At 45.9% G+C, this 60,948-nt stretch overlaps 1 protein-coding gene and 2 long non-coding RNA genes across 3 annotated transcripts; 1 reads left to right on the forward strand and 2 right to left on the reverse strand.

The window, feature by feature from the left end:
- The first annotated feature begins 12,166 nt into the window (after positions 1-12,166).
- Positions 12,167-31,043, forward strand: LOC149336888 (uncharacterized). Its single transcript, XM_089554785.1, has 12 exons — positions 12,167-12,236; positions 12,347-12,373; positions 12,465-12,486; positions 13,090-13,181; positions 16,304-16,489; positions 19,147-19,369; positions 20,541-20,697; positions 21,264-21,376; positions 24,032-24,161; positions 25,613-25,816; positions 26,461-26,583; positions 30,855-31,043. The coding sequence occupies exons 1-12, from the start codon at positions 12,167-12,169 to the stop codon at positions 31,041-31,043; spliced, it is 1,536 nt and encodes a 511-aa protein (XP_089410911.1).
- Positions 31,044-37,952: 6,909 nt separating this feature from the next.
- On the reverse strand, positions 37,953-45,375 carry LOC149336889 (uncharacterized). The gene is made up of 3 exons (XR_016284586.1): positions 45,317-45,375; positions 43,271-43,334; positions 37,953-38,402 (listed from the first exon to the last, which is right to left on the reverse strand). It is a non-coding gene; the product is annotated as an uncharacterized LOC149336889 (long non-coding RNA).
- Positions 45,376-47,780: 2,405 nt separating this feature from the next.
- LOC149336890 (uncharacterized) lies at positions 47,781-60,728 on the reverse strand. The gene is made up of 4 exons (XR_016284524.1): positions 60,442-60,728; positions 53,837-53,971; positions 49,978-50,131; positions 47,781-47,795 (listed from the first exon to the last, which is right to left on the reverse strand). It is a non-coding gene; the product is annotated as an uncharacterized LOC149336890 (long non-coding RNA).
- Between the last annotated feature and the right edge of the window lie 220 nt (positions 60,729-60,948).

A 60,948-nucleotide genomic window follows, 5' to 3' on the forward strand; every position in this document is an offset into this window, starting at 1 on the left:
CAGTGCTCTACTTTGGAACCTCTTTCTATATAATCTGTGAATGCGTAAGCTATTATATATATATATATATATATATATATTTTTTAGATGTAACGTTAGAGTTTCGGGACTGAGGGGATCGAAAGTAGCGAAGCTACAGCTTGCTTGTCGCGCTCATTCTAATTAATTACTCCTCGACGCTGACGTGGCAGCTAGGGGTGTATGTGAGCGCAGCTTTGACATCCGCTCAGCTGTGCATGATCAGGGGTGCGCTGGAAACAGGACTTATCGCCAACTCCGACCCCATTCTAGGCCGGGCTGTCAAGCGTGGACATCAGTGACCAGCTTAAGCTAATGGACCAGTCCAGGCTGACGGCAACTGCTGCAGAAGCCCTAGACTGAGGGCAACTCCCGGACGGGCCAAAGTTCTTTGTTGAGCTCAATAAATGTTATGCATCACCATTATCATCACCTGTGGCCCATCCTTAATACAAATGGAGTGGACTCTTATATGGCTGGCGGTTATATTCTGACTGTAAAGTATAACTGCAGATCCGCATTTCGGTGTACACTGAGGCATCTCGCGTTCTCCGGGCACGGTTTTAAAAAATGCCGCTGTTTTTGATGGTCGAGGATCTGGTGCTTTATCGCCTCTGGAGCCGGCGAAAACAGATCGACCAGAGAAACAAATGCCTCGAGGCAGAGCCACGCCAAACAATTAGCTCGACTAAAGTTTTATCTGCTGTATAAGTGTGCCCCTAAACTTACTCATCGCTATTGACATAATGGTCTTGTTAACGAAGCCGGCTAATTGCCTCTGGAGAGTTGGAAGTGCAATGCACGAATCTGATGCCCACAAAATGAAACAAAATGTCCGCAGAAGCCTGGCTAAAAATACAGAAGCATGATATAGAGGCATTATCGGGGACAAAAGTTTCGCGGAATTAAAGCAAGTTGTCGGGAAAACGTTTATTGTAACTGCACCTCACTACCCAGTCGCCTGACACTGCTACCAGAGGAAGAAGCATTTAGGCGTTTAATACCTTCCTACAATATCAGGCTACTGGGTAGTGAGGTGGAGCTACACTAAGCGTTATTCGAAGAACTCACGTCCTGCAAACTTTTGTCCCCAATAGTACCTTGCTTCACACATTGAAAATAAACGCACGGAGCTTACAACTGTCTATAATGTTTGGTAATGTTCGTCACGGACAGCAGCACTTGGAAGTTGCAAAGCGTTATATTTGACCCTGTGCACTTAGAAAGGCTACAATATGGGATATGCAAAAACTTTCATGAAATCGAAATTATCATGTAAAATTTTAAAATATGACCTTTGAAAAACTACAAGCTCTTTGTCAAAAAACGGCCATTACTTCATCTCATAGCAGTTTTTACAGACACTGAACCCACGTGAATGTACCACTGCTGGAATTTTTAAAACAGGAAAAATGTCGTCAATCAGAAAGCACACGGGGCATATGAAACTGTTGTTTAGAACCACGCCCCCCCCCCCCTTCCCGTTCTCCTCACCAGAGCGTGTAAGTAAATAAATAGGTTGGTTTATTGCTACCGCTACAGCCTATTTCTTGCTTGTTTGGGGATTTATAAGTAACGCATGACGGTACTAGATATATTACGACTTTGGCTGATTTGGTCATACTCACTCCACAACAACAGTGATGAGGAGGCACATCAAAAGCAAGAAGAAGGTAGTGGACTTCATCTGGCCTGGCCACACTGTGCTCACCGAGCAGAAAAAAACTATGCCAAAGTGAAAATCTGAGTCAGTTTATCCGCTTGAAAATATATACTCAAAAGCAGATGGTAAAATTATTCGGCAGTCCAGCTAATAAATTCGTGCTAATAGGAGCACGAAGCGATTGCGCGTATGCATAATTTTGAGCATTATGGTTTGCCTAGACCAATTGAAATGCACCACAATTCATAATGAAATGTCCTGTCATAGCACTCGCATCAAAATGGCGATGTGAAAATTGCGAATATATTGCATACCACTTCTTTCGTGCAAGTTCGTGCAACCAATGGGGTATGCTTCTTAACGTTAATAAATGTTCCGTACTTAGAATTTGTAAAAAGAAAACTGTTCTGATACATTCATCTTGTATAGCTGGCATACCAGAATCCTCGTCTGTAAAATGCCTTGGAGTTCAGATAACTAATCGCCTAAACTGGGATGTTCACATCGATATTACAAGCGGGAAAGCTCTGAAGACTCTGTGGTGTTTGAGGCGTAAACTGCCGAAGGCACCAAAACATGTGAAACTGGCAGCGTATAAGGCTGTGGTGCGGCCAAGTCTAGAATATGCTTGTTGTTTGTGGGACCCATTTACGGTCAAGAATATTTCCAAATTAAAAAGAGTCCAAAAGACAGCGGTCCGTTTCATTTGCAATAGATACAAACGAACAGATAGTGCAACAGCTAGAATCTCTTCAGACAAGGCGCGCTGAAGCAAGGTTGAAATTTTTGTACCTAATATATAATAATCTGATTAGAACACCCATGATTATATTACTCCTGTTTCACGAGCAAGTACACGTTATAACCATGGAAAAATGCTGCAAGAATTTCTTGCATACTCTAACACAGTTAATCACTCATTTTTTGTCAAATCGATTGCAGAGTGGAATGAATTGCCGAAGTGTGTAGTGAACAGCCCGAATGTAGAAACGTTTGTTGAGAGCCTTTTGTATGTGAAACCCTTGTCTTTTTGGTTTCTTTTTTTCGCATCATCGTTTGCTCTGGCATGACGCTCGTGCATATCTTGTTTTTTATTTGTATCCGTGCTCATGCCTGCTTGGAGTCAAGCGACTCCGCAGTATTAAATAAATAAATAAGTAAAAATCAAGGCCCTTTGAAATATACATCTCGGCTCTCCATTTTCATAGTTCTAATACTTCATTTTTTGACACTCTTCAGTGCGAAGTGCGTTTTTGGACACTTACTAATGCTCTGGCATCATCCCTTCTACGAAACGCACACGTCAGAGAGCACCGTTGAAAACCAAATCAACTGTGGGAAGCTCGCGACGCAGACGCCAGTTATCTTTAAGAGTTGCAATAATTTTGTTCATATTACAGTAGTGGTACTTACAAAAAAAAAAAACAATATTCACAGGAAGGTCTCAGATTCAGTCTCGCTATCGTGACCTCCTGCTAGTTTTTAAATAAGCATTTAGTAATACAACAAACAGTTAAGCATTAGAGTCAGACTCAAAGAAAGATGGAAAGAGAAGTAAGAATATTCTTGCAAGAGTTCGCACGCGTACGGTCTTGTAAGCTATTTCAGTACAAACATTGTTTTCTTTTTGTTTAATTTTTTTTATCGCATGTCGCCAAGTTTAGGCGCGACATTCCCTGCCTTAGCTATATAGGAGCTCGTTTTGTGCTCCTGCTAATATTTCTGAATAGCAGTCTCTACTTAGCTTGAGAAATTGAAAGGCGTGTCAGTCATGGCTGGTTTTGGAAGTAGCAGCTACGTCTCGTCTGTCGGCACAGGCAAGAATTTGGAGAGAGAGAGAGAAAAAAACGCGCTCTGCATTTGCATTCTGGCATTTTTTGCAATACTGTAGCAGTGGTGGTCACACTTGCACCACCGTTCAAGCATCTAGATTTCTTGCTGCTTGCTGGCTTTAAGGTATTTTTTTTCTTTTTCCTGCATTGTCATTTTCAGAGCTTAGCCTTTTTCTAAAAAGAATGAAAAAGAAGAGACCGGAAAGCCTTTGTCTTAATAGTCTGGAAGTTTTATGATTAATCTTCTATAATTTGTGTTATGGTTGCTGACTTTATTTTTTTTTTTACCTGAAGTTTGCAGCAGAAAGCTCTTGAGTTGTGGTATTTGTTGATTGGACTTTTTTTTCCATTCCTGCTACGTTGTTCTCAGGTTTGCATCAACTGCGCAGAGAGCCGCCGCGGTGGCCCAGTGGCTATGGTGCTCGGCTGCTGACCCGAAAGACGCGGGTTTGATCCCGGCCGCGGCGGCTGGAATTTCTTTGGAGGAGAAATTCTAGAGGCCCGTGTACTGTGCGATGTCAGTGCACGTTAAAGAACCCCAGGTGGTCGAAATTTCCGGAGCCCTTCACTACGGCGTCCCTCATAGCCTTAGTCGCTTTGGGACGTTAAACCCCATAAACCAAACCAAACCATCAACTGCGCAGAGACACCGTCTACTAGGAGGATCATATAAATATATATATATATAATATATATGTATACACACATATATATATATATACCCTTGTGCCTAGTCCTTTTTACTGTGCTTTAGTGGTTTTTTTTATACATACAAATATATATATATATATATAGTATATATACATAGATGAAATGTGCCATGTGGGTTCACTCCCAGTTCTCTCTTCTTAAGTGAAAGAAAAAGGGAAAAGGAAAAAAAAAAAAGACGGTATGTGTTATGCAGTGTACCAGTACTCACAGGTTATCACAAAGTGTGTGCAGACAATGCGCTTATACACAAGCAGCAGCAGCAAATACATCATCATCGTCATAACACAAAGGAGATTTGTCACACTGACTTCTTCCCGTTCTCAAACTATCTTTCACCGTGCATGAGCGTTGCTCTGGCCCTTCACTATCACCGACTACTTCCTACAGAAAACAGAAAAACAACAGAAAAAACAGAAAACAACAGAAAAAAAGCTCCTGTAATTGAGAGTGATAATAAAACCTAAGGCATACAAAACGCAAAGAAGAAAGCAATCAAACGGCATGCACTAAAAGAAATTTAGAAACTCAACCGAATGAAGGAAACAGAAAGAGAAAATAATTTTAAAAAACACGCAGTTACAAAAACAACCAACAAAGTACCTTGCAACACTGCATGAAATTTTGTATAACCAGGGCCATGGATAGCGCAATGGATAGCGCAATATTCAAAAGAGTAAAAAGCGAATAGTAATCAATGCTATTTATGTTGAAGAAAGTTCTTAAATTTTTTTTTAATACAGACGTTGCCGTGGTGTTTTTGCGCAGAGTAGCATACTCCGATACGAGAGAGGTGAAAATATGAACTTTTTTCGTCATAGTCGGCACGCAGCTACGGCAAATTGAAATAATTGATGAGTTCAAATCTAATGAAATTAGTGCTTAGCAAATATGGTTTTACATTTATACACAACAGAAATTAAACAGAAATGTTCCGAAGAGGTCTGTTTGATTGGGAACGGTAATTTAGGCGGAAAATGAATGCCGACCAAGTTATTCCCAGAAAACACGAAGGTCCATGCAACTATAAGCCTTGCTCTTATCTGTATACAGCATGCCAACCTAAGCCGCGGGACGGTTTATCCAAATTGACTCCAATCCGCTCACTTCCAGGGCTGCTGCCACCGCAGTGGCTCAGTGGTTATGGTGCTCGGCTGCTGACCCGAAAGACGCAGGTTCGATCCCGGACGCGGCTGTCGAATTTCGATGGAGGCGAAATTCTACAGTCCCGTGTACTGTGCGATGTCATTGCACGTTAAAGAACCCCAGGTGGCCTAAATTATCCGGATCCCACCGCTACGGCCTCCCTCATAGCCCGAGTCGCTTTGGGACGTTAAACAGTATAAACCATAAACCAAACCAGGGCAGCTGTCGCAAAATCATTGTTGAAGAGAGCGGACACCATCTGTTCCTCACAGATCACTAATCTAACCAGAAAACTGAGCAGTAGATTTCACATGGCAACACCTTTAATAAATGTGACGCTGAATTTATCTAAAGCGCACGTGAGAAATGTTTCAATACTTGTAGTAAGGCTGAGGTCACTCAGACACCAGTCATCTAAAATATCTCAACTTACCTAAAAAAGGGGGAGGCATCATCAGAACATTGTCCAAGCATGAACATGGTGTCATCACATGTTAACGATACCAGCAATTAAAAACGAGTAAATGATGCGTTATCATTAGAATGGTAACAGCAATCAGAAACGGCGAACGCCATCTGTCAGTCGCTAGTGGCAGTTGGCCCACCTGCCACAGTAGACAAGCCGCAACCTGTCCAACGTACTACGAACGAACTTACACTACCTATACGAACTTAGTGTGCCACCTGGAGCATAACGAACCTTAGTATGCCACCTCGGATATAACGTCCTTTCATGCGTTAACCTTACAATGAACCTAAATATGCAACCTTGGAAATAGTTACCTTTAAAGTGTTAACCTCAAAGGTTTTTGTTGATGTTGTTGTTGCCGTCGTCGTCGTCGTCGTCGTTGTTGTTGTTGTTGTTGTTGTTGTTGTTGTTGTTGTTGTTGTTGTTGTTGTTAAAGAGAACGTGCCATAACGACTTAGGCTATGTGGGACGCCGTATTAGAGAGCTCAGGATAATTTAGGCCACCTGACATTCTTAAACAGAACGAGTCATAAACGGCAAGGGCGAGAAGAGAAGTACATCCGAGTGGACTAGCAACTGCGCTTTAATGAAAACAGCAATCTCCCAGCAAGGCTAGCATGGGCATGCGAGGCACAACCATCCCACATTCCTGAAATAATGTCCTTTTTTTTACTGGTTCTCCTCCTCTTCTTCTTAAACGTGCACTGACATCTCACAGCACACAGGCCTCAAGCATTCTGCCTCCATCGAAATGGGGCCGTCGCGGCTGGGGTCGAACCCGCGTCTTTCGAACCAGCAGCTGAGCACCATAACTACTGAGCCACCCGGAGGTTCCACTCTGAGTCACGGAGGTCGCGAAGAGGTCGCCGAACGACATCACCGGTCGGCCACCAGGCGTCCGGTCTAGAAGAGGAGCCCACCGGGGGCAGGGGAACACCACCCCAAACCGCGCCTAAGACCTCCTCTTTAATAAAGTTTACCTCCTCCTCCTTCACTGAGTTACCGTGCCGCCCATTAACCTTTGATATATCGAGCTGCCGGTTATTTCATAAGTAAATAAAAAAAAACGTGGAGACCTGGAGACCTGATTTCAGGGCCCCTTTCGTTCGCGCCACGCCTCTTGCCCGCTGGATCAGCCATCGCTGCTCCTGCCGTTCTGAGTAGTACATGGTAGTGTAGCATGCTTTCCTATGTGCGCCTCTGGCCTCGCTCGTGCGGTGTCCCGATTGGCAGAATGGAGCGCTGGGGGATACTCGGGAGGAGTATTAAAGCGCACACTGTCGGAAAACAACAACACATCAACCCGTGAAATCCTGTGTGTCCTTGTAGCGTCCAACTAATGAACATCCACCCCATTTTGTGTGAACAACCATGATGCGGCCGCTGCGAGCGAAAGACATCTAAAGACAACGCAGCATCCTGTTTTGCGTGGGAGCCGACACCTCATCAGTGGCCTCTTTGTAATATGATTTTTATTCTTTCATGCCTTGAAGCAGTCATGAAACAACAAAAAGGATATTAGCGAAATAGTTGCAGCAAGTGAAATTTTGAAGTGATCCTTCACTTTGCCTGACCGAAACAAAGCTGCTGTTTCTTGGTATCTCCGACAAAAAAAAAATAAACAGAACTGAGAAATATGTCATACACTACTCGATTACGTTTTATAGGCGTTCTGTGATAGCACTTCTTCTCTATCTCGTGTGTGCAAAGAATAAATTGTATGTTAATTTGCGCATATAAGTTTGCCGGCGCGGCTTCAAGAAAAAATGTACAGACCTCTTTCCAAAGTGAACGCTGACTGGGCCCGGTTTTGAAGCCCAGTTATCTACATGATCAAATATAGCGCACGCCCTGGATGACAGCCCATGCTAGGCAGTTTACGGGCAAGCAGTCACTGATACCTCACCGAGTGCGCGGAACATGCAGTTCTTTGGAGTGATTGCATAGCCGATGTCAAGTCCTTGCGCTAGCGTATATTTTGTTCAGTGAACCTTATCTCTTTGTGGGCGCTGCTGTTAACGAAATGGCAGCTTTTTCTACAGCAGTAGTGGTAATTACCCGAAGAAGAAGAAGGCTTTGGGAGGAGATAGTGCCGTGTTTACTGTGCAGAAGAATAAGAAGAAGATAGCGCCGTAGGTTTCCAGACTCAAAGAAATGTCCCTCTGCGCGCAATCACACCCTCTTCAGATTATACCGAGGTTGATGCGTCAGAGCTCCTCTCAGTCCTGGCAATGATGCACCCTGCAGCTCCCGGACAAGATGGTGTCACTGTTGGTATGATTAAAATTTTAGCCCAGGATTTCACAAGCAACCTCTTAGATATTGTCAATACTTCATTGAACAATGCATGGATTCCAAGCATTTGGAAGATAGCGAAAATTATTTTATTGAGGAAAGATGCAGGTAAAGGGTACGTTTTAGATAATATTCGGCCAATTTCGCTAACTTCAAATTTAGTCAAATTAATTGAAAGGGTAGTGCACCGTCGTCTCACAAAACATGTTCAGGATGTTAATGGCCTTAGGCCAGCACAGATTGGCTTTCGTCGCGGATGCTCTATATGGACCGCGCATGTGGATCTAGAGAGTAGAATCCGGCTCTCGATACGCAGAAGAGAAGTTTCAGCTTTGGTGACTCTTGATGTAGCAAAGGCCTATGATAGTGTGGAACATACTATTTTACTTGACAGACTTGCGCAGTTACATCCTCCAACCTACATTTATGCATGGATATCTGAATTTCTAAAGGGCAGATACTTTTACTGCGCAGAGGGTACCCTATGTTCTAATACTTACCATCAATCAAGAGGAGTGCCGCAAGGTTCGGTACTATCACCGCTGCTTTTTAATATTTTGGTCAGTGACATCCCCATCCGTCCTGATGTAACAGTTTTTGTGTATGCAGATGACATAGCTTTTTTCGCCTCGGCCACGGATATCCATTCCCTTTACCAGATTCTGCAGGGATATTTGGATGCTGTTGGAGTTTGGTTGCACCGTATTAATTTATCCCTGAATGTTAACAAATGTGGCACTCTGGTATTTCCTCCAGACACGCCTTTGTACATTTCATTAGCCCATCACTCTAATCTGATTCCACAAGTGGAATCTGTTGCATATCTAGGTGTTACTTACCATTCAACCTTAGATTGGAGCCTTCATATCAAGAACAACGTGCGTAAAGGAGAACGCGCTCTAGGCCGGCTGACACGAATCGCCAATAAAAGGTTTGGGATGCGCCGCGACACATTATTGTTACTATATAAAGCTTATGTAAGACACATACTTGAATTTGGTTGCATTTTGTTCTCTGGTAGCGCAAACTACAAGGTCCAACCCTTAATATTACTGGAAAGGCGTGCTCTACGTCTCTGCCTTGGTCTCCCAAAATCAGTTTCAAACGCTCTGCTTTATCTCGAAGCCAGTATGCCCGATTTAATTTCCCGCTTTCAAATACTCACAGTGCGAACTTTCCTCAGGTCGTTGGACCCGATGACTAATGTCAGTACTCCTATTTTTGTGTCTCAGCAGGCCTTATTTTTTTACCATCATTGGCCACGATATCAAATGCCACAAATTTCCTTAACGCAGAAACTTTTAACACCGATTGGTGTTGATCTCAGTTCTTTGCAGTGGGTTGAGGACACGCCGGCAGCAGTGGAATTCCATTTTGACCACATCTTCCCATCTCATGCGAAACACATGCCCACAAACATTTTAAACGGCATTCTTTCTGGTCATATAGCGGAATTCCCCCATCATGTGGTGCTTTCTACTGGCGCCTCTGTCAGCTGCCAAAAAGCTGCAGTTGGCATCTTTTCGCAGGATTTGGCATGGAGCTATTCTGTCCGCATCCCAGATTATATCCCCATATTCTTTGCGGAATTTTTGGCTCTTGGAATGGCCCTGCACAAAATTCCGTATCATGTATCTCACGTTATCATCCTGGCTGATTGTTTGTCAGTTTTAGTCTCCCTTGAAACTTCCCAAAAAGATTTTTTGTGCCGCTTCCTGCGAATTTTTGTCCCGTGCACTTTAAAGTAGGTCCGTTTTGTCTGGGTTCCTGATCATGCAGGCATTCCTTCCAACGAGGTGGCTGATTATTTAGCAAGGTCAGCTGTTGACGGGCCAGTAACGCATCCCGTCCCGAATTTCAGTCTGCTGGCGATCTCCAGGTTTCAGCGGTTCTATCACACATCAGCCAGGTTACGCGATTCCTTACTAAATACTACTGATTATCAGCACTTAGCGTATAAATGGAACGTCCGTTCGTGTAAAACCAGGCAGTGTGAGGTAGCAATGACGCGACTGCGGTGCAGGATTCCCAGTTTAACTTTATACCTATGCAGATGTGGGTGGTCTCCGACAAACCTATGTGACTCATGCGGGGACGTTGAATCTGTGGACCATTTTCTGCTCTACTGTCCAAAGTTCGCACTTCAGAGAAAGAATTACCTGGAGGTCCCTCTCTCCAGGTTAGGGCTCCCGTTATCTCTGCCAGTGTTGTTGTCGTTCGGAGCGAGCGCCAAAGGATTTGCACTGAGTTCAATTTGTGGGAATCTCCATGATTACATAATTGCAACTGGTAGGTTGATTTGCTAACTCCTTTAAAAGTCTCGGAGTTTTTTTTTTAAATTATTATTCTCGCCAAAATGTTCTTTGTTATTTCACTTCAAATATTCTTCTGTCGTTTTTCATGAACACATTTTTCAAAATTCACGTTTGGCTCCGATATTTTCTCGTAATCTTATGAAAATTTCCTTATGTATACCACTATACCTTGGCCAATCCCCCCACGTGGGTATGTGCCATTATAAAGAGGTGAAGAAGAAGAAGAAGAAGAAGGTTTGACGCGGTCAAAACCATGGTCTAGGCATTTATTGGCTGTTCCGCATTCAGCCATACTAAGAAATAGAAGGACGAAATACCTGCTTTCCGGTCGCTCCAAAATGAGTAAGTTTACGGCCCTTTGAGCGCTTTCATGGCCCATTCATTTCACTGAAAATGTCATGTAATGGTCGTAACAGCGCTACGCTTTAAACAGCAACCCGCTGAGATCTTTGCATTTCGGGTGTCTGTTGTGGGCGGTCGCGGTTATGCGGGGCTACCGCTCCCGCTAACGTCGCCAGCCACAGTTAAAAACAAAATGGGTTCTCGTTTCATTAGGGGCGAGCACGGTGGGAAACGCTCTGTGAAAATTTATTTCAGGGCTTCGGCTGGGCTTGGAATTGCGTGATAGTTTAACATGAAAATTTAGGGTGGCGTGGACTAGCGCTAGTCCTGTCGCTTCTGGCGTTGTACCTTCCAATGTGAACTATATTTACGGCCATTTATTTTGTAGCGATGGAGGCTCTATACTGCAAATACCAGTTACAAGCGCAGTTGGTATGATCGCTTTAGTTAGTTAAGACCGCTTGGTCTAAGACAGTAGGTGCGCCGGAACTGGTCACCTCTGTTCACAGGGCTGGGGAATTGTCATCCTCGTATTTTGATAAATCAGTGGCAGAAGTTTTGGTGTCTTACACGGCGACACTTTGGGCCTCTTCTTGCGTCAACGACGTCCAGATTTCTGGAAATGCTAAACGGAGAGAGAGAGAGAGAGAGAACTTTATTCAGAACAAGTTTGTATTGTCTTCTTGCTGCCTGCTTGATTTCGCGCTCAGAAACGCAAGAGATTCTCAAAACTTATCCGTAACCGGCGAGCTGGAGTCAGCACTTTCCATTCAGGAAAGCTGTCCAAGAACGACATGTACGGTACGGCCAGTATCCGCATCCCGGTAACCTCCGGAGTGTGCATCGCGCTGGAATCAGGATCTACACGACCGCTCCCACTTTGGTTTGGCGCTTACCAGGCTAGTTAGCCTAGCCGCACGCGAGCACAGATTTGCTTGGAAGCTGCGCAGTGTTATCGGTAATGAGCTCCATTTTCCTTTAACTATACCGGCCTTGTAAGTGCGTTGTTACGAGTATATATATATATATATCTTCTAGGTGTGCTCTCCGTGATGTCGCGAAGAATTACAGTGAAGAGAGCGACGAGGAGTAACGCGGAAACAATTGTGAACGTCACTTCAGGCTTCAGCACAAATAGTGCTTTTTTTTTCATTTTCGCAAGTAGGGAGACCCCTAGGGTGGACGTCGAAATTGTCATCGCGTTACATTCGAGTAATTATGTCACCGCCTTATTTTTGTTCGGTCCGAAGTAGCCTTGGTTCAAATACTTTAGGCTGGAATCGTGTCCCAGGTATTGCTTGATGCCGAAATCTATCTCCATGCCTTTTGAAAAATGCTTGGTTTAGTACTCGATTTTTTTTTTCTCCGTCCAGCCGAAATGGAGATTGCAGAGGGCCCAGGAGCCAGACCTGAAACTTTTATGACCGATATCAACGAGGAAGAAACTAGTAAGTGTTCGAAAGATATTTCAGCACATACTGAGCTGCCATTGCAATTATACTTTGCTTATTTTTGAACCGGGTAAGACCTTATTTCTGTTTTTCGCTTGTATTATAAGGAAAGACAGCAGTTCTTTCTACTACCGGTAAGTAAAGTAACCGGTCACAAATTGGCAACATCTTCTCATTCGTTATCGTTATCTTTCACATTTCTTATCTTTGATTTTCTCCATCCAGTTTCCGAGTCAGTACAACCGACGTAAGTACAACGAACAGAGTACTTTCTCCAATGAGATTCTACAGTCAAAAACTTTTCTCATGACCTGTAGATCGGTATTTTTATTGCGAAAGCAATACTACTTGCACTTTCACGCCTTTGCCGTGCCGCGGCGGTGACCACCATCGACGTTCATTTGACCTTGATTGCATTAGATTGGATTAGATTGGATTAGAATAGATTGAATTAAACTGGATTGGACTGGATTGGATTGGATTAGATTAGATTAGAGTAGATTACATTGGATTGGATTGGATTGGAGTGGATTGAATTGGATTGGATTGCATTGCAATGGATTGGATTGGATGAGCTGGGATTGGATTGGATTAGATTGGTTTGGATTGGATTGGATTGTATAACCGATGCATCACCACAGGTCTAACCACAAGCACCACCACCAGCTACACTACCAGCTGAACCATGGCGTCGGTACGGATATTGCTTTCGCAATTACCGGGCTTAACCAAGCTAAGCCACAGCGAATTTTTTGCACACTTCATCGTCGTTGTAAAGCGCACTATTGATGTAAGAATTAAGCATGCGGAATCCGTCTTTTATGAGACAGAGGATCTCCTTTCCTCGCAGCGGTGCGCAACAGCTCACTACTTGGGCCATGTACGCCGGTCTTCTCGCCGTGATGGTGCTGTTCCTGCTCGTGGCCTTGGCGATTTCAAGTGGTAAGTCCTGTGGACGCTTCTGTATCACGGTCATGGTAAGACTTTCATAGAGGTCCATCAAGAGAAACAGAAGCTTCACTAACCAATAGCTCACGCTATTTGCACCTTTTCTGTCCCAGCTACAACCGGTTGTAACTTGCAGATTAGGAGATCAGAACGTACGACCCGAGATGTGGCTCAAAGCGGGAGGTGTCATAATGCATTGATAACTGATAAATATCAAGGCGAATCGCTCGCTCTCCGACGTAAGATCAAATCGGCAATAAAATATTCCGCTAACAACATGGTCCAAGTTCTCTTCACCGATTTCTCATATTTTAGCAGCGTTTACAAAATTTTCATATTGGCCTTGGATTGTGGGTAGTTAACTAGCCTGATGTAGAGGTCGTTGTGTGGTGTCATTTTTTTGTTGCTTTTTAAATGCGCCATTAAATGGGTATCGTAGAAGGAGTAAAATAAGGAGATAGAAAATTCACGCTAATTTATTCCCTTTGGGCGTACGATCTTGAAATAAGGAATGGAGGGACAAGCTGAAAAAAAAAAGTAGAGATAGGAACAATTGCAGCTGCATCCCAGCAAGATTTAAGACATAAAATTTATGCGTTATTCCTCGAGTACGCAACACGACGCTTTTCTGGTACGTTGCCAGAATAACGTATCGAAACAAAGTAATTATGATACGACGGGCAATGACAAAGTTTCCTTCGAAGTTTCCTCATATCGTCTGCAGATTTTCTTTGATGCAAGTTTAAACCTAGTCTTTATCTGACTCGTCTTCCTTGTTCTGAGTCATTGTTGGCAGGTTAGTGCCGTTCAGCAAAGTCACTTTCAGAACTGAGATCAGCTTCTCTGGCTTCCTCCCCGTGGGGTATTGAGCATGTGGGTCAAGAGAAAGTTGTGGCCGGTTTCTCAAAGGTATTTCCGCTTATAAGTACGGTGTTCGTTCGGTTGTTTCTCTTTGTTTATCGAGGGCTCTTATAGTTTTTATCTTCGCAGTTTGGTAATTGATAAAATTTATTTTAGATATGTCTACCTCCTTTTATGGAATCACACTTATAAATCTAACTAACAAGCGAGCTCACACTAGGCACAAGCACCGTAAAGTTCTTGAGAATGCAGTAGAACTATGTGTTGTGTTATGTACGTGAACATCATAATAAGGGTGTATGAGCCCTATTTAGGAGCACCGATTCATTTCCTACGCGGGGCTAAGTGAAGTATTGCTGTGCTTTTAGCGGAACGCAACTGCACTCTTGAATGTCAGGCTAAAAGTATGCCGTACACTCATGAAACACGACATTTTGAATGTCTCGTTTCGAAAGGCAACAGCGGTACGGAGCCGAAACAGATTTCTCTTCTTTGAGGACTCTGCCCTGCTGCTTCGAATACCGATTGCGTTATTATTGTCAGGACTGTGCTTGGTGCTTCAGTAGGAATAAACGATGTGGCTTCAAAGAGTACGTAGTTTTGCTCCTCCCTATGGTTCCTTTCTCTTCAGCTGATGTTAAGGAGAAGAATGGCAAATTGGTTTAGTCGGTAAACACCCATAATTGAAGAAACAAAATGGCACAAGGCATGTTGAGGTGTTTCACTCTTCAGGGCCCGCAGTTTATGACCAATTTTTGCTATGACTGCGATTTATGTGTGCCTCTGGTGTCTGCTTTTGACGTGAGATCTTGGTCAGGTCATTACACCCTTTATTATCCTTCAGCATTGATTTAGCATATACCAGGGATGAAAAGGGACACAGGAAAAAGGACATGTTGCTAAGCTATCAACTGCGTTCACTACAGAAGCTTCACACAGGCATGAAATTATTAGAATTTCACATCAAGCCAAAGGTCATTAAAACATCGCTGGGTTGACAGATACATTTTTTTGTCGCTCAGAGCAATGCTGATCTCTGACACAAGCTTGTCTCTTTTCGTGGATGACCAGATGTTCCACTCTTTCTCGCGCAGTTCTGTCTTTCCCTCTGGAAGTATTCAGAGAGCTTCGAAATCGACGCAACAGGAAAAGAAAGCAGAGAGAGAACTACACATGAAATAATACAAAATCTGGTTGCGGATGAAATTGATTTCCGTCGTATTTCGGTTCGTTAATTTGAGCGACAAAAAAACCTTACCTGCGCTGCGCCGTGCTCCTGTAATTACTTTGCAGCAATCGTTTATTTTAGATTTCGTCAAGTAGATGGAACGTTTCAGCTACACGCTCTTGATGTCTCACTGTCAAGTATCGTCTGCTGTACTGTGTACCGGCCCCCTCCAGAACATATACCAGCACACTGAGTTTCACTCCGCGCGACCGTGTTGTTTTCGGTGTAGGCATGATCGTTAGACACGGGGTAGACCACTCATGCAAACCACTGCCACGGTGTGCTGACGAAAGGTTACCGAATTCTTCACATGAGCCATTTATTTGGGTTTTCGTAGTTACCGCCTGCGTTCCTTTCGTAGCGACGCCTGGTTCCCCAGTGGTTCGGCCTTTGCCTTTGTTGCAGGCGCCACAGCTGATGTGGCCATTCTTTGATTCCGGAGCAATCAAAAATCATTTTCTTTTTTTGAACCAAGTGTCTCCCCCTCGGGAGCATTTTTGGGCTCATTGAATCCAGTGAGTACGAAATAGGAAATCCTGCGTGTTACTGCCCTCTCATTCCCACCGGGGCGCATTTGTTGCGTGGCTGATGACACAGGTGGGCTGTGCCCGAAAAGCGCAGCATTCTTTTACTTGAACATAAGCGCAGAAAGCTTGCCTGATGACTGCCAAGCTTGCTATGAAATGGGAACTGCGAGTCTGCACGAATAATCGGTTGCTCTGAGAAAAAGAAATTTATTATTTGCAAACGAAAACAAAAGTGGCGTGAGGCATCGCAAGTAGAAGAAACACTCCAAGGTTACCAGCGCTGTTCAGTTAGTTTGGAAGTTATTTTATTCTTTTTTTATTGTCTTATCAGTCAACCTGCCCAACAATCGCACATATATTCGATGGAAATTGAACAAATTGCAGGGAAGTTCTGTCGGATCGCATGTGACGACCTTCGCATGGGACAGTTTTTGAGAGGAATTCATAGATTCGTACTTAACTCTAGCACTGCGTTCTTTCTGGTTCGCAAAATTTCGCAGCCTTCCTGGACCATTCGCCACTGAGCACCGCTGAACTGGACACGACCACTACTCAGCCAAGGTACCGGGCAGTGGCGCATAGCAAGGGACCGGCACAAACGCCCACTGCTGCTTTGGACGAGGACGAAACTACGACTGCCTCTTCGGTAAAGCCGACGCGAGCGGCAACGAAATCCATCAGGGCACGTGAGTGAGCACTGCGCTTTGTGTGAAGGCTGCTTTCGCGGCTCATGAGATAATTGCTAATTAATCTGTCCAAATCGCTTTAAACATGACCCGTTTTCTTTTGAAACATAATACTCATTGTAAGCATGAAATCTGCGCCTTCGACGGCAACATATGCAGCTCGGTGTAGTACTTAAACAGGCTTTGGCGTCCGTTTTCTTCAATGCGCTATAATAGAAATTTCGCATACCGGAGAAGTGCTAGCTGTGACGTATACTGGCTTTACGTACGGAAGCTGCGCATGAGCTGTGGCAAGGGCGTGGCTGGGTAGGACCACTGCGCTCGTGCAACAGGCGTGCGTAAAACGGATATACGCCTCAGCTAGTACGCCTGCATTATGCTAAATCTCTCTAATAGACGTTTTTAGCATACCGGAGACGTACTAGCGGAGACGTAAACCGGTTTACCGGTCGCCTTCTGATCTGCCAGCCTGGCCAGACTGGCCTGGCTGACCACCAACGGCGCTCTCCGGCGCGCCGAGGACGTCGGAGTATACACGCGCCTTAAAGGGCTACTGAAGCGGTTTTAGAATTCGATGAGTTTAAGGTTGTTGAATGTGCGAACCGTGCTGGTAAAGCCTGCGAAATCGTTCTGCTCTAGCATTTGAAACGGTGGCGTAATCACTGAATAAAGTCGTCGTCAGCATTCAGGCTTCTTCGAAGTGCGCAGCGTCGGGTAGAGGCCCCGATAATGACGTCACGTATGCCGGCACTACGTTTCCAGCGAAGAAACGAGTATTCCAAGGAAGAAAACCGACGCCATCGAAGGTGAAGCTCACGATGCATTGTTTGGCGCCATCTGACGACAAACAGCACCATGCAGGCGTAAGCAGCGGACATTTGAAATTCCGGCAACAATGACGTCACTGCCGAGTTTCCCCGCACTCCTCCAACGTAGTGAGAAGAAGCCTAAACATCGTCGCGGTTTTAATCGATGATTATGACACCATTTTAAATGCTAGTGCAAAAATACTTTTCATGCTTTATCTAGAAGCTTGATAGATTCGAATTCTTGATTAACCTTGAATTCTCAAAAAACCGTTTCACCTGCCCTTTAAGAGTAGAAAGCGATAGCCTTATCGAGCTACCGCCGCTTATCGGCTGCCACTATCGGCAGCCGCGCTCGGAGAACGAGGAGGCGGGCAGGTTCTGAGCGTTCACGGAGCAGCTGCGCAAGGCCTCCGCCGCTGGTGTTCCTCGGAATTTCCAGGCACGAACGACCCGGCAGGGACGACGCAGGCTTTTCCGCCTCAGGAGCTCCTTAACGCCAGAGCGTTAAGCAAATTTGAATGCGCTAGTATGCAGTTCACCACACTCACGACTTCATGGCAAATTTTAAGACCACTGCAAGCGTCTTTTGTTAGCCATTGCAAACACCTCCTTTATTTATTGTTTAATTTTCATTTGTTAAATTGTGATTGTCTTTATTTTGCCTGGTCCTCGTTGGACACGAGGCCTGTGCGACTGGGCTGACATCATGGACAGTTCCGCCGCCACTGCTGCTGCCTTGCCGCACAGACTATGGTCACTCCTATCCAACAAGCAACACGGCCCTCGTTGTGGCTGAGGTTCCATACTCGCTTCCCACGTCAAATTCCTGGGTTAGAATGCGACCCCTGGAACTTTTCTGGATTTTTTTTCTGTCTGTGTGGCAGAAGAACCGTACACACATCACTGAAATTGTTCATCGCGGCCAGTAATGCTAGAGCATCAAAATAATATGCTCTATTGTGCCTAATCAAAATCTCTGCAACTTGTGCATCAGTGATGTTCTCCGCTTTTTCTCTACAGACATCTATAATTTCTTTTAAGCTCTATGTTAATGCCCCTTCGACCTGAACAAAAAAGAGGGACCGCAGTGTACTAGCAGCATTTTTGTTGCTTGCCCTCGCACTTTCTCTATTTTAGTGTCAATGCGAAATAAATTGAAATTGAAACTTATTTGCAAAAGACGCAGAATATGACAAAAGTTTCACTGTTGCCAAAGCAGCGGACCTACAACTAAAAACGATATCAGAAAAACACCTAATCTTCGTTAAAGAAGAACCTTAAGAAGGCCTGTGCCGTAAGCTCCGCTAAATGCCGTCAAATGTGAAGAGACGACCGTGTCTTGATAGCTGTTGTCGATCGACACCGTCCGTACCAGCACTAGAAGGCTAGAAAATTGCAGTATCTTCAAAGCCGTAGTAAGTGTCCGAAGTACTTATGCAGGAGGATGACGACAACAGAGCATTTAAGTTACAAGTAAACGGCAACTAGTACTCTTTCTTTCTCTTTCTTTATTTCAAAGTACACATGTAATTGCATAAAAACACTCGAGGATCCTTAGCCAGAGGCTAGTCGAGGATCCCAAAAAGAATACAAATAAGTCAACGGACGATTCAGTTCCCGGCACATTTGCGCTGAGAATTACTGCACCAGTACAAAACCTGCATGAACGCATAACGCTTACAAAGGGTGACGCTTGTGAGTACCCTGGCAGCCGCTATGCTCCGGAGTTCACTTTTTCAAGTTTCTGTCAGAAATTAATTAGCGTATTTTTCTTCTTTTGCATCCGTACAGTGTGAGCGCACACACGTCATGCCACTAACTCACTTGCAATGCCAACACTACACCCAGGTCGCGCTCCTCTTCGTGGGTCCCTTCTGTGCACCGTGGGCGTCAAGCTGAACCGGAGCCTGCCGCTGCCCGACGACGGCCTCTGCGACTTCACTTTCTTCGACTCGCTGCAGCGCGACGGCTCTAACGAGCTGGGCGGACCTTTCGAGGAGAACTTCCGCCACTTCGCGCGGTACGCTGCCGACCACGCGACGACCGAGTACGGCGTGGGATTCGACTACCAGTGAGTGGAAATGCACGTGCTAGAATTCTGTGGCTCCACTCTACCAGCTTTTTTTCTTGTTCCTGTTTTTTCTTGTTCTTGTTTCTTGTTCCACATGAGCTGTGGGATATTAATGCCCAAGTACCTTACATAGTTTTATGCCACCGCGTCTGGTGGAACCTGAATATTTCCATTCTGAGTCATACGCAACAATTCTGGACAAAAGCATCTTAGAGCGGGAAACCCTTTAGGAAAACATTTTTTTTTTCATATAATGTAAGGTTTCTTTATAACAATCAATATATCCGCAGATAACCCCAACGGCAGTAGTTTTCTTTTTTTATTGACGTTTTTGCCACCGTCAAGAGCGTTTCCCATTGGCTTTCTATACCAGACTTAACTTTTCGATGCGATCGATGGAAACACTTTAAAGCAAAGATTTTGCTACATATCAGAAGAATGGGTCATTACCATCACTATTTTCATAGCAGTGTCTTAGAATTGTCCAATTTTGAAACTTTGTTTTCCCCGAGAATGTTCGACATGCGCCTTTGGGTGCACCGAGACCACGGTTGCTGAATAGAATAGAAAATAAAGCGTTAGTTCAATTCTTGTTTATCGATCTGACATCAGAATACCGTAGGCTATATTTAGAATTATGAACATTATCTGCTCTACGTCCGTCTAATGGGCGATAGGGATATAAAAGGACAAGGTATTTTTCGGACCCAAGCAAAAATCATCACAAATAAAATTTCCTGGACATCTCCGTAGCGCGACCAGTTCGTGATTATTTCTGTACTTTGCGTGCTTTCTTTCTTCTTGGTTTCCTTGCATCTGAGGCACTGACACTATTCTTTGTTACTATAGAATTCTTGAATCCGCCGCGGTGGCTCAGTGGTTATGGTGCTCGGCTACTGACCCGAAAGACGCGGGTTCGATCCTGGCCGCGACGGTTGAATTTCTTTGGAGGAGAAATTCTAGAGGCCCGTGTACTGTGCGATGTCAGTGCACGTTAAAGAACCCCAGGTGGTCGAAATTTCCAGAGCCCTCCACTACGGCGTCTCTCATAGCCTTAGTCGCTTTGGGACGTTAAACCCCATAAACCAAACCAAACCTAAGCCTATAGAATTCTTGAGTGAGATTTTCTAGCAAAAATTTGTTTGCTTTTTTCTTTGCCGATGTTTTGCAGCGCCTTCGAAGAAATGGATGATATTCTTTCCGATCCATCTGCCAAAGCGCACCTCGACAGCCTTTGGGACCAAAGGATATTTCACTTCGGATATATCAACACTCCGTTTTCAGACTTCTCGCACGATAAGTTCACTCAGCTCATGGAGATCCTCAAGGCAAGTGTCTTCTGCACAACGTTTACCTGCACCTTTCGAACCACTGGTGAAAACTGCAGAAATTAAACCACTAAGGAAATAATTCTGGCGTATTTAGGACAAATTGATTAACTTCGTTACTTTAAAGTTCAGCTTAACTTCTTGCAGTGGATTACAAGATAGGTGTAGCATTACAATATATTCTTAGTAAAAACTGGTGATTGCTCACGCGAAAGTTTGACGCCCCGCGTTAGCATATCTTGGGTATTTAGCTCTTCCCTTGAAATTTAACTTTTTTAACTTTTTCTTCCAGTTCAAGAAACAATGCAAAATCAATGAAACTCGGTACGTTTGGCGACCTTGAATGAAAAAGTTTTGTCGGCGTCGGGCCCTCCCAGCATAGCTTACGAAGAAAGGGCCTTCCTTTGTTATCGGGATACGATTCCAAAGTATGCTAGTGCAGTCTTTTCGTTAACGGTTGAGAGAAGGAACTACAGACTAGACGTGCAGTTGTTTCAATGCGCGGAAATGTTAAGTTAGAAGCAACAATCTCATGTTCAGTGTATACGCCTTCGGTTGATCCGCAGACCGTGTCCTCCATGATGCGGGACAGGAGAGGTGACGACCGTCCCTCCTACACCGTCCTGGTGGCGGCTATGCACAGTGACCTGTGGATCAAGCATGCCACGCACGTTTTCAGGTGGGCACGGGCCGCGCCCAAATGCATTCAATGGTCTCAACTAGCAGCAGTTCACAACACTTCATAGTGACAGTGCCAAGACGGAAGTTGGAAATTTAAAAAAAAAAGACAAATCATTCTCTGCAAGGTTTGATGCACTAGGAAGCAATTTGTGGCACTAGCGACTACTTGACTATTTGTCAAACCACAGCAAACATATTTTGTTGGCCATCGCAAAACACTTTCTTTTATTCGCTTTTAACTACTGCTGAACCACTTCCACCACTGCCACTACCGTTGTGTTTTTTTATTTATATTTTCTCTTTTTTTGCCGCTGCTGCCTTGCCGCACAGATTATTTTCGCGTCTAATGTTTATGTTTATGGCGATTTAACGTCCCAAAGCGACTCAGGATATGAGGGACGCTGTTTTGAAGGGCTCCGGATAATTTCGGCTACCTGGGGTTCATTAACGTGCACTGACATGTGCACGGGCCTCTAGAATTTCGCCTCCATCGATATTCGACCGCCGCGGCCGCGATCGAACACGCGTCTTTCCGTTCAGCCGCCGAGTGCTATAACCACTAGCCACCGCGGCGGCTTTTCATCGCTATTCATCGAGTAACAAACCACTCGTCGTCGCTATGAGTTTCTGCCGTCGCTTCCAACGAGGAGTTCCTGGATTATAATCTAACCAGTGCATCTTTTTTTTTCTGGTATGTTTTCTGTTTCCCTGACGCGGAAGGAAAACACACGCATCGCTGAAATCGCTCACCACAGCCAGTAATGCCAGCGCATTAAAAATGGCCACTGGTCAAATCTTCTTGACAGTTTACTCTGCAATATACCAGCGTGTATCGAAGTTCCAAATCTCAGAGCAAAAGAAATGATTATTAACAGCGGTGCTCCTATTCTAGTAGCAGCAGACATTTCGTACACGTAACTGATAAAAATCACCTGTCAGCACCTCCATTTGAAACGTATTCCATTTAAATAGTAATTAAATGACTCCATAGCGCGACTCACGCCCCCGCCATGTTTTTTTTCTTTTCTGCTCTGTTGATTTTGCAACTCCCTTTGAGTCTATGCAGAGCCGTCAGCGAGTTTATATCTGGCTTCGGAAAGAACAGAAGCATTCTTTTGACCGTAGCAGCTGAAGTCCTCCCCTGATTATTATTTTGGCACATGTTAATTTAGTTTTTAGAGGCTACAAAAATATAGCCAGGCACTTCAAGGAGAACACGGATTACACGATGGCAACTCTTAATCCTAATCCAAATGGCACCTGTTGGGCTGCTTGGTGCAATTCGGAAGCTCACGTTGGGTCGCTGGCGGCTCTGCAACAAGGGCCAGCATCGGCGTAATTTTTGGCCCGTAATGGACTTCCGTACCGGCCTTATTTTGCACAGATGAAGGCCACCCGTACGGGGTCAATGCTGGTTTCGTAGGTCGGGCCTACGTTGGATTAATGTCGGCCACCCTATGGGCTCTTCATCTGTCTTACACAGTCATGTCATGTTGTACTCAAGAGGATCGCGAAATAGTTCAATATATCGGTAATTCGATATATCGAACTTGCAAATTGGTAAGCCTATCCCTAACCTAGAAGCAAGAACACATTACACTCACACGATTTCTTTGACATGCTTCTTCAAGCGACGTGCCGCCCGTTGGCATGCTGGCAGCTATCCGCTCAGAGGCACTTCTAGGCCTAACTTCCTTTTCATTGAAGCCGTAATGGACAGTGGTTTGGAACTAGACATTGCATATAATAAGATGTCTAATAATACCAGCACACTATAAATAGAATATTGACCTCAAAACTTGGATACATTTGGTTTCCGCAGTGCCTTCGGCAACAGAGTGAACAAAGAACGCCCGGCGAAGGCCACCGCTAGGCGTTAAGTTGGCAAAAGCGCGGGAAGAGGGAACAGACGCAGAAAGACACGTAACACAAGCGCCGATTCGCAACTGATTTTTTATTCAGAGAAACGGTCCTTATAAGTTTTCCCTTCCAGAGAAAACACGACACCAAACGTTATGAAGAAGAAGAAAAACCAATACCACTCCTCATGCAGAACGGTTAAATACGTGCTTCACATCGCCGTGGTGCAAGCGCGCATGACAATTAGGTGTCTTTTCTGAATAGATACATGATTTCCTTGTCATTGAGTGTAACTGATGCACCACTAATGCAAACGTCTGTTTTATCGTGAATATGGAAGACTTCTAAAATTTATCGTGTTAGCTGGTCTCTATGTTCACTGAGGATGACGACGGTGACATTATCTCTTAAGTAAGCCTATGCTGACTCGCGCGTACCTCAGAAGCCTCGGCATGCACGTCCCATAAATATGCCTAGACAAAACACAGTGTACTCTTTCTAAGTGGGATGCAGGCACTACACAAACTGTTCATTTGGTACAGTGTTTGCATTTCTTCTGTCGTACTCAAGTGCAACTGACTGTCTCTTTAAAAGTAACGCGTAATAACAGCGGCTGCTAGTAGGCAGCGTTAATTTTCTTTTCTTGTTGGCGAGCATGTTTGTAGCGCGCATAACCGCTGAGCACCACAGACTAGATAGACGGTCATCTCATTAACGCACTGTTTGCTAAGTAGTCTATCTTTAAACTAAACTTTCGGTACCACAGAGCCACTAATCCGCTTGTTTTGCCCAGGGACACCTTCGAGCCCGACGCTATCGTATTGGTGGGTCACCTCTCTGGCCGTGACAGCCAGTCCGTCGGCTGCGAGATACTGCCTCCGACGACTCTGGGACGCTACACACGCCGCGGTTCTCCGAGCTTGGTGAGAGTGACGCAGTGGATTAACAGCAGTGCCAGAGTAATGCAGAATCTGACATGTAATTAATGCTCTGTGCACATTGACAGAGAGGCCACGTACGTCATACCCTAAAATTTGGACACAGGCATTTTTGAACAGGAAAGGCTTTATTAACGCAATTTTTTCCTTTTTGTTTTTTTTTTGTTTCTTTAGACTTCGCTATAACAATCAATATATCCGGAGGTCTCCCGTCGGCAAGCTAGCATTTTTTTTTTTTGCTATTAATGTTTTTGCTACTGACAGTACCTAGAATGCCTTAGTGTTTTACAATATTCAGAATGTTTCTTCGAGAATGTTGGAAATGGATATGAAAGCAGTCTGGTGAGTTTCTCTCCCGTCGGCATTTAAGGCCTGATATCTTTGCGACATGATCAAAGCCAAGGATACACTGCTTCCTAGATCTCGAAGAACCTGGTTTTGGGACGCGTCGTTGCACGTTCAGGCACTTAACTGCCAGCATTACCTTACGGCGCGCGCCTTCTTATACAGCAGTTGCACCTTGACGCCCAAACATTCAAACTGTGCTGAATGCTCTGTCGCATCGATCTACTAACTCCCATTTAAGGTTGCGTTATTTTTCTCAGCGGCTAACAAAAATGGCCCCATGGTGTTTGGTTTTGTGGTAAAGGGCAACGAAGAGGTTTTAGAATTCGATGATTATAAAAGTGCCGAATGCGTGAAACATGCAGGTAAATCCTGTGCAGTCGTTTTGCGCTAGCATTTGAAATGGTGGCGTAATCGCCGAGTGGCGTCGGTGTTCAGGCTTCTCTGCAGTGCACAGCGACGGGCAGAGGCCCCGATAGTGACGTCACGTATGACGATGCTACGTTTCCAACGAAGAAAGGGTTGTTTCATGGAAGGAAACAAACGACATCAAAGGTGAAGCTCACGAATCATTGTTAGGCGGTATCGGACAACGAACAGCAATGCAGGCGAAGGCAGCGGAGATTCGAAATTTCGGTGACAATGACGTCACTACAATTTTCCCCGCATCCTTAAACACATTGAGGAGAAGCCTCAACATTGTCACGGTTTTAATCAACGATTACTCCACTATTTTAAATGCTAGTGCAAAGGTACTCGCCCCAGTTTAGCTAAAGCTTAATATATTGGAATTATTTTATAGTCTCGAATTCTCAAAAAAAAACATTTCAGCTTGTGTTTAAGTTACGTGCACCAAGCCCAGCCACAAGTTGTACTAATTTGTCCGTGCACTTCTTGCAAACTGACAAAAAAAAACTATGTTCGGATAAAGCATAACGCGGAGCCTTAAAGGAGGTGTTTTGTAATGTTCATATGCAATGGACTATTCTGCACAGGGAGCCCAACCTAACTTATGTACTTATGAAGCAGTGCGACTCACAGTCCCGCATTAGACGTGTGACACCTCTATGGTCTCATCATTCTTTACCCAGAGGGATGCCCACATGACCGTCCGTAAGCTGGACTATAGGGGCATCCAGTCTGCACTGTTCGTCTCTGTGGCCATGTTCGGCCGATGGTACAAGCCGCGCTACCAGAACGCGGAGACGCGCGCTCGAAGCGTGTCCCAGGGCGGCTTCGGATTCCTGCAGAAGTGCAGGCACGACTCGGGCGAAGCTCTCGGAAGCCCGATGCAGGTGCGACTGTTACTTTCAGCTTCCATCCAAAGCTATCGTTGTGACTCTTTTTAAAATGAGCGCACTCTGTGAAATACACCTAATGTGTACCGTGATCATCCTGCGTTCAATAAATTTGAAGTTCAAGAAGTTCAATAAATTTGCTCTGCGAACAAATTGTGGACTAATATTAAAAAAAAACATGGGAATTGTCGTCCCACCAGCCTTTTGCATAAGTTTTATTGAGGGAAAAAAAAGTGATTTGAGGAACTGAAATATGATATAAGTTTATAACAAAGTTCTCTACAGTATAAAAACCCGTATACGGTATTTAGGCTCCATGTTATGCGACTACAAGATGAGATTTATTCAGTTTACACAACTCCTTATTAGAGGCAACTAGGAAGACAGGGCTTTGGCCTCGGGGACATATGCTGCCTGCTTGCTGCTGGTGAGGGGAGGGTAAGGGATGAAAAACTTCACAACTTCACATCTTCACAACTTCACCAGCGCTGCGACGAGGAACAAAGACAGAGAAGGAAAGACAGGGACAATGCTTGTCCCTGTCTTTCCTTCTCTGTCTTTGTTCCTCGTCGCAGCGCTGGTGAAGTTGTGAAAAACTTTGGGGTTTCTCTTACCCGCCTTCAATGCGTCCAACTGCGCAGGTCTGCCGCGACTCGGCGTACAATGTAGCCCACCACAAGACGGAGCCCCAGGGCGCCTTAGCGTACAACAAAAAGGCGGGAAAACTCCTCGCCTACGACAGTGCTGCATCCCTACAGCATAAGGTAATCTCTGAAATAGTTCATGCGTACATTTACATGTATACATGTGAGGGCCCAGAGACTTCGACTCTACCGCTGTCCTGACTTTCATTTGATGCATTCTCGTCGTCTTCGAAGTTTTCATGCTACATGCACGTACAGTCGGGGACAAATGTCTCCGGACCACGTGTTCCTCTAATGAAGCCGATAGCTCTGCTATTAGTCGGCGGCTAGAGACCACACTTGTGGAGGTAAAAGTTAAATTTTTGTTCTTTCATCTCCACAAGTGCCGTCTCCAGCCGCTGTCTGAGAGTACAGCTATAAGCTTTGTTTGAGGAACACATGGTCCGGAGACTTTTGTCCCTGACTGTACAGAGGGCAAAACGCATGTCTAGAACAACTGAACTGTATGTTCTGCTGCTCCTAAAGCTGCTGCGACCAGGGAGGCAAAAAATGACGATGAAATTCTATGAGTTTAATTGCACGTGCTTACATCCAGACCCTTTTTAACAAAATGTTATCGCCAGATATTGCGTGCTCAGCTGGAAGCCCTCCTAGAACATGTTCTAGGCAAGCGTTTTGCCCTCTGTACTATCACGCTCAGTATGAGCTACACTGCGCGAGCGCATGGCCAAGTGCTAGCTCTGCAAAGATGTACTATAGTGGCGCCGATCATGACATGTTTTCGAGTTATGGGGAGAGAGTTCGGCTGTTTCAGAGCGCGCGCTTGAACCCTTCGGATCCGTTAATCTGAAGGACATTGCTGTCTTCTTTTTGTTGTTGTTCATTTTGTTTTCGCGAATGAAGAAACTGTAAAATGATACAGCATTTTCGCCACGGGCCAGACACGGCGTATGAAACTTGTCAAGGAATGAGGGCTCCTTTCGTGCAAGAAGGGCTATGTGATTGCTTTAGACATGATTTCAGCAGTATTGGGCACCCGGGACATGGTGCGAGCTGACGAACGTATTGCTCTTCATTCTCGTCACTGCACGTTCTTCATTCGTTCCCGCATATAGTCTGTGGCACTTCAGTCCAAAATTCCCAGTTCAGTAAAATGATGAGGCACAAAGTGGCACACTAAATATCAATATTGAGTGAATTGAGACGGGCCCGAGTACGAAGTTTGGGCATCAATCAACGGCTACCGTTATCATTTTCGAAACTGATGTTCCAACAAGCCTAAGCGAGGGTGAATGTGAAAGCAAGCAAGTGGAGGTGATGCGAGTTTGCAAGAACAGCTACAGTTTCTCCAGATAACTCGCAAACACGGCACGATGGGCGCCACTGTACAACCTTGCAGACCGCCCGGCCACGTGCTCGCGCGGCGTAGCTCATACTGAGCGCGATAGTACGTTGAAGATACCATTATTATGTAGTTTTCTTTCCAGTTTCATCACTGCCTTTCAAAAATCATGCAGAAACCTCGAGGCTACAATTAAACAAGGTGATTTGCATCTAAAAAAATTGCCCCACAGATCATAAGGAGCCGGTTATGAATGTATATTCGAAGCATACAGATAGTAATAAGCTCTAGTTTGACTGACTCTGGTGTGCAGTTCTCTAAGCCGGCAGATATTTCGCATGTCAGTCGTAGTTCGCCACCCCGAGTTAAGAATTGCGTCTGATCCCTCCTAACCATCTCCGGTCAAAACGATTTATGGCGATTACGCAGAGCCATCGTTACGGAGCGTTCAGAGGATATTTCTCGGAACGAGAACACGTGTAGAAGACGGCAGTGACACGGTTGTGGTCCAGAGATGATTGTGCACGATGCTTCTCCGTTGCCGGACCGTTTTCGCTCTGTCACGAAGGAAACGTCCCCACTAGCATCAGTGTTTGCCGTAAGGTTGAGATTCTCAAAGCTGTACCGTCGGTTACAACTTGTTTTTGGAAAAGTAACTGATTACCATTAATCAATTACAGAAAAAGGTAATGGAATTACCCGGAACGTTCCCGTGTGAAAAAATAATCGAATAATTACAAAATCACAAGAAAATATAACTGATTACAAGAAGTCAGTTACTGGTAATGCGTTATATGCAACTCTGTAAAATGCAAATCAAGCAGCGAACTAGTTGATGCAAACAAACGCTTCAACTATAGTAGGATACAACTTAAGAAAACAGCAGTTGCTAACACCGGGCCGCGGTCCGCGGCGTCCTGTATTACTCCGCTGGCTAATCGTAACAGTAAATAAAATCAGATTTTTAATGTTTGGCTATGTTAAACAAGTGTCGCATCAAAACTCTAGAGCTTATATCTTTTGTGTTATGCTAAGCTTCTCGTTAAGGTAACAAGAAAAGTTTCAACAACGAACTACTTTTTAGTCGTGGAAGAATCCTGTGCGGCGGTCGTAAGTGTGGGCGGAGCTTCACTGCAGACTTAACTTGTATCCGACTAAAGTTGATGTAAACTAGTTGAAGCTCACGTTGAGAGCGTACCCGTTAATATTGCCCCGGACTAGAAGATGGCGAACCTGCCAGTGGCGCAGTACGGGGTGCTCGTGCCAGGACAGCAAACATTCAATCATCTCGCCGCCATTTGACCCCACGTATAATTCTTCGTCTGGCCGCCACGCAAGATTATGAAGAAGAACTATGTCTAATTGCAAACACAGATTAACATTCAGGTAGACAATGCATCACAACGACTAAAAAAAGGGTTAGTATCTTTCCATCGCTCTTAGCTTTTCTTTGAATCGTTCCTAGGTTGTGGTAGTATAGGAACATGGTTTTATGATTTATGGGGGTTTAACTTCTCAAAGCGACTCTGGCTATGAGGAACGCTGTAGTGAAGGGCTCCGGAAATTTCGCCTTCATCGAGATTCGACCGCCATGGCCGTGATCGAACCCGCGACTTTCGGATCAGCAGCCGAGCTCACCACTGAGCCACCGCGGCTGCTCTTGTCGGTAATCTTCAGCATCTGCGACAGCTACGATGTCATGCGAAAACAACGTGTCCTCAGTCGTTAGACCTCCGCGCAGCAAGGGATGCTTTCTACATTACCCGTATCACCAAAGGACAGCTTACTGTTGGTGTTGCAGATATACAGTGTGTCTGAGGAAGTCCCTCAGCAATAACTGACATACACTCCTTGGTTGCTTGGTTTATGAGGTTTAACGTCTTGACGCCACTGAGGCGATGAGGGACGCCGTAGTGGAGGGCTCCGGATAATTTTGACCAACTGGAATTCTTTAAGGTGTACTGACATCGCGCAGTACACGAGCCTCTAGAATTTCGCCTCCATCTGATTGCGACCGCCGCGGTCGGGATCGAACCAGCGACTTTTGGGTCAGCAGCCGAGCATTATACGAACAGTGAGCCACCGCGGCGGCCTACTCTGTTTATTTTCAGAAATAGGCTGCGTGGTTTACAGGCATGCACAGATAATCCAAGGGCACGTCCACATGCCGAACGCTCAGATTATTTTCTGCATTTTTTGTAATACCTAAGGTACATTTCACGAAGGAATTTGGAATTTAGGGTCTAGATTAAGGTACTAACGGGCAATGAATGCGAAAGCTTCCTTTTACCTAAAGGCTTTAATCATAAAGCTCGTTCACCTAAAGGCATTTGCCATGAAGGCCTTCAACGTAAAAGCGTTTACCCGGCACGCATTTACCTTGAAGGCCTTTGCCATAAAGCCTTTACCCCAAAGGCCTTTCACATAAAGGCATTTGACCTAAATAGATTTGCCACAAAGGCCTTTGACCTAAAGACCTTCGCACTGAGGGAATTTACCTTGAAGGCGCTCGCCCTAGCGGCCTTTACCACAAAAGTCTTCAACCTAAAGGTCTTTATAATAGCAATGCCATCAGTGACCCTCATCGTTATTTAGTAACGCCCTTTATCATTCCTAAACTACCACTCTCAATATAACTACCACTAATTGCCCCTATCACAAGCTACTACTGTTTCGTATGTCTTCGCTTCACTTCCTATGATCACCCATTACTATCTTATGGTGTACTGCAGGCGGCATGCGAGATCATGGTGACGTCATGAGTTTTTGGAACCACTTTTCTTGGTCAACGCCGCTGGGTTTTTTGCTGATGAGCCTTATAATGCTTTCGTATTAATAATTAGCGTTCGGCCCCATTGGAATGCCACTGCTCGCCTGCTAGCTAGCTGCCGATACGAGTAGAAAACGCTTAGTTATTAGTTCAAACACTTCGGATCCGCTGCCTCTGCGGCAGCTCCTTCTGACAACTCTGTGGGGCACTCAGCTGGGGTAGTCACTCTAGATAGCATAGTACGCAAACGTCTTAGTGTTTTATATATGTTTATTTCAGTTATGCGTTGCGAGGGCAAATGTGAGCGTGGTAAACTACGGCATCGCTGCATTCAACGTGGAGTACGAGGATAGCACAGACCACTGCGGCCAGGGAAGCTTCTCCCGCCTGCGGGTGCTCAAGGATTTGCTGAAGGCCTTCAACGCCCGCAATTTTTCAGCGACGACAATGGAGCAGTGCGCGGTGTGAAGTGCTAACTTTGAAATTCATACGCCCCGAACGTACGGATTAAAAATGAAAAAAAAAATAGTGCTTATGACTTTTTATGTGGTTTTGAGCAACCCCCTGGTTAAGCAAATACGCGGTATTCTCGTTTATATTTCTGGGAGTGAAACTGAAGCAGCGATAAAATGGAAGCGGCACACTTCAAGGAAACTTTATTACAACCCGCGATGGCTGCGCTAGTAAGTTTACAAGAATGAGTTGACGTGTTAGTTGGTTTCCGTGGTGACTATGCAGCGCAAGGAATAAGACCAACAGCCTCGGCAGAAATGGTATAGATGCTCTGCGCTTTTTTTGATTAACTTAGAAGCCTTAACTAAACCTTTTGTACTTACAGGCAACAGTTTTATCCATGGTCTGCACAGTGGAAGTAGACACTTTACATTTTTGTTTACTGTTAGCCTTTGTATTAAAGCATTTCAGTATTCTTCGCTAAGTTCATTTCTGTACCATCGCTTAATCCGTTTAACCATTAGACCCGATAGGACGCAGTTAGAAAAAGCGGTTTGCATAGCAAAATAAACCTTATGATTGCTCGCTGCAACTTTTGATGCGCGTCGTAATTCCTATTGAGGTCATATATGCAGCCTTTGTCAAAAGTCCTCGAGCCTTCACGGTGGCCCTAAACTCCGGAGAAAGTCTTAAAAGGTGAGAGGTGAGGGTTCCGGTCATCCTGTACAGATTTGGAGGGACAGCTGTAATAAATTCTTGTTTTGCAACATAAATAAAAAGCTCCACGATCCCTGTATTTCTCATTCAGTGCCAAGAACTGTTGTATAATGTGTTAGTAACAGATATGCTTCTTTTCACATGGATTCTGAGATGTTGAGGAGCGCAATAAAGGTATCGGGGGTTTTCGTGTACCTGTGGAATATTTCTTAACATTATTTTTTGTAAGAAATGTTTTCATGTTAACATGCATACTGGAGTTTGATGTTTATTTCTATAAGTATACTGGACAGCTAAAAAAGAAGTAATTGTTTTACTGCACAGAACAGCGCATTGTGAACATGCTGACATAAAAACTTGTGCACTTTCTGCTGATTCTCTACTGTTTCAGAGATGGCTTTAGAGGTTGTTAACTGTAATTATTAAAGTATACAGTCAGCTTCAAATAAAATGCAGATTGAAATCAGCATAAAATGTCACACATCTGTGTCAAATGTGGTTACATTTCATGCACAATTAACGAAATAGTTTTAATCGCTCCATCCTCCCTTAGCAATGCCGAACAAATGAGATGCTCTGGGGTGAGTTCCTTAAAGGGACAGTGAGGAGAGCTCTATTAACATTTTTTTTTTATTGCAAAATCCGATAGTTCGGCATTTCATGGCTTTGTTGCCACTTGGCCGGCAGCAAAAGATGCATTTATTTCTGAGAAATTTGGATTCGAAGTTGAAAAAGTTTTTCCCGCCACTCAGATTCAAACCTGGGATTCTCCTATGACGACACAAGACTAAGTGACGTGAAACATGACGTAACGCAGACTCCGTGATTTCTGACAGCCAGCACAGCGGCCTAGCAGCAGCCGAAATGAAAGCAACCGCCGGCCGCACGTTGAAGGCATCTATCGGCTATTGCGGCCGCCGCTACCGTCGCTTCGCTTACGTTTGCACCGGCGTTTTGCCAGCGTTACGATGGATCCTGTTCTCGAAGTCGTCAACGAAGTTCTCGCAAATAGACACCTTTAGCATACCATGTACCTTGTTACTGTTAGCGGAATACCGGGAGCACGCCTATAGCCGGTGAGCAGGCGCTGATTGGTCCCGATGCTGCAGGCGCGCGCGTAGCTGCCGGGTACATGGCGCCATCTGGCGACGTCAAGGAGATTTACGCATGCATTGGCTGCGCCTCAGTGATTCGTGGTTCCTCGTGTCCCAGTGTTACTAGAACTATTGGTTCTAGCAACACTGTTTTGTCCTATGACGTCATCACACTTGTACTTGCGAGTTTGGCCTGTGGCGGCGATACCTGTATTTTGGTTCTTGCTCTTTTCTACGTTACAAGAGCTTTGTTGTCAGTATGAGTGGCGTTTTTGTAATCAGGAGCTGGTATTTTGTCGATACAAGCCAACTTCAATTTTTCCTCAGTGTCTCTTTAAAGTGAAGGTGAAGTATTTTTTTCAGAATTTGAGGTTCTTCAAGAATTTAAATTAAAGCATGCCAAGTAGTTTTGCGCTAGCATTTAAAATAGTGACGTAATAGACGATTAAAACCACAGTGACATTCAGGGTTCTCCTCACTGCATTGGGGAAGTGCGGAGAAACTCGTAGTGACGTCATCGTTACCAAAATTTCAGACGTGCGCTGCGTTCTGCCCACGAGCTGCCACGTTTTTTTCTGACTCCGTCAAACAAATACTTCCTGGGCTTTACTTTTGGCGGCGTTGGTTTTCTTCGTTGAAGATAGGCGCGCTCAGATAGACGTGATACCAGACTGACCTCCGGTACATTTGGAACAAGCTTAAGATCAACGAGGCGTCTACAGTTAGGGATGTTTTAGGGCCTTTGATTTTTCGACGTCCCCCCCCCCCCCACCCACCCACCTTCCGGCTTTTGTGATCAACACTTTTTGATCCAACAGTGAATTTCTTAATGGAGTCGAAGTACAGACGCATAGCACAGAATGTCATGGGTGTCATAATGAAGGCCTATGCATAAGTTCTGCAGTGCACACCGGAATACGCAGTGATAACAGAATTAGATAAACGCACAAAGCCACAGGCGCTATGATATAAGTACTACTTGTAGTAGTTCAAGTCCACTCTGTAGCGCTTGTAATGAAGCTAGCGGTGTTCAGTTATTAATAGCAGATTATGAGCACCGTACTTTGCGATCAAGAGATGTGGTTTTTCACCATAAAGCGATGGTAAAAGGAACAGAGTAAAAGCAATTTCTTGCTTCAAGGAAAAGAATCTTGGTAGGTGTCTAAACAAAGCAGCCTCTTAAAATTCCTTCGCTCCCACTGCTTGAGTGTCATCCAATCTGTTTGAAGCCAACTGAAACACGGAATCTGTACTGAAAATGGTGAATGCATGCATAGCATTTCCATGCTCTTGTTCTCGTGCCCACTATTTGGATGTAGCAGCAGCCCACTGCCAAGTGAACACGCTTCTCAGAGAAGCTTGTTATTTTTTTTTCCTTCCTTGGAGTGGGCTCATTATTATTCTACCTCTTTATAATGAGCTGCAAGTTTTCACCCAATTGAAATGCGTTCTCGGCATTCAGTATTTCCATCACTTGCGACGACGATAGCACTGTCTTTCCTCTTCCTCATCTTCCATGCTGGAATCCTAAGCAGCTGTTCTTGTGATGATGGTTGGTTTGGTTGAGCCGCCGCGGTGGCTCAGTGGCTATGGTGCTCGGCTGCTGCCCCAAAAGACGCGGGTTCGATCCCGGCCGCGGCGGCTGGAATTTCTTTGGAGGAGAAATTCTAGAGGCCCGTGTACTGTGCGATGTCAGTGCACGTTAAAGAACCCCAGGTGGTCGAAATTTCCGGAGCCCTTCACTACGGCGTCTCTCATAGCCTCAGTCGCTTTGGGACGTTAAACCCCATAAACCAAACCAAACCAAACCAAACCATCTTGTGATGAGGCTGTCGTAGATTTTTTAAATAATGTTAAAATCAGCTGCCTTTGCCACAGATGTGGGACTGCCCGATGGCAGTAGAATGTTGATGGTACGAATTCTTCTGGAGCACGCGAAATATTCTTATCATACCGAATTCGTAGGACCCAAAACAAGCCAACTTGAACACGAAAATGAACAAAAACTTTATTATGGTTAACTACTTCCGGCCGAGAAAGTCTGTAATGCACCTCTGCACTTTCCTGCCCTACATGTTGCTGACCAGCCCTGTCTGAAACGCGTAAAACCGTGCAACGTTTTCATCGCTCACTTTGCCGGCACCGACGGTACGGCCCAGAGCATCAAGAACGTGAAAGGTTTTTGCCAGTGGTGGCGGTTGGTCTGACTCATTGGCATCCTTCACTATCGCTGTCAGGATCCTTGAGTTCATCCCCATCTTCATTGACTAACTCTTCCATGGTTCTTAACCCGCATGTAGCAACGTCGTCGTCAGCGGTTAAGAAGTCGCGAGCCGAAGATTGAGTAGCGAGATTGTCTCAGCCTTCAATCATTAAATCCTCACTGAGCTCTTCATTATCTCCCATAAGAGCCGCATCAGGTCACATGTTCAAACCACATTTTAGAAAACAATTAGAGATTGTGGCTGCAGTCGCATTGTTCGAAGAGAGAGAGAGAAACTCTTGAATGAAATACTTTTTCCAAGACATAGCTATGACTTGGTTGTTCCAAGACATAGCTAGCAAGTGCGCTGCGTCTAGCAGTCTGATACGCAAATTCACGTCTTTGCGCTCAATTTGGGCCCGAAGACGCCTAATTAAAGTCCTTTGAAGTGATGCTTAATCTTGCGAATGATTCCCGCGTCTAGTGGCTGCAGATGGCTGGTAGTTTTTGCTGGCAGGAACCTGACTGTGGGGTTGTTGAGAGTCATTTGCTTTGGGTGGGCAAAACACTGGTCGACAAAAACCAAGTCCTTCGGTTTTTGGATGCCATTTTACGGTCCAGGTTTCTGACGAAATCACGAAATGAATCTGCAGTCATCCAGGCCTTTGGTTCTCTCTGTACAAAACAGGCAAACGTCGTACCGATCGGAAACACCTTGGCTGCTTGGACTTGCTGATGACTGTAAGCCGTAGCTTCCCCGAGCCGTCAGCGTTGCAGCAAAAAAGCACTGTCACTCGCTCCTTGTTTGCCGGGGCATGGCTGACCTTCCACGCACAGTCCTCTCCGGTTGGGGATTGAAAAAGAGGCCCACCCCGTGGGCATTAAATATGTCGCACGGCGCGTACTCCGAAATCAGAGCAGGCAGCGTATTCAGCCAGTCGTCGACACCTGTCTCGTCCATTTTCCTTCACCAGAGACCACTCTGTACACAAGTCCGTGCCTCTCTTTAAATCAGTGCAGCAATCCTCCAGAAGCTTGGAAAACTTCGATTCCAAAAGAAAGTGCGATGCTGTCAGCTTTTTCTCGCAGTACCTTGCCTTCCACATTAACGCCGGCTACTGTTACTTCGCGAAACCATGTCAGCAGGAGTGCTACCAGCTAAACATACATCTCCGCCTTCGCTTGCTTTACGGTGACAGACACGGATGTTCTGAGCGTTCTTCAAATTAACATCTCGCTGGCCTAGAATGGTGGAGAGCGTCGACGGTGCCAGCCCTAACTCTTTTGCCAAGTCAACACGTTTCTTCGCTGGGCTTTCATCGAGCTTCTTAAGTACATCAAGCTTCTCCTTAAAAGAACTAGCCTTCCGCTTCCACGACATGTCAACATCGAAAGCTTGCGCAGTTTGCATCTCTGTCACATTTGGGCAGACCACGTTGCACTTGGTGAAATGCACACGGCAGCGACGCACAAGGGAAGTGCTCGGGCACAGCCAGCGGCAGCGGCCAACCGGTCAACTCCCCGCAGCTAGCGAGGTAAGTTTTCGATGAGCCAATGAGCTGCCGGCAAGTGGGTGACGTAGCCCTGTCGGGCACATGACTCATCTTGACTCGTCGGGTTGCTACAGGCAACGCGTGTTGTAGTGCGCACCCGTCGAGACCGGCGAATGGAAAGCCGGGGGTACAAAGGGCCAGTGGATGCAGCCGGTATCCTCTACCCCTCTACGTGGGCTCGCTTGCGCGCGTGGGTGGTTGGTCGCTCGTTCGCATCATCCGCGCCGGCTTGCAAAATGTTTCGTATAATCCCGAATCGCAATACATTCTGTACAACGTAGACCGTCCAAGACACTTTGGAAATGCGTATCATACAGAAATTCGAATCAATCGTAATCGTATCATCGAGATTCTAATATTTCTTTCACTGGTAAACGTTGCCTCCCAGTCTTGAATCAAAATTCAAAGAAGTTGTCCTCACAATCCTTTTAAATATTACTGAGAGGAAGAGAGGACTATTATGGCTCATATGCCCCATATTTACTGTCTTTCTTTTTTCCCCAGCAGATTAACCCCTGGCATCTATTTCTCCAGGCTTCCCCGGAAGGCAGGCACCCTTCACAGGTGAAGGTCAGGTGTACTACACGAAGCACAAACAACCTGGCCAAAGCTCAGTGAGTAACACAAGTTTGCTTCAATGAGCGTGCATAAAAACTAAAAAAAAAAAGTCAGACTAGTCCCCCATTCAGGTAAATTCGTCGCTCAGAGATGAGCTCAAAGGCATGCACAACTCTTTATTGCAAATAAGCCCCCTCATCCCCAGAAACGAAACTTCACTGCATTTCAGCAATGCTTAACGTGATGGTGTTGATGGTGTCAATGTGATGGCGTTGGCTGGCTCGACTGGCTTGGCGCTGAAGGGGAAGAAGAACACCGACTTCTGGTCGCCCAGACGGTCGACATGCTCGGCCTATAAATTATTGTCGATTAAAGGTCTTTTACTGATGGTCACATTTGCTCGGAATGCAATCAATGCTGCAATGCCACAGTGTGTTGAGAACAGGCGGCCAACTTTTTCTCTCCGACCCACAGAAAGCGAGCAGAGGAGAAAATTTGTGCCCTACTCATGCAGCAAGACGGCACGGACGTGAAGAAAACACTGTTAGATTCAGTTAATGGCCAACTGCATGTAATTTACTACATGACTTGATAACCTCGCACTACTTGTTATTGTGTGAGACGACACAACAATCCAACAATTTTTGCCCTGCCAGTGCCGCTTCGGCATGGAAACACTGTAAAGAACTTGTTCAGACAGTAGGCGAGGTGACTTGAGTCAATCCCTGTCAGACAGGAGGCAGGGTAAGTCCATTTACACTATCTTTGTGATATACACACATGGGGCCATTGTTTTCCCCTTAACGAGGCAGGGAGCCACTTGAGTTTAAAAAATTACTTACAAGGCACCCGTCAGGAATGCTCAAGTATGTCAAGCACACTGGCTCACTGTGAAAGAGGGGCGTCTTGTTAGGAAGCCCATGAAGCAAGCACTTTATTTGCCTATTACCCTCTTGGTAAGGTGAAGTACGGTAGACATGACAGGCAAGGAAGGAAAGTTCTGCAAGTGCTTCTCCAGACACCAGTCGCACCATGACGCCACACAGCAACCCAAGAACTCGGCACCGCATCTCCGGGAATGAGCTTCCGCCCTTTCCACTTCCTCACAGTGAGCCTTTTCCCACCGACCAGCTCGCGGTGAGGTGCAGCAAAACAATCATTCAGGTGAGGAGTGAAGACTTGCTGCACATCGTTCAGGCTTGTGGCCTCCTTGCCTTCTTCTTTCCAGTCTTCTTTCTTTTCCCCACCCCTGCAGTTGCCAAGGGAAGCGGGAAGAAAATACATTTGCTGAAATGTACACACACTGGAGTGGGAGTTAAAGCCTTTTTCCAGGACCACAGTTCTCCCCAAAAAAACCACGCATCAAAAATCCTGGCTTCTCTCGTAACGACTAACAGCCAAACCTTGTTAAAGCAAACAGCTGGTAAAAAATAGTAAAATACTTCAAAATTGGTAGGGGTTTAATGCGGTTAACCGAGTACACGTGCAGAGGCAGGTGTTCTTGCTTCAGTTGACGAGGGCACCTAAGCTCCGCATTAAGGAAAAGACACGATACCTTTAGCAGGTTAATGCCCATATATGCGGAACTGATCACTTTCTACTTAACATTCATAGATGGCGGTGAGTCCTCGTAAAACTACCAGCGCAGTGGCGCAGCAGTTAAGAGATGAGCCACTGAACTGGCATGTGGCCGTTTCTATCAAAGCCAGCGGTAGGGTTTGTGCGACGCATCCCGAACAACCTCTCGCGCAGCTGCCGCGACGCTCCTACAAACTTACCCGAGCTTACCCGAGTCACCTCACGTAGTAACTCAGACAAGACTTTTGGTCAATGTGAGTGAGCGTATAAGTGGTTTCGCACTAATAAAGCCGAAATTCGTTACAAAAAATTTTGCCAGAAACTCATACAGGAGAAGCAGAATTTAGTCAATGATAGGACGGCAACTGGACAGACCTTTTCTAAAGTTTTAGCACTGTTTTGAGGCCACTTGTGGCAATTGCAGAGGCTGCAAGAAACCGAGCACCAAACGTGTTAGTGTGGCTTCCCAGCACAGCACAACCAGCACATGGCGGCGGCAGATCAAAAGCCTGCTGGGCGGCTACCCCGCATTACAGCGTTGTTCATCTTGAGAAAAACAGCGCTTGCAGGCAAAGGACCAGAACGAGAAGGACACAACGCTGCGCTGACTAACAACTTTATTTCGGTATAGGAAAGCCTAGTCCCGCGGGGAATCCTCATATATGGGCTCCATCCGCGAGCCACCGTTTATGCGATAGGAAGCCAGCCGATCCGCACCTTTTATACAGAACCGGAGGGAGTGAAGCGCACGCGCAAAGATCAGCAAAGTGGAAGCACGGAAAGAGCCAACAGATAGGCCAACTATTCTTATCGTCACTGATAACTAATAACGCAGGCCACACAAACGAGAAAAAAAGAAAGGGAGGGTGGGGAGGGTGGAATGAAAAAAGTGGGGAGAAACAAAGGCAGAGAGCGTAAACAAACAATTCTAAAAATATCCTGAAGAAGCTAACAACCAACACCGCTAAACGAATGGCGACGAAAGGTGACAAAGATAAAAGCTCTAAAAGCTGAACAGACTGGAGCATAATAGGTGCAGGAAAAGCCTGCGGAAGATGTAAAATATCGGCACGGCTAAATGATGACGGAATTAAAAGCGTTAAAACTGATAAAATCAAAAAACCTGAGAAGCCGGTGAGAATGAAAACAAGAAGGGAAGGTGGTCACGAAAATGAAATTGCACAGACAACAGATCCATAAAAAGAAGCAATGAATCATAAAAACATGAGGGCGATAAAACCTAAGAGGAGATAACAGAAAAGTTTTTACAGAAAATTTAAGATGGGAAACATCGTAAAATGTGGACGCCAACAAAACATCAAGGGATGAAACCAAAAGAATGCACTGAATCAAATCGAGGCAGAGAGGAATGAACACTCTCTGTCGAACAGGGCAACTGACGGTGTGCTAACGCACTCATCTTTTAGCTTGTTGGGTCTTTCCGCACTTCCACTTTGCTGATCTTAGCGCGTGCGCATGACTCCCTCCGGTTCTGTATAAAAAGTGCGGATCGGCTGCCTTCTGAAATAAAGTTTTTAGTCAGCACAGTTGTGTGTCCTCCTCTTTCTGGTCCTTTGTCTGCAAGCGCTGTTTTTCTCAAGATGTACAGTCTTTGTCAAAAGTAACTAGGCTGCATGGTTTGCTTCTAGCTCGTACGTTGGAGCTCTTACAGCTTCCATGAAGCTGAAATGGTCGTTAAAAGAAAGAACTGGGGGTCTTCTTACCTTCCAACATCTTTCGATCTTTCGGAAAACCACGACGACTCCACTAAACAAGCTAGAAGCAAACCTTGCAGCCTGGTTACTTTTGACAAAGACTGTACTTCAGCCATCTTGCCCAGCAACACACCTTGCACAGTGTTGTTGCGTAAAAAATGGGAAGCCAGAACTAGAGCTATCCCCTTCTTCACCCCTGCCATGACAGTCGATGTGAGCACGGGATGGCTACTGAAATGCCCTAGGCTCCTGCACCACGCCGCAGGTTCCCGGGCACTATTGACAGGGGCGGAAGGTGAAAATGAGTGCCGACCACGGGGCTACCAACTGTTCACACCGCTATATCTTCTGTGGCTCTGTACGAGATAAAGCGGGGAACCATGGCGCGAACGCATGCTGCACCCCTACTAGTCTATTGTGTAGTGAGGCAAAGCCTGCTGCTTGTCATCCGAGTGGGCACAGCTTGGCGCTTGGCAGTTCAATATATCCTTGAAGAAACGTAGCTTGATGGGCAGGTTGATGTGTGACTGTGGAAAAAATGAGCAGAAAAGACGTGTTCACAAGAGGAAGGGGTACACAGGACAACGCATCGCCCTGTCTACTCCTTCGTCTTGTGAACGCGTCTTTTCTGCTGATCTTTTCCCCATTAGATATACCCATTTCATGGCAAACAATGATATATAAAGTACGAATTGCAGGCGTTTGTTAAAGACATCGACGTGATAGCATTAAAAGTCCAATTCTTCAGAAAATCCAGTGTCAATGTTGTGAGCACAAAATCACAGGTATGGCTCAGGCAGGTAGTGCCCAGGGAGCAACCTAAGAGACAGGAGGGGACCACCAAGGTCACGTGACTTTGCGGTGTCATCACAACCTGCCTACCGGCTAGTGAGCAAACTGCCCACCGTGGCAGGTGGCAGTTAAATTAATGATAGGTTGCCCGGGAAGAGCTATCTGGGCTGCACAAGGTCCACTGCTGGGAGCACCGGTCATCGCAGGACAGTGGCACGAAGCTTAACCACTGCACCGCTGCGCCAGGAGGGGTATGAGGACTACCAAGCATCCACGAATGTAAAGCAGAGAATTACCATCTGCAAATACAGTAATTAACCCCTAACGCTATCGCGTCGTACCCTTAAGGAGAAGCGTAAGTGTCCCCTTCAACTTTTTAGGTACAGTTTGATATAACCAATAATTCATAATATCTGTGCTCGGTATATCAAGGTTTGACTGCACTACGCATAATACAGTCACATATGCCATGACGTAATTGTGCATTTAAATGGATGCTCATGCCTCAATTACAAACACAGCACTACACCAGCGTAGCATCAAAAGAGGACTGCGACATTGCAACTACCGTGGAAAGCACAAGGACAGCGACAAAAGGAACCGACGGGACAGCAGGCTCAAAAGAGGAGTGCCTTCGTATGCGTTGCCAAAAAATTTGCATGACATACGTGTACGAGGCAGATTATCGCAGGAGCAGGAAGAGAGAAAATTCATGTTTAAGAGAAGCTCTCTCTTGCTGGCTGGCACACTGCCTGCCTATGTCGATTCTGCAGTCTTTCCCGACCAGGTATCACTGCCTGCCCGGTTCACTTAAGGTACGAACACACTAGCGGAAAAACGCACGGCACGCCGCCGGCGGCACAACCCCCGCTGCGAAAGGGATGGCCATACCGGCGGCGAGGAGTACGCGGAAAAGCGCCGCCACGCAAAGCTGCCTCCATGCCAAACCGGTTGTGGTACCTGATTCTGCAGGAGCACGCGCGGCTCCGCCGCTGCCGCTGGCATGTAACTTTAGTAGGAGCCAAGAGGTGGCAGCACAGACGCTCCCCACGTGACTAAGCCGGGCGCCCCTCATTGGTCTCCCCGCTCCTCGGCACACGGCAAAGCCATAGCAAAGCGCTGAAGATGGCTCCTCTAGCCTCTGTAGCTCCTCGGCGCATTCGAGCCGCCGCCATGGCAGGTTTCGCGGCAAGCGCCTGCCGCTGCCAGCGCGCCGCATGCGGTTTTCAGCCAGTGTGTCTGTACCTTTACAGTGCCTCAATATCCAGTGATGCCTTTCAATGTGGCTTCAACAATGCCATCATTTCAGTTAAGAGACGTAGAGTCGCGTAGCCTTTCCGCTACTGCGATAGCGTCACTTTTGGCTTTGTAAGCTAAGACATGGCACTGAAACCACTGCCAGGAGTCTGGTTCTAGTTTCAGGCGAAAATTTCGAAGCTTCTCTCCCATACTAAAGGTATGAGTGGTCAACCTCTGCGATCAAAAACAGCATGTTCCCCGAACAGAGGACGCCACCCTTCAAGCACCCGAAGGTGGCTAAAAGGGCTCACTGTCACACTCCGCTGTTGCATTTTATGCTCAGGCTGTGAGGCTGAGAACAAAACGTGACAGCGACATTCAGGATAGTTCTAGGCAGGCACAAAAGGATTCAAAACCCATTTGCAGACAAAAAAAAAGTTTTTCATCTCAAGATATCGGTTGGGTGCAAGCCAGTACGGCGACAAGCTTCTCCTTTTTCTATCACACGTACTTGCGCCAAGAACAAAGAACAAGGAAAAACAAGAAACACACACAACATCCACAGTACACACACATTGCACATATACAGCGTTCGCATGTGTAGGACCACGTAAGCGAATCCCTGTACATGGAAAGAAGCAGCATATTCGGTTCCCTTCACACAGCCCCCTGCAAGCTCAGGAAGCACGTATTAGCACAGTGTGTTAACTTCACACAGTCAAATGTCACACAGAGGAGCTCAATACAACTCGCACTTGCATGCAGAACAGCACTGAAATAGTGAATGGCTCACCTTTGGGCAGCTCGACCACATTGGACCAGAGAGTGAGGCAGTTGGCATCACACACGGGAGACACCTGCACGTGGTTAAATGCAAGCATGGGCGAGGCTTCAATTTCTGAACTCGCACTACAGAGAGCCCCATTTTGACTGCAGGAGGACAACAGCCAGCGTGCGTGAATTTCCACTGGGCTCAGATAGTGAAGAACATCAATGCTTACTGGAACCAGTGAAGTTGTAGTTATATGTAGTTATAAGGGGCTCTATGGCTCAGAAGCAACTGTGGCTATCATGCGCCAAGCACAAGGTTAGATTGTTTGTTATAATAAGTGTATAAATGTTATATTATATTAGAATTAAAACATTGGCTTTCTACATAAACTTACAAACAAGCGAAAACTCGACGAGCGCTTGCTCACCTAAATGCAATGCGCGATGAAATGGAATGCGTTCATCGTAAAATACAGCAAGAAAATTTTTTTAAGTTCTTCGAGATGCGAACAAGAGATTAAAATGTCATTAACTGAGAGCAAATCGCCACACTTTTGACGCACAGGTTTGTCTCTTTTTTTGTAAATAAGAAGCTATGGATGATGTGTGTGTGACCTGTGCGTAAACGACATAAAATTACTTCGATGAAACGCTCTTTATGACGGCATGATTTCCATTCGTTTAAAATTGGCTATACAGTACGCAGCTTGTTGTTTCCTTAGTGCACACAAGCTTGCACATTCATGAATTCCTGAAAATGCGAACTGACAGAAAATAAAAACCCAACATAGTATTTTTAAGAACCCTGAGTTCTTCTCGCGCAACGAAAATCTTGGCACCCAAAGTGCAACTTAGTAATTGCAACAGCTGCAATGAATGCACGTAAACTCCGTTTTCAGAAGATTCTTTTTCAACCAGTAGATGTGGCTCCTTTTTACAATATTTACTCGCATAATGAACCCGCTTTTTTTTTTAAAGTAGACTTCAATTTGGGGGGAGGATTCAATAAGTAGGAAAAAAAGGTTCAGCAGATTTTTTTTTTTTTTTGTAAGTGCAAATTCCGCACGCCCGCCTCATTCCAGGTGGCAGTCCACTGTTTTAAGAGCAAGAAAGCACTTAACCAGCAACTTTATAAAGTTTTGTCTTGTTTGTTTGTACGTGCGTGCGCACGCGCCTGTGGAAGCTATGTACATTCAGGTGAACTGCACAACACTGCAGACTCTTGTCAACACATCTTCCACAGCACAGCGAAGAAGAAGAAACTGGATACCCTAGGTGGAACATTTTGAACTTGACACTGTTCAGTTCATTAAACCTGCCATTCACAGCCATAGACAGAGTGTAGCAACTACGATCTGTGAATTAGATATTGCTGACATAATCGCCCAGTAACCTATGCGAATAAATTTTTCCACAAGAGAGCATAAACCGCTGTGAAAGCGCTGAATTCCACTTCCTTGTGGAAAACTTTGCGTCAGGTTGTATCAAGATTTCTGCAGTGGGCCACTAACCTGCCCATGCCACGCAGGTGTGAACAAGGTCTGTTTGCTGAATGGGTACCGCATGTTTGCGCTCTCAAGTGCATACCTCGTCTCTCCATCTCTAAATACACACCATAACAGACAACTGTAAAATATTTTTCTTGGGTCCTTGAAGTTGTGCCTTTGTACTGTTCATAGAAGGTTGAACAGTACAAAGGCACAACTTCAAGGACCCAAGAAAAATATTTTACAGTTGTCTGTTATGGTGTGTATTTAGAGATGGAGAGACGAGGTATGCACTTGAGAGCGCAAGTGCATACCTCGTCTCTCCATCTCTAAATACACACCATAACTTTGTACTGTACGGTAAATAAATAAACAAACACACTTTAAAACTATCACCTTGCGTAAGATGCAACGTAAGATGCCAGAATCCCAAGTAACAACAACGTATCAACTGTAAATACAACGTTGAACTCTCGATAACCTTCTCGCTAGGACCACACAAATGAGATGTCGCTGTTAGTCTTTGATCAAGACTTATACCACACCACAATGATGAACTGAAAATTTGACTGCCAACTCACCCGAACACAGTAGTAGTTCCCTGCAGTCACATCCTTAAACAGTACGGACATGGAAGAGTTCTAGAAGGAAAAAAGGAAAGGGATTCAATTATCAACCTTGCTTCTATCTCCTTGCAAGCCATACAAGAAGCCAGTTTCAGATCGCCAAACCTCAATTTTCACTTTCACTTACACAGAAGGGAAGCATGGAACCAGGATTTACCTAACCCACTACAGTTTCGTGAACTGCTATGTTTAGTGAAATAAGATTTCCTCCATATTTACCTTCTATATTTACCTTCTAAAATTATCTTTGAGAATGCACCCCACAAAATACCCTAAGGCAGTGTAAAGGCAGCATGCAGCGTTAATCTTGCGGTCCCTGAAAAAAATGTTTGTCCAACTTCGGAACTACAGCAGCTGACAGATTTTTCAGACTCTGATAATTCTGACTAGCACGATATTTTGTACTTCACTGAGAAACCGTCATGCTCCTTAGGAATGTGAACGTATCAACAACCAATATTTCGGACCCTGTGAAATCAGTTACATTTTCAGTCTAAAACAGACACCAGCAGGAGTCTGTAGAGTCCAAAACCTCGATTTTTCGAACTTACATAGATGCAAGTGAACAACGCTGCCACAAACAGCCGAGTATTCACCGTTGTTGCCAGCATGAATTGAAATGGTTTCAATTCAACGACTGGCTTGGATGAGCTTGCCGATTTCTCTACCTCACTGTTGCTGCTCTAGTTATTGGCAAGTTGTTGGATTCATTCCTGCTGAGGTGGTTTGCAAAGAAGTGGGATCATGGTGGGGAAAGCAGCCATGTCCACTGCGGATCAAACGACATCACTACCCCTAGCAAGGAGGGGGGAGTTGTGGGGTCGGGGGAGGGGGGGGGGGGGGGGACAGTTGGAGGAGATCACTTCAGTTCAGTTCTTCCCACGAGTTCCCTCTATCAGCCTTTACAAGCATCAATGGGGAAACGAACTCTGGCAGCAAGGAGTGAGCTTTGCAGCGTGCAAGCTTATAATTGGCTCGCCGCATGATATGCGGGATGACCTGCAGCAGCATCACACATTTTGCTGTAATATCAGCGACATGATGTGTGGTGTGGAAGTGACGAAAGCGTGGCTCTATCTAAATCACTCTGACTGACTTCCAATGAGTAATTACTCATTGAAAACCATCCAACCATAGCCATACGGCTACAAGGGAAAGTGGTACAACTTTCAGAGAAAAATTACGTCTTGGTCCGGGGTTTGAACACAGGACCACTGCTTCACCGGAAGAGTCGTTCTACCAACTGAGCTAACCGGGAAGCCTTGTATATAGTAGGGCGAGAGCGAACTGCTCAATAACTTCGAAGCGGGAACAGTGCTGGTCTGTTGTTTAGGGGGATCCCCCAAGATGGAGCATTATTTGTAAGTGAGGAGTAATCACTCATTAGCATCCACCCAAGCACAGCCATACGGCTACAAAGGTTTCATCATCTTTCCTTCGTAGCTTTGTGGCTGCAGTTCAGTGGATACTGGTGAGCAATTACTCCCTTATTGCATATCTACAAATATTCAAATATCTATCAAAACCCATTCCTGGATCCGCAACCTTCCTCCTGAACTCACTCTGCGGATATTCAAGGTTATTCTCCACCCAGTACAAAGAGCACCATCCTCTGACGTGAAACATGTCTACTTCCAGCTAATAGGTGTTCGTGCCCTTTTGTGCCTTTTAGAGCGCTACCTGCCAGCTATTGCATGCTAGCTAATGCTGCATTTTCGCATATGCCACTGTGCTTAATCATCCGTCTAAACTCCTTTTTCTTGCACTCGCTGATCTACGATTCCTGTAGTTCTTGCCACAAACAATTATGTGAAATGGTAAATGTAATAGGACATCTTTTTCAACAGCATTACCAGGCACAGAAGAGCATGCCATCATTGTCCCAGGCTGATTTGAAGAGAGTCTCTCGCTTACGCTGTTTCTCTCTTCAAATGGTCCGAGCAACAGTTGATTAGTTTGTCTCGAGGCTTCTTCGTCATACAGAACGCACACCTTAAAGGGCCCCCGCAATGCTAACCTCCTTTTATCATCCAATTGTGACAGTGGCAACCCTCTCAGTTTCACCTAGATCAGAAAGGAAGCAGCTTATCAGTTTGTGCACGCACCGGGAAGATACCTGGGTCCAGTGTTGCACATATGCCCAGCACATCGTTGCCCAATGAGGTATTTCTGGACTCATCAAACCTGCACAGTAGCTGCTCATAAAAATCATCATGGCGCGGCTGTTCAGTGTCTGCGGTAGGTCATGAACAGCCAGCCAGTATGCATCATCGTCTCCTGTTACTGAGTCTGTTCCTTCTTTTGCGGCCGTAAGTTTAGTGAACAAAAGCGTCGTCACTCGTCATCGCTTCAGCACATGGCAGCCGGCAGGTGCTGGTCTGCAATACCACCAGTTGCAGGGTGAACTCACCTAAAAGACTTAGCCCAGGTAAATCTGCAGGTAGAAATACCAGTCCACCAAAGCACCTGTTCCTTCTGCGCACCCTCACGATGCATGATGAATAAGGCTGGTTTGGTTATTAAGTTTTAACGTCCCAAAGCAATTGAGGCTCTGAGGGACGTCATATTGGAGGGCTCCAGATAAATTCAAGCAACTGGGATTCTTTAACGTGCACTGACATTGCACAATACACATGCCTCTAGTAGTTTGCCTCCATCGAAATGCGACCACCGCGGCCAAGATTGAACCCGCTTCCTTCCGGTCAGCAGCCAAGCTCCATCACCATTGAGCCACCGAACGGCTCTTGTGATGAATAAGCACCGGCAACAGAACGACGCTCCACGATGGCGCATTCTTGACGCTAAGCCCTTCTTCACTGGAAAGCCAAAATTCCCAGTTTCATCGTACTGCTCACTACAGTTTCATCAGAGTGCTGCTAGTATGCCCATAGAGATTGCATTGCCTCTTGCTCGCATTGCAATATTACAAACCACCTCGGATGTTTTATTGTATTAAACACCTCGCGCATGCTGTAAACATCACACTCTCATCTGGAGTGTAGGTTTCACTGGCCTTATCATCTCTTGCAAGTTCCTGAGTGCCTTATTTCCGACCGGCTCTACCATCGCGTCACCAGGATGCAGGAGTCTCCAGAAAGGTAGAAACTGCGCAGCTTGCCGCCCTCATGAATTCTGTGAAGGTGCTGCATGCCTCCTATAGAACTTTTCCCTCTGTGCTCTCCACAAAATTAGGCAAATTGGCTGCTTCTATCACGCCCTCTTCAGGAACAGCTGCTGCCGACCCCGCTGTTCCAAGGCCTGCTTTTCTAAAGCAGTTCTCAACGGTCTGCTTTGATGAGGCATTTCACAATGCAGACGACATTTTGAAAGCTTGGAATAAGCCTACTTTACTTGGGCACTGCAGCTAAAGGTCTAGAACAGGGGTTCTTAAACTGTGTTCCATGGAACTCTTGGGTTCCTTGGAGCGTTTTTTTAAGTCCCCGAGCACTTAAATCCATGCATGCCTTAATCAACTATTCTTTCTCTTACCCCCTTCATTTTGGGACTAAGCACACTGTTGTTGCTCATAGCAAACAGCTTCGCTCCATAGGAAGTCATTACTCATTGACTTCTGAGGAGCCAAGCATCTTTGTGCTCTTTTTTTTCATGCATGTCAAGCAGAAAAGCATGGGAGCCAAGGCATGCAAAGTTCCACAGTAGCTCCTCACAGACATTAGGGTTCCGCCGAGGCTAGAAAGTTTCTCTGGAGGCAGAAACTTCATTCCTACACAAGTCAGCTCTAAGTCCGCGACACGGTGCGTGGAGCCATTGTTTAGGGTGAGACACAAGTGGCGTCGAGCTCCCCTCATCTTCTCTTCGAAACCAGGCAAGTGAATAACTGCAGGCAATCTGTTATCCAAGCTTTCTTGCTGCACTGACAGGATCGTTACGAGCGCGCAATGCGAATGTTTGGAGCGGTAGCTGTCGTGTGAAAGCCAACTTTACAGAAACATGCTGCGCTGCTACTCCTTCTGCAACGTTTTGGTGTGCTGCCAAGTTCACCGAGCGAGTCATCGCAGGGCAGTTCTCGCCAAAACGTAAACACGCCATGCCGGTACTCACGCCACAGCATCTTGGCGCGTTGTCAAAGTCTGTGCTGTGAACAGCACTGACAACGATACAAAATGTTAGAACGAGCAATAAACTAATGCTTTAACAGGAAGACACGGGAAGACAGCATGCTAGCCAGAGCACTAGGATCGTCTGCGCATGACAGCTGCTCCAAGCATGTTTTTTTGCCTCTCTCTATTGAAGGCAGGTTCAGTGCATTTATGTAGCGCTTACCGAATGAACATGTGCGTTATATATGCCCATGCGACCTATGTACGATCAATTTGCAAATAACGCACGCAAGCACGCACATGCAATATAATCCACGGCAAGCAGTGTTGAGAGATGTTGTTAATGACTATATATTATTACAAAAATAAAAATGGAAGGAAAAGATGTTGCTAGCCGTGGCATCTGCCATCGAAACCTGAAGTACCTGAGCTGCAGCTAGCGGGAATAAAAGGACAGGGAGAGGGAAAGAAAGTTGGAAGTGATAAAAGAAAGAATAGGGGTACGGCGGCATTTTACACTGTGTACAAATACAGAATCAAGCAAGAGTAACGTACGACCAAGTTTTTTGTCTCCTCGCCAGCAGATAAGATGTTCATGCCCGTGCAAGGGGACGCAGCACCTCCCAACACCTCCCAGAGGCTCACTCGCAATCTGTCGCAGCCGGGAGGGCTGTCATTGAACACTTTCACAGATGCATGGACAGTCCTCCTGCGAGAATCAAGCAACGGACCCACTTGGCCTTTAGTGAACAGCATAACATATGTCTGGCAGTGCATCCGGGCCGGATCCAGTTAAACGTCAGCGCCCATGGACGTGCAGTGCGATTCTGCCAGTGGAATAAACAGAACCTGACGGTTCCTAATTCCAACCAGTGAATCAACCCACTAGACAGTAGGGCTAACAAGCTTTATGATGTCTCCCGAGCGCGAGAATACACCTGTGGTGAGAGAACATTTGGGCAGAGCATTCTTTTGCACTCTGAGATGAGAATACTGCATTTCCCCTTCAACCCAAGTCCCTAGAACGGGCTCTCGTCGGCAAAACTGCCATGTGAAGTGTGAAGTTGTGCCTAGCTCTTACTTGTTACCATTTCACTGCATGCCGTAATGATACCAAAAAGCTCACAGACCAAATATGTGCTGTCCTTTACGATATTGCCAGGTCACTGATTAAAGTAGCGTGTTTGCACGTATACATCGCAACCATGAACATAATGCGACGGGAGGGAAGTTTTAAACCTCACAAAAAAGAAGAAATATAGTAAATTATAAAGCGACCACTATTTATTACCACTATGTTTAACTACGACTTTGTTTAACTCCTCTTCACTGTTTGTTCAAGTCACTGACAGCTAAAGAACCAAGGGCTTACAAAAAAGAAGAAATATATTAAATTATAAAGCGACCACTATTTATTACCACTTTGTTTAACTACGACTTTGTTTAACTCCTCTTCACTGTTTGTTCAAGTCACTGACAGCTAAAGAACCAAGGGCTTACAAAAAAGTTTAGTTTAGTTTAGTTTAGTTTATGGGGTTTAACGTCCCAACGCGACTAAGGCTATGAGAGACGCCGTAGTGGAGGGCTCCGGAAATTTCGACCACCTGGGGTTCTTTAACGTGCACTGACATCGCACAGTACACGGGCCTCTAGAATTTCTCCTCCAAAGAAATTCCAGCCGCCGCGGCCGGGATCGAACCCGCGTCTTTTGGGTCAGCAGCCGAGCACCATAACCGCTGAGCCACCGCGGCGGCGCTTACAAAAAAGTGGAGGTAGCTCACAAACATACCGAGGAAACGGATATATCGTTATCATTTCAGAGGCAACAATACACAGATGCACGCACTCCATCGTCGACCACAGCAAAGCCTCTGATGTGTTAATAAAAACAGCCCTCCTCCCATGCAGCAGTGGCCAACGACAATGCCTTGCCACCGCTACTGCGTGTGTTGTACCGCCCAGTCCTGTACCTGTTCATTCTTATTTCTTTTCTCTACTCAACTGAACTCTTTTAGCGCTCTCACTTTCTCTTGTACACCAGATCAAAGTTCAGAACCACCCTTTCCTATGCAGGTGTGTGCCACACGATTCCAAGGTGATAGAAAAGTTGGCTTCTCCTAGCAGCTGACGAACCTGGTGCTGAAGGCTGTTGAAAAAAATCTGCATTATTTCATACCTTAATCGTGTAATATGATGTGCTGCCTGTTCACTGCATCCCCACTGCTTATTGCACCCAGAAAACGGTACACAATGCACTAAGACATTAAAGCTGCAACCTTGCCCAGGTGATGATTCTGTGTACCAGCCATAAACCCTCCAATAAAGACAGGGTCCCTCCTGACATCTCCCCTAGTAACAGCATCATAAACACCATCAACGTAGTCTCGCCTTCACGAATGTAAGCTGACCTCCACTGTGAATAACACCCTAACACACTGTTCCAATATCTTGGGAACCCTAAACACTTATCCCAAACTGCCACACATGCCAGAAAACAAATAACCTCAGATACTCCATTGCTCTGCAGGGATCAGCTGAGACAAAAACACAGTGCCGATGCCTTCGAACCTCTTCCGTGCTCTCTCCACAACTTCCAGGTAAGGTTCCAGGTGCCTTCCATTACATTTCCTGCTCCTGAACAAAAACTGCATCTTGGTATTGTGCCCTCACTGCATATTTAAGAAAGCCTTACATGTCAACTTCATCACTGGGGCAATCGAATCACATCACACTGGTGCTGGACAATGTAAAACAATGCACAGATATACCAGTTAAGGCAGTACCAAGACCACATCAACCTGCTATGGTGCCAACAATTTAAAGAACGGAAAGATATACCAGTTAAGGCACTATCAAGACTGCACCAACCTGCCGTGGTATCTCCGTGTCTGTGGTGCTTGTGCTGCCAAGCACGAGGCTTCAGAACAAATCTTCTTGCGACTGCTTGGCCCTACTTTCAGTTATTAACGACAGCAAGCCCCATGTAAAGTCTTCAACACCTGGGCCCCTCTCTACACCTATGAAGGAAATTATAATTATTATTATTATTATTATTATTATTATTATTATTAATTAATTATTATTATTAACGGAGGAATATACGCAGCACATCCATATCTTCACCGATGGTTCCACTACTAAAGAAACCTCTTCTTGTGGCCTTTATGTGCCCTCAACAGACCATGCCCTTTCTTACCGGCTGCAGCAGAGGACATCATCTACGACAGCTGAGCTTCACGGCATTAAAGAAGCTGTTTCTTACATCCTGCGCCAAACCGCCGGCCGTTGGGTTATCTTCACCGATTCAAAAGCATCTCTGCAGATCCTGGCCAACCTGCTGAAGAAAACGAATCACCAGCCAGTTTCCCTCGACATCGGGTATATACATCATTTAGCTATTGCCGCAGGCCACTGCATAACATTTCAGTGGGTACCTGCTCACTGTGGCATTCTGGCTAATGAAAAAGCAGATGAAGCGGCCCGTAAGGGCCATCAACATCGGAGATGCATTCGAACTTTTTTCACGAAATCGGATGCGTCCCAAATGGCTAAAAGTTTTGCTTACGAAGAAACGTATCGGCTTTGGAGTTTGCCGACACATCAGTACCAATTTCTTCACTCAATCGACCCACATCTTAGATCAAGACTCTCACCCAGAATTCCTCGACAACTGGAAACACTTTATCACCGACTTCGTCTGAATTCTGCATATACAAACCGCTTGCGATACCGTTTTGGACAAACGAACAGTCCGCATTGTGACAATTGTGCCTCGATAGAAACTGTGGAACATATCCTACTTGTGTGCCCTGCATATGCTAACGAGCGTGCGTACTATGAACATTGCATGCAGAAGCTCTGCCCAGTGCCCCTAACAATGGACAAAGTTTTAGGTCCCTTAGCCTGCCTTAGGCAACAGAGACTTGCAATGACTTTTCTATTCACATATTTAAAAGACATTGGACATCTCGATAAGCTTTAAATTCACTTGCACGTCACCTTCATGCATTCTTCATGCAGTGAACTTCGTCAGCCCATTTGTCGGACTATGCACTCCATCACTCCATAGGTTACATCAATACTCGCCATTGCATCCTTAGTACCCATTTCATGGCCGCATTTTATCTTCGTTTTTTTTTCTTTTACCTCTTCCACGCTGCTCTCCTTCTGTTTTTTTTCTCCCAAACTCCCCTTCCTACGCAGAGTAGCATGCCAGCGATTTTTAAACGCCGGCTAAATTCTCTGCATTTCATTAAAGAGTCTCTCTCTCTCTCTCTCTATGAACACTTTTCCCCACATAAGAAATCCCTCAGCTTCTGTTCCAGCGTCGACCATGGCCACCTTAGACACATGCAAAAAAGACAGCACAGTCATCACACCCTGCTTGGAAGTGGCGAACAGCACTAGCACTCACCGCTTAGAGGAGGCCTTGACAATGACTGTGGCGTTCCAGGAGTCGCACTGTCGCTCGGTCGTCCCCAGCGTCTCCAAGGACAGGCATAGTCCCAGCAGGGACACCAAAACCACGGAACGCAGCATGCTGTCAAAGCTAGAAGAAAGAGTTGAGAGCTCAGTGCGAGTTTTTCCAAACGTCAATTGAAAAAGCGCACTGCAGCACGTGACCTGTCGAGAGGAGTATGTTCAGGTGACTGACACGATGCGCGTCACCTAGTTTGAGTTCAAAATCCAAAATTACCCCTTTCTCAAAGCACACTACAGAATCCCACCAAAAATCTGTGGACTCCAACAACATTTAGCGAGAGCCGTGCAAAGTCGTTAGGGCGCCTAGATCTACGTGGCCCATTAGACTACATCCGTTGAGAATGTGATTCAAAAGCCACAGACTGGTTCCCAACTTTCCTGCTATTCTCCCTTCCCCGCACACTGCTCCCACCCCTGTCCAGCCATTGCCACCTGCCTCCACCGTACCCTCCCCTTATGTCTACCACTTGTCATTTGCTTCACCAGAATCGCCGCTGCCGATCACGCCTCGTGTTAAACTGCAACACACTCTGGCGCTCTATACTGCACTCCCCCTGTGTTGCACTCCCGTGTGCTTTTTTTTTTACTTTAGTATGTAGATGTGAAGAGCAACCTTTACCTCCCGATTCTTGGCCGATCCCCCAATGTGGGTATGGTGGTGGTGGTGAAAACTTTTATATAGTGAAACAGAGTTTGGGAGCCACACGGTGGCCCCGCTACATGGTCGGCGTCCCTACTCCGGGACGCCGCATGACGAGGCCCCGTCTCTCGCCCGTTTCACCAGAGCCCTTTGGGACTCAAGCGAGGAGCAGTTGAGGAGGCCAGTCTCCCATGTCTCTCGGGAAGGGGTATGTGTGGGTATGTGCCATCGTTTCAAAGGCTAACAACAACAACAACGCCATCGTATTCATCAGCTTCCAATCTGCGGCTAGATCATCATCTTCATTAGCTTCCAATCTGCAATCAGATCAGCTAGCTTACCCTCTATCAGAGCTTAACCTGAGTCTAATATCGCCGCCCGACGTGCCGGTGACTCAACAAAGCAACCATGAGCCAATCAGGCTAAACACATGTTTTCGCACGTCTACTCGGATTAACTACGTTAAACCCCTACCACTTTTTCCCCCTCTCGGTGCATTTCCCAGACAACTGCGACAAGCTTCACCATCAGGCTCGTGAGATGCCAGGAGAAGCCAGCACTCCGGCAGCCTCAAGACCACGTGGCGCGCATGGGAAAAGTGAGTGGCCAGGAACATATAAAGTAGGCGGCACGAGGCGTCGAGAAAAAGAAGGCACTGAAAGAGTTGAAGTAGAGGAAGCAAAGAAGGGTGAACGGGCGCGGGGCTGGGCAGCGCGAAACACGAAGGAGCGGTGGCACATGGCGATGACTGCAGCCACTGCTGCGCGGAGGCTTTGCTGCAGTTGATGATGTCGCGCACATTTGTAAAGTGTAAGCCTTCGCTGTTCCCACTCTTTTGCAAGCCGCTGTTTTTATGCGAAGCATACTACTTTAGCTACCACTTCAGCCCTTCACCGTGGTAATGCGCCTCCAAATCACGTGATGCATGACGTCACACAACGTGACACGATGACGTCACGACAGTAGAGAAACGGGGGCCCACCTCGCGCCGTCGTGTGGTTGTGCGCCTCCAAATCACGTGATACATGACGTCACACCACGTGACACGATGACGTCACGACAGTGGAGAAACGGGGGCCCACCTCGTGCCGTCGCTGTGGTTGTGCGCCTCCAAATTACGCGACACGATGATGCTTCGCATTCTCCAGGCTTAACCAAGTTAAGCCTCAGCCATTTTTTTTCCAAGCCCTCGGCTATAAATGCTTTCCTGGAACTTTAGCTGTGGACCGGTCGAAGGATCAAAGGGCGCCTCTCCTGTCCCCACCTAGTCACCTCTGAACTCTGAAGACAGAGATAGGCTGGCCCCGAAATATCAGGTTGTTGTTCATGAGGCATCCAGCGAGCGTTTTACATATTTTTTTCTTTCTAAACTACTAATACACGTGCTTTGCATGCTGCCACACAGCCAACAGCAAGTAACAAGCACGATTCATATCTTGACATCAGCGATGAATCTTACGACGCATAAAATGACTGTTTATGCACGATTGAGAATTCGTAGATTAAGCTCATGTGTCGCCTTGTCTCTCTATAAAGCAGTATCGCTCAGCTGTGTTCCAGCTTTCATAAAGAAAGCTAAAGCAACAAGACATCTAGTGTCCTACACCCTATTGGAATGAAGTTATTTAATGTGATACTTCTTGTGCCCCGCACTAAAGCAACACAAGTCGTAAATTGTGGCGCTCAATGGCTTACAGCAATGCATGGGTTATGAGGGGTGCCGCTGTGGAGTCCTTCGGATTAATTCAGACCTTTCACAGTACGCAGACATCGCATAACACGCAAATAACAAGAAGTGGGGCAACAACAAAACAACTAAAGTATCACCAAAACAAGAAGGGATCTTGTACACACAACTTTAAAAAATCAGTGAAAAAGCAGCAAAATCTGCTTGCCTTTCTGCCTCCTGTGCAGTAGGGCTTGTTCAATGTATTCGAAATATGGACACAGAGAATGCGGCAGTGCAAAGAACATAACGCAAACTCTGCGGGAACTAAACAAGCCTGACTGAACCAAATGGACAGTCGCAATGTTATTACCAGCACAAAATACAAAGGACAAGGAAAAGGCTTCTCAGAGGGCACGGTGCCAGCCATCATTTCAAATATATTGGACACTAAAAAACGGTACACAACAGACCAGAAGCACACGTTTTAAAAGTTTTCCTCTCCTCACTTCTTGACACATTCAGCACACTGTGCAAACACAAAAAACCTGAGGAGGCACTTAAGAATATGACGCAAAACCGTTAATGTGCCCCTGCAGCTGCCCGAGGTCCTCTTTGCGTGTCGCTTTGCAGATACAGACACTAGTTCTTTTTTCCACAATACCATAACACTTGACCTTCCCTTGAGAGCGTAACGTGATAGCATTTGAGATCTCTCCCATGAAAGTACTCCTTCTCTGCCACTTATAAGTTCTGCCTATATGCCCATGTATGCAGAAACCTTCATTCACAAGAAACTACCACCCACTGAATGTATGACCTATTCACGCGCGCACAGACGTGTTCAAATTTAGTTTATTTTTTCATTTGTTCTGGAACGATGAAATTCTTTACCCGGTGACGTACGCTCGCTGAAATCAAACTCCTTTTCAATATTGTTGCAAACCTGTAATCAGTGTGTTGAATTATTTTTGTGTACTTTACTGCTGTTGACTACTGAATATGAACGCCCTCTCCATCAACATCGCCTAGAAACGACTCTGAAATTCTAGATAAATCGATGTCATGGCTGACTCATTCCCTCCCCGCGCGGCGAGCGGTGCCGAAATTCTAGAAAAATCGACGTCATGGCAGACTTATTCCCTCCCCGCGCGGCGTGTCAGCGAGCGGTGCCGAGATTCTAGAAGAATCGACGTCATGGCAGACTCATTCCCTCCCCGCGCGGCGTGTCGGCGAGCGGTGCCGAAATTCTAGAAAAATCGACGTCATGGCAGACTCATTCCCTCCCCGCGCGGCGTGTCGGCGAGCGGTGCCGAAATTCTAGAAAAATCGACGTCATGGCTGACTCATTTTCTCTCCGCGCGGCGTGTCGGCGAGCGGTGGTGAAGGCGGCAGCCACGCGCAGTCGCTCAGACCTTTCCAAAAAGGGCTCCCTGGGCGCTGCCATATTGTTCCCTGGACTGCAGTGGGCCCCTCCCGCTAGCACGGTGGAAGCGGCGAAACGCCTCCTCTCTGGACTGCTAGAAACTAAACTAGAAACCGGTTCCGCCGCCGGGAACAATATGGCAGCGCCCAGGTTGGAAAGGTGTATACCCGGGCTGGCGAGATGCGTCCGCGCGGCGCTGTTTTTCTTTCCTTGTTTCAAGAATGCGCGGCATTTCCTGGCAAACCCTCAAGCACTTCAGCAGGCTGACGGGGAGACTGTTGGGGCATTTGATATCAATGAAGCAGGAGACAACTGCCTGAGCAACCCATATACAAACCTCACGAGCAAAGCGATATCGTATCTACACAAGTACACCCGAGTCAAGTTTTTGTGATAGCTTGCCGCGCTAAATGACAAAAGCATTGAGGAAATAAAAAAACTTTTTTTGCACGTGCACTTCTCAGCTGCACTGCTTTTCTCCGAGAAAAAAAGTTCAGTTGGCGTCTAGCGCTGCGTTCTGCGAGAACCTTTTTCTATGTCCTTTGTGTGTTTTTTCTACTAGTAACCAGCCACGACTGAGGAGAAGACTATATATATAGTGCGCAATAAATGAAGTGTTGTCTTGCATACTACTGCACTCGGTGTCTCGTGTTGTTTCGTCTGTTTTGTCCATTCTGAAGTTAAAGCGCTCCCCTATAATAACAAAAACCAATTAGCCCTTTTTAAAGCACGGACTCCAAACATTTTTTTTTCAAGTTTTCAAGTAAGCTGCTTACTAAGCCTTGTGCCCACCGCTTTCATTTCACCATAAATGCAGAAAGAGAGGAAGTTCCAGGTGACGGTGTTGGCACTCACACAACCTACATGCCCCATGCAACGTCACTGAGCATGTCATTTTGGTTGTGTTGGCTCACCAGTAGCAATAGTTGTTACCTAAGCCAGCACGACAAAGACGAGCCAAGTAAATTCAGTGGTGATGAACGCCAAAAACTCACCAATCAGAGGTTTTACAACAACACCACGTGAAATGCCCGAAATGGAGTGCAGTTGTAAGAAAATATATATAAATAAGCAGAACAATGCAGGAAATGCAGAGACCATGACACTCAAGTTCAGTAGTTACTTAGAAGCAAACGGACACTGCACAAAATCGTTTTCAGTACCGGCCAGAAGATGTGCGATAAAGAAATACAGCACCATTTGCACCATGGATAATAGTCGCTCAATGACATCCTGGCTGAAACTGAGGGGGTTCAATGATGGTTGGTTTATGGTTTGGTTTATGGGGTTTAACGTCCCAAAGCGACTAAGGCTATGAGAGACGCCGTAGTGGAGGGCTCCGGAAATTTCGACCACCTGGGGTTCTTTAACGTGCACTGACATCGCACAGTACACGGGCCTCGAATTTCTCCTCCAAAGAAATTCAGCCGCCGCGGCCGGGATCGAACCCGCGTCTTTCGGGCCAGCAGCCGAGCACCATAGCCGCTGAGCCACCGCGGCGGCGTGGGGTTCAATGAATATGGACAGGACATGTAACGCTCTGTACACATAAATGATGCTCTCTTGGGATGAAAGACTGGATACCAAGGGAATAATTCTTGGCATGTCGTTTTTCTCAAGTGACGGTGTCATACAGTGTTCAACATCGCAATGAAATCATGGCCATGGATCCCTGCATTTAAAGGGACACTACAGGAATTTTCTTTTTACATTTTGATTTGATAGTCACATCGCAGTCATTAAGAGTCCCCTCCCTCCAGTACGAAAAACCGTTTTTCAAAAACTGAGTAGAAGTATTTTAAAGGAGCGAAAATCATAAAGTCGAAACACGGTTTGGACCAACCTATGACATCACAGATACTGTCACAAAACCTACTGTGAGCACTTTGACTGGCTAAACTGGCGACTGTAAGTGACAGCTTTCGCCATTAGTGTTTGTCTGAAATGACCAAAAGCAAGCTCGAAATTTCGTACCTCAGCAAACACAGAGTGAATATCGACAGCTGAGTCCAGTGACATCACGCAGAAATCCTGTAGAAATCTCCCCAACTCAGGCTACAAAAAGGGAAATTTTAAAATTCGTTTCCACAGCAACAAAACACTTCCCCACTGTGAAATTCAGCACAGAGGAGCAGAAAACTACGGAGAACCTACCGTGAAAGTTTCAGTAAAATCTGAGACGGTGCAAAGAATGCTCTAGTTACCTTTTTAAGAACAAGGCAATGAAAAGATATCAAGTCAGTAGGGGCGACACCAAGAAAGTTAAGATTTATTGTATACGGCACAATCTATACCAGGTACATGCAAAGGTGCAACAAGGCATCAACCACCAACCACAACAACTCCAATGCTTCCTTGGTCGCAAATTTTCTGCGTCCTGTTTTGAAATGCAGCTAAGAAAAATCAACTGCACACACTAGAAAAACGCCCCTGTTTGACTAAATCCGAGGTATCAAGCTTCTACTGTCACAACCTCCAGCGCTTGGTATTGGGCAAAATATATAAACTGATTTAGCAGTATGTATTTAACAGCACATAGAAGAAGCCAAGACAATGCTTACCTGCCCCGGCTAGCCGCTCTGCAAGTTTACGCACTTGAAGAGTATGCCGGATGCACTAACGATGAACTGACTCAAAAGGAGAATCCAGAACGATATATAAATGAGCACGGCGCAGTGGAGAGAGAAGGCGAGAGTCGCGCAGATGAAAAAAAAAAAGCTGTTCACACCCGGCACTCTTCCGTCAAGGTCACTAACTGCGAAGCGACGGCGGTTAGCCCGAGGCGCTGACGAGCTTTTCACTTACCCGAACGCTACGCCGCTGAGCACACCCAAGTGTTTCTGACAAAGCAATTGTTAACGTCTCCTCGAGCGCGCTGTCCGCTGAAACGGAGGAAACTCCCACGGGGGTGTCCCCACGGTTGCGAGTTGCCCCTATCGCTGTGGAACGGAAGCGACAGAAAAGAACATCGCCTGTGCCATTGCTTGCGCTCGGTTCCGACTGGAGTTCGTCGTCACTGCCCCGATCTCTTCCTCTTGACACTCGTAGGCTTAATCTCGGGGCTGGCTCATGAATTCAATGCGTCGGTTTCCGCGCCTGAAAAAGCGCACGGCTCTCCGCTCCAGACTCTTATCGCGCGAACCGCGCACGCTTCCTTTTTTCTCTCGAATCACATCCTCTGATGAAGCAAACAGCCGAGAAACGCCATTTGTTTAAACGGCAGAACAATATTTTTACCTTATCTTCCTTGGCGCACTGTCCCAGTGGCGGAACTCGCTCGATGTGGCAAAGGCTGGTGGAGGGCCACCATGC

Source organism: Amblyomma mixtum, chromosome 7 (genome assembly GCF_055824585.1).
Source record: "Amblyomma mixtum isolate Tamu chromosome 7, ASM5582458v1, whole genome shotgun sequence".
In the NCBI taxonomy this organism is placed as follows: Eukaryota; Metazoa; Arthropoda; class Arachnida; order Ixodida; family Ixodidae; genus Amblyomma; species Amblyomma mixtum.

Bases quoted from the DNA above. Each gene is read 5' to 3' on its own strand.
- LOC149336888 (XM_089554785.1), top strand. From the start codon at position 12,167: ATGGAGATTGCAGAGGGCCCAGGAGCCAGACCTGAAACTTTTATGACC. The intron at 12,237-12,346 runs GTAAGTGTTCGA...TTGTATTATAAG, and splicing joins TATCAACGAGGAAGAAACTA to GAAAGACAGCAGTTCTTTCT. The intron at 21,377-24,031 runs GTGGGCACGGGC...TGTTTTGCCCAG, and splicing joins CATGCCACGCACGTTTTCAG to GGACACCTTCGAGCCCGACG.